Source organism: Brachyhypopomus gauderio, chromosome 9 (genome assembly GCF_052324685.1).
Source record: "Brachyhypopomus gauderio isolate BG-103 chromosome 9, BGAUD_0.2, whole genome shotgun sequence".
NCBI lineage: Eukaryota > Metazoa > Chordata > Actinopteri > Gymnotiformes > Hypopomidae > Brachyhypopomus > Brachyhypopomus gauderio.
The window spans coordinates 11,215,525-11,287,613 of NC_135219.1; the positions used below are offsets into that span (position 1 = coordinate 11,215,525).

The window sequence follows — 72,089 nt, forward strand, 5'->3', positions numbered from 1 at the left end:
CACAGTAGAGACAGGAGACCATCTGTTACGTTATTTACGCTCCACAGTGGAGCGTTGGACAGTGTTTGGGGAGCACGAGCAAGACACCACGCATACGTTTCCGCCTGCTGAGTGTATAGAGAACACTGGTCATCTGTTGCACATCTCAGCGAAGGATCTGGCTGCAGTTACAAGAAACACCACTTGATGGCAGTGTCACTCCTTGACACAGTCTACAATCACTTCACCTCTGAGAATTGACAGAATGCCCATAAACCAAATTTCACACACACACACACACACACACACACACACACACACACACACACACACACACACACACACACACACACACACACACACACACACACAGCTCTGACATGTCCGTATACCTGTCCTCACCTTTCCCCAACTGTTTTTATCACACTCTGATCTGTGATCAGTTACTTCTGGCTGTTCCACGGTCTCAGCTGAAGCTCCAGGCATTCTAAAACCCCTTGATATAAGATATTATTTTACACTCGCATTAAAATATATTATTACTGTTATATATTATACATGTACAGCAAACTGGTCAACAGTTTTTTATGTGCTTAAATTTCTACAATGTACTCACTATCTTTGAACAAAGACAAACACAAAGACGTCCAAACATTCTGCTAGTTAGTTTTTCATTTCCTGAACGCATTAAGTGTCTTGGCGACTGGTGTCTAAGGACCAGTTTTCTGATGTCATTTCCTGGCTGGAACGCCCGCAGCCTCCACATCCGAGTACAGAGCGCGCCTTTATTTCTCAGCGGCCGGTTTGTGTGCGTGATCGCGCTCGTGCTGATGTCGCACACGCGGCACCTGCGAAGAGCCTCGAGTCCTGCGTGATGTTTTGGTCACGTGGTAGTGTGAACAGTTCTCACAGCTCAGTGCGCGTGCGTGAAGGAGAGCCCGCGCTGTCTGGAAACGTTTACGAGGTCGAACGTGCCAAATAGTCACGGAATCCGAGACGACTTCACCTACTCAGTGGTTTTCAGACATTTGTTTATGTGTTTAGGCAAAAGCAGTAATGAGTAAATTATGGTTCATTTCTAATTGATGAAAGTACAGTTCCTTGTACAGTCAGATTTGAAAGATGGAGTATTATAATTGTAAAATGATTCATTACAAAGAAAAGGTCATGAAATGTAGTAATAAGCTACACAACCTCATGTGAACACACTTCACATCTTGAGTCCTGAGTCAGAAACGAGGTCATGATTGCTTTAGTGGTGCGCGCTCTCTTTTCCACTCCCCTGGGAAACGGGGGTCTTGTGCAGGTTGTTCCCTTTCCCCTCTGCTAAACTAATTTCATTGTGCAAGTGTCTGTGTGCAGCTGCCACTAGAGTGGAGCAATATTAATGCCTTCAGCCCGTCACCTCCAGAGTTGCACACACACCCATAAACCTGTCCCTTTCATCTCAGTGCACACTACAGCCCTCTGTGCCTGGCCTCCGCGTTCCTATACCTGGTGATCTGAGATCAGATGTTTGCTTTTGCCTCAGGTGCTGCAGCTGGCACTTGTGAAGAGGGAAAACTGATCTGGGGTCAGCCAGCTTCTGCACTACCTCTCGTAGACAGGTTATATGTCTGCACAGCAGGACAAACCATAGCAATAAATACAGTTTGCAGTTTGACAGGTCTGCACTGTGCTTGAGTGAACTAATGAAAGTACAACGTTAGATGGAGACTGCTGAAGGGGAGCAGATGTGTGTGTGTGTGTGTGAGAGAGAGAGAGAGAGAGAGAGAGAGAGAGAGAGAGAGAGAGAGAGAGAGAGAACTGGCTAAAGCCTGTGTTGTGAGGTGTTGGGTCTGGAACTGAGCAAACAGATGAATATGTGCTAAGAACATAGCAGGTCAGAAACACAACAGCCTCACAAGGCAACCCCTGTAATCCCTGTAGTCCCTGCATCCATGTTTCAGTCCCTGTATCTAGTTTCAGTCCCTGCATCCCTGTTTCAGTCCCTGTATCCATGTTTCAGCTCCTGCATCCACGTTTCAGCCCCTGTATTCATGTTTCACCCCTGCATCCATGTTTCACCCCTGTATTCATGTTTCAGCCCCTGTATTCATGTTTCAGCTCCTGCATCCATGTTTCACCCCTGTATTCATGTTTCAGCCCCTGTATCCATGTTTCAGCGCTGGGGACTGGCGCCCTTTCTAGGACTGAAGCTGAACAGTGGAGCCAGAGATGGTCACGCAGCCTTAGCCGTGAGCACTCGCGTGTGGATTAAGATGCTATGATAGCACTCGCACAGTACATGTGGTTCTGCATGAGTGCAGGGCAGCTTGTATCTGACACACACACACACACACACACACACACACACACACACACACACACACACACACACACACACACACACACACACACACACAAGGGCAGCCTCTGACCCAGGCAAGCCCCCCAGCATCGAGCACTCACGGTCAGTAGTTATGGTCTTGGGTCATGGGCAGTGATCTCTCTGACTGGAAGCTTCTGCTTAGCTAAGCGTGGTTCACCAGTGGAATCAGGGCCCTGGGGAAGGCTGAGATTAAAGAAAGTGTGTGTGTGTGTGTGTGTGTGTACCAAATTGTTTTGCTAAGGGTACAGATGGGACCGCTGTTGCTTGACTCGGTTCTAATCCTTGTATACACACACTGACTAAGCCAGTCACAGCCTCACTGCTTGTGCGCATGGTTGCCGGGGCAACTACACAGCCCATGTGCAAGGCTGGCCATGAAACGTTCGTTCATGCAGGACCGTGTGTGTTCATGTTGGGCCGTGTGTTTACACGTGTGTCCCCACGATGGACAACATCTCTAGCAGTGGTATGTGCTCAGCTGTCTCAGATTTTTCCATGTGCTTTGTGCTTGCACCCACGTGTGCATCCGCACATGCATGTGTTTGTGTAGATCTGCACATGGCCACCAGTATGTGTCATTTTAAAGGGGTTTTGAACTTTGAACTTTGTCCATAACGTGTTTATTTGGTCTCATTCACTGTAATGACCTCCATCTGGAACAGTTCCAAACTGACTAGAATAAAAAAGCTCAATGCTTATCATGTACACGAGAAGCTAAGATTAGTGCTCACCTTTAGGTGAGACAAAGCATTCCTTGTCCAGCCCTGTACAGCATGTCCCCTGTCCAGCATGTCCCCTGTCCAGCCCGTCCTCTCACCACACAGAGGAACTCAGGGGAGCTGCAATCAGCAGTTCAGCTTTCAGTTCACAGCTTCTGTGACAACTGCACACACGTGTTAGCATGTTAACACCCGCATTTAAGATGGTGCTCCTTCCTAATTTTTCTCAAACAACCACCCCCCCCCACCCCCCACCCTCCACCGCCCCCTCCTGCCCCACATGGCTTCATCCTCCCAATCTCCAGTTCCCCTCAGTGTTACTACTCCCAGCACACGTCAGCCAGATCCACCCTGGTGCGTTTCTCTCTCCTGCTGCAACAGTTCAGCCAAAAGCCATTTGTGCTCAGCTGAACTGCAGAGAAATGTTAATATACTCTGTACCACACTCCCAACTCCCCCCACCCTTATCTCCTTTAGTCCGTGTCTCTCACGTTCCCAGTCTGTGAGGTCTGATGTCATTAAAAGCGTTACATTTGCAGCTTGTTTTTAGAGCTGATGTACTGAAATTGTTCACAAACCCCAATGTCACTATGTAGTTCTCTGGTGTAACACATAGACGTGCTGGAAGTACTCTGTACTATACTTGTGTGTAATATGGAGCCCTGTTACAGGTGATCCTTGACAGGTCTCCTGGTAAGTCTGATGCTTCCGCGAGCCACTTTGCCGTCATCTTCTTCTACAAGTATATGGACTAACAGAAAAGAAGAATGATGCATGTTGAGAGGTGTTTGCTCCTAAACATCAGGTAACACCAAGCTTAATTGCTGATGCTGCTATGACAACTTGGGCTCAACAGAGGGCAGTAGAGCTTAAGAACATTTTCCCAGTGCAAGAGCAGGCAGGTTCTTTCTGCTAATCTAACATCTGCCACAACTCCAACAAAAACTAAATAACTGCATTACAAATTCAATGCAATCACAAAATGCATATATATATATATTAAAATATAAAAGCAGCCGACAGATAGACATGTACAGAGAGACAAGGAAGGGGGAATAGAGAGAGAGAGAGAGAGAGAGAGAGAGAGAGAGAGAGAGAGAGAGAGAGAGAGAGAGAGAGAGAGAGAGAGAGAAAGAGAGAGAGGGGTCAGTGTGTGTCATGGCACAGTTCCTAAGATGCTTACACAACACCTTGGAGGTCAGACACACACACACATACACACAACCCTATATGGAGAAGAAAGAGAAGAAGGTAAGGGGTTGGAATAAGAGGCACAGATGGAGAGATAGAGTGACATGAAAGGAGTGGAAAGAAAGTGAAGGAACAAAAGAGGAGCAAAAGCACAAAAAAGAAGACAGGTTCAACAGGACGGTGACGAGGCAGACAGGGACAGATGGTTGAAGAAGCAATAACAGGATGGAATTAAAGGAGAGAGGAAGAGGGGGTAGAGAAAGTGAGAGGAGGTGAGGGAGAGAGGGAGAGAGGGGAGCACATTAGTCAGTTTGACATGAACATGGCTTTTCTTACATAAACGTCCTGGTTCTGCAGCTTGTCCCCTCCTGTGCTGGAAACTACACATACATTTAAGTGTCTGTTTTTCAGGTTCCCCCAGAATTGGTTATTTTTTATTTTTGTGGAAGCTTTTGAATGTTGTATTTTTCATTAAGGAGTACAAAAGTGGAGTTATAGCTACAGTTATTAAGTGTCTCAGTGGTCCTGAGTCTCCACTGTGTCTCAGTGGTCCTGAGTCTCCACTGTGTCTCAGTGGTCCTGAGTCTCCTGTGTGTGGTGTCTCATGGAGGTCTCCACCACAGCCTCTCTGAGCATGGTACGCTTCTGTCTGTAACAGCGCTCTGCTTCCTAGCTATGTTACGAGAGCTGACACCAGACGTATCAGCAGGTGACACACAGGGCTAGAGGACCACAGCTGGGAACATGTGCCCAAATGTTCACTTCTCCTTGAACTGTCACTACACCCAAACTATAACTACACCCAGACACCCCTGTGTGGCAGTCACTGAGTAACTACACCCAGACACCCCTGTGAGACACAATCACTGTGTAACTACACCCAAACACCCCTGTGAAACACAGTCACTGTGTAACTACACCCAGGCACCCCTGTGAGACACAGTCACTGTGTAACTACACCCAAACACCCCTGTCAAACACAGTCACTGTGTAATTACACTCAAACACCCCTGTGAGATGCAGTCACTGTGTAACTACACCCAGACACCCCTGTGAGACACAGTCACTGTGTAACTACACCCAGACACCCCTGTGAGACACAGTCACTGTGTAACTACACCCAAACACCCCTGTGAGACACAGTCACTGTGTAACTACACTCAAACACCCCTGTGAGACACAGTCACTGTGTAACTACACCCAGACACCCCCGTGAGACGCAGTCACTGTGTAACTACACTCAAACACCCCTGTGAGACACAGTCACTGTGTAACTACACTCAAACACCCCTGTGAGAAGCAGTCACTGTGTAACTATGAGGATGTTAAAGAACATGTTGAACTGGGCTGTGTGGGTCCGATTAGCGCAGGAGCTAAACTCTGCAGGATAGCAGAGCAGCAGGACCATTAGCTGGTCATTGCAGATATTAACACACAATACTGAGTTTCATCATAAATTATCATAGAAGAGACACGACTCGTGTCTATAACAACATACAAAGTTGTAAAAGGATAGAACACCGTGTGCATCATATCTTTCTGTGTTTATTAGCCCTTGACATACCAGTCTGTACGGAAGACAACAGAAGGAAGCTCTGTACCATTAAACTACTGTAGAATGATACACTGTACTTCGAAATGTCTCAGAGCTCTGTAAGCAAAACCTTCCTGGGTCTGTCAGTGTGACTATTTTAGGCCAAAAAAGAATACAAAACAGTAACACTGAAGCCAGCTGAAAATTACCTTCAGGAAATACACTTATTTTGAACATGAGCTAAAAATATATCTGCCTTGGTTCAAAACCTGCAGGTTCTTTTCTATTTTTGTTAATATTTTGTTTCCTTTTATGAAATGAAAAAATATCTAAGTGATATAAGGAAACACATGTTGTATACAACATCTATAATCAATCACCTCTGCCATGTTCTACACAGCATCCATAATCAATCACCTCTGCCAGGTTTTCACAGGACGTGAACAAGCTGGGTTGTGTGAATAAACCTTTAATGGGTCGTTTCTCTTCCAGCCGGGTTATCAGGGTGGTGGCGTGGGGAGTCGTGTGGTGGGGGTGTGCCACTGCAGCGGTGCAGGGTGGAGGTCACAGCTGCCCCGGGTGTAGCACGCTTCTGGGAAACAGAAACAGCACAGCCAAATACTTTACTGGAATGACCAAGGCTGGCTCAGTATGAGCAATCAGCAATCAGTATGGTCTGAAGTTCTGAAGGAGAAAGGTAGCCTGTGTGCTCGGAGGATGATGGGAGATGATGATGGGGAAGCAGAGGACCACAGGAAACCTGAGAGACATGCAAAACCAGCCAAACACAGACCATAAACAAGAGATGGTAGACCACTGGTTACAAGACACAGAACAATCAGACTGAGACAATTAGACTGAGACTACTGAGATTTCCACAAAACACTGAAATAGAACTGCAAGGACTTCTTCCCTTTAAGTTTGTGTGTGTTTGTGTGTGTTGATGGTGTTTGAGGATACTAATATCTTGATGACCTCAACATGGGAACATATTTGAGTAGATAATCGCCCACATGCAACCAATATAACTTCAACAGTCCTCCTAGAACATAAACCAAAGAGATTGGTGGAGCTTCTCACAGATTTAGAAACCACTACAAATGCTTTCACACCACTGTGTGCGCGCACACACACACACACACACACACACACACACACACACACACACACACACACACACACACACACACACACACTCCTCCATTCTGTGATGCATCATCACTGTCCTTGAAGATTAAAAGGATCCTCCTCGGCCCTTCTGGCGCTCAGAGACTAAACTTTGCTCACATCTGTTGTTTCCTCTTCATCCTTTTGTTCATTTCTGCCTTTATCTGGGTTGCTCGGGTTCCCGTCTGAGTTCTGGTCCTCCAAGGTTTCTTCTCTTCCCCGCCACTCTCGTGCCAGCTTGTTCAGTAGGAATTTGGACCCATGCGTTTTTGAAGCTGCTGTTTGACAGCATGTGTTGGGAAAAGCGCTATATAAATACATTTGACTCTGACTTTATCCAGGAATTGAGTCAGATCAAGAGAGTGAATCCCTCTACACCACAAACATTTGATTTCCCTTTGTGAAAATCAAACACACTTCATGAATTGAATATATTATAATACTGCTAACAAAAATGGAAGTATTACCTGGCCAATCCACCAGCCCCTCCCCCTGCCCCCTCCCCCCCAGTCCCACATGCCCCGCCCAGTTCCCCCATTCCTCCCAGTCTCACCAATCTCTTGCAGTCCCAGCAAGTGGCTCCAGTCTCCTTGGCTGCAGCCTTCAGTCTAGCATGCGAGCGTTCTTACCCAACCGCTGACGTAAATGTGCTTTCAGGGTTCGGCTTACTGCGCAGGCTAAGAGCTACTAGTACAATTATGCAATATGTTATCCACATTTCTATTTGAAGGTGTCTACTGCGTCTGTAGAAAGGAGGGATGCAACCAGCTGTCTCACACGTATACACGAGGTCTCCTGTTGAGGGCAGGGAGCGAGTGTCCTACAGTCGGCCCTGCTCTTATACTGTAGCCCCACTTGGGGTCTGACCAGGGTCCAGTTTCACACGATAGCCATCAGGCTCCGGCCCCTACAAACAGCAGTGCTCTCAAGGGCCCGAGTTATGTAATTAACATAAAACATTCCTGTTCTGAAATGAACATGGTGTTTGAAAGAAGATACCTAAACATCCAGAGTGATTGATAAGGTAGTTAATAGAGTGGTAGATAGAGTGGTAGATAGAGTGGTAGAGTGGTAAACGGAGGTAGATAGAGTGGTTGATCAGTGGTGAGAGCTGTCCATCAGTTCCCAGCAGTATCTGTCATAGTGTTGTTCCTTCAGACAGTCCTACAAGAATTCCTTCATATTGTGTCTGGTTGGACTTTTTGTTTGCATGTGGACTTGAAAAGCAAATGTGTATTATATCATATGAAAGTACTATTAAAAAAGGTGAACAAAAACTGAATTCTTTAGCACGTACAAACACACCCACACACACACACACACACACACATTGAGGTGGGAGTGGTCCTACAGAAGAAACAAGCCCTCCTCCCTCCATCCCTGATGTCAGGAACATGTACGGTCCTGAAAGAAGGGAGAGATTCACAGCAGAGAGGGCAAGGCCAGGAGATCCCACCACCACCACCGGGTGACAGCGCTGACCAAGGGAGTGTGTCTATAGCACCAGCAAATATCTGTGAAGACCTAAATGTCCCAAAACATCCTGCCTTCTCTGGTTAAATAATGGGAACATACCGCACTTTTCTGAGCCATGGTTTACTATTGGTCCGTATTATTATACCAAAATGTGAGGTCTTATTTAGCTTTACAATATTAACATTGCAAAAAATCATATCACAATAATGATCAACAAACAATATATTGCTCAACCTCATTCGTCTTCTACAATGTACAGTGGGGAAAATAAGTATTTAGTCAGTCACTAATTGTGCAAGTTCTCCCACTTAAAAAGATGAGAGGCCTGTAATTGACATCATAGGTAGACCTCAACTATGAGAGACAAAATGTGAAAAAAAAATTGAGAAAATCATTTTGTCTGACTTTTAAAGAATTTATTTGCAAATAATGGTGGAAAATAAGTACCATTCTTATCTTGCACCATTGGTGACTGACTAAATACTTATTTTCCCCACTGTAACTGCAGCAAGCCTCCTTCCACTCTGTCTACAGCCACAGAACGTGTAGTCCACTTGGTTTCAGAAAAGACATTAACAATACAGACATCCATTAACAACAGTTAATAAGAAATCAACACGGACAGAAGAAACTCACCACGTATCACTCTTCAAGTAACCATTTATTTTAAGACACAGGCGTCTTATTTACATAATAAATCCTTTAACAGGCATGGAATTCCAGTTCCTCTCAGGTTTAAAAATATATATGTTCTTGCTATCAGACGTTCTACATATTTGTATGTACAGTTGAACCTCACACAAATAAAACAGTATATTTGTACGTTGTTTTCTTCCAGGATCCAGTTTGAACGATAGTCAGGGTGGAGGATCAGGATGGAGGATTAGGGTGGAGGATCAGGGTGGTGAAGCCCCCCAGGGGCAACAAGTGCAGCGCTGGCATCCCAAGTGCCAAGGGGCACGTCTGCCTGGCGAAGACGATGTGTGCATAGACGACCGGGTCCTCCGCCATCACACAGTGATAACACACCTGCAGTGTGTCTGGTGCCAAGCTGCATGTTGCTATTAGTCACAAGTTAAGACATAAAACGCCTACAGGACTGGTGAGGAGGTGAGGATGGCATACAAAGAAAATCCACGTGTTTACTTGTGCATGATGCATGCAAAACAAAAACAAAAACAAACAAACAAACAAACAAAATAACCTACAGCATCAAATGGGTCACAACTTCACCTGGAGAAAGTGCACTAATGTTCAACCTGGGCAGGGGAGAAGGTGTTGGGTGGGGGAGTCTGGCCCAAACGCCCTGTGTGGAGAGGAAGAGGCACACTGGCAGAGCTAAGCCTGGGTGAAGCACCACGACGGACTCCTCCACCCTTCGACCTCCACCTGAAGATGCTGAGCAGAAGAGCTTGTCCCAAGACTCAATCGGCCTCTCACTGCCATAGGGTTACACATCATATCTCAACTTCACGCACTGTAAAAATACTCCTCCCTGTACCATGGATACCCACAATGACCCGTTCAGATCAAGTAACAGGTCAAATTAGCCATATTTTCAGACTTTGCTCCAAAGCCTTTGAACATTAGCTGGCTTGTTGGAACACTTGCTGGAACCACAGTCACTTCCTCTGCTCTTGTACAACATCTCAACAGGAAAGTGTCCTAGCTGTAGCTTTAGGAGAATGTGCACTCAGATACTAGCGTTGCTATCTCAGTGTGTTTGTTACATTGTGCTTTTTGATCCTTTGGAAAATCAACCTCTAAACTACATCACAGAGCAATGCTCTTTCTCAGGCTGCTAGTCTCTTAGATGCTTTAGAGTGTTTAAAAATGAAAAACACACACACACACACACACACACACACATACACACACACACACACACACTGATGCAAGCCCGGAGCGTATAGCTACACTATCCACAAGCTAGTGTTTCTCCATTATGAACTTAATTTAATTTAAAAATGACTAAGCATGTGATGATCTAAGAAGATGTGGAATGTCGACCTCATCCCAACATTTGCTCAGACCATGATCTCATTTCACCTCACACGCTCAGTCTGATCCCGCCCTTTAAGCATGAGCTTGGGATTTTACAGTTTGTACCTCGGTTTCCCATGGGCCTCAAAACCCATCAACAACAAAACACACTCTCCAGACACTTGGATGTGAATTGAATCAAATATGTGCTTGATTTCCCATTAATAAAACCCTGCCGCTGCTATCGCGACACAACCATCTTTCTTGCTCCAGTACTGCTGAACTAGGTCTCTCAAATTAGAACCCTAACCTTAGAGACAATGAAAAACTGATCTCAGATCAGCCTTCAAAAGCTATCTTCTACATCATGTGGGAGTGCTAAGAAAATAGGTCACTTCTCATCAGTAAAATGCTTAAGAAGCCAGTCAGAAGGTCTGCACTACAGAAGGTCTGCGCTACAGGTCTGTACTACAGAAGGTCTCTGCTACAGAAGGTCTAAACACTAGATAAAAGGAAGACCTGAGTTAATGTGCGTATGAAGCCTCAACACAGGGGAGACGGTTTTAATTTAGGTTGTGCTTTTCATAACTCAGGCAATGATAACACAAACCGACCTAAAAGGTGATTGGTGAGCTTCTTGATATATAAAAGTCCAGAAGTAGCCTCATTAAATAATTAACCATGCAAAGAGGGAATCCTCGTTAGCAACGTTAAAACCACCACTGCAAGGAAGGCATCGCTAACGACGTCACAACCATCAGGATGTCGAGAGCATCCTCGTTAATGATGTTACAACCACCAGGATGTCGAGAGCATCCTCGTTAACGATGTTACAACCACCAGGATGTTGAGAGCATCCTCGTTAACAATGTTACAACCACCAGGATATCGAGAGCATCCTCGTTAACGATGTTACAACCACCAGGATGTCGAGAGCATCCTCGTTAACGATGTTACAACCACCAGGATGTCGAGAGCATCCTCGTTAATGATGTTACAACCACCAGGATGTCGAGAGCATCCTCGTTAACGATGTTACAACCACCAGGATGTTGAGAGCATCCTCGTTAACAATGTTACAACCACCAGGATGTCGAGAGCATCCTCGTTAACAATGTTACAACCACCAGGATGTTGAGAGCATCCTCGTTAACGATGTTACAACCACCAGGACTTTCTCCTTGTTATCCACTTTAAAAACACCAAGGTGAGGTGACACATAACTCAAGATTCTAGACCAACGGCTTTTACTCAGTATGCAACACACTGTGGATCTGACGGTGATGGTCTTCAATGTTCTCCAACAGCAGGGAAATATAAAGAACTGAAGGAACATGGACGTGTTTCAGAATTGAGTCCACACAGCTTCACAAACCACTGATGTGATGCAGGAGAACTGACCTCAGATCAGTGTGCTCCTGTAACTTCACCATATCTGCCTGACCATCACATATGCCTAATATTACATGTGTTAGCCCAGTGTTCCCCAGGCAGGGGTCATTAGGGCTTAAAGGCGGGAAATTACCTTGGCTCGGCTCACCTGGCCGGGCCTGCTGGAGAGCAGAGGCACAGACTGACCAGAGGTGGCGGCCATTTTTGCCTTGGCTGAATCCTTCAGAATAACTGCATGTATTGCACCAAATACACACATGCACACACACACACACACACACACACACACACACACACACAATACACACATTCGCACACACACACATGCACACGCACATCCTTATAGTGCATAACAGTAAGTAGAAATGCTCATGTGTCCCATGTTTCTTGTTCCTATATATACGATAACACTTCGCATAACCACACACACACGTATGCGGGTCTGCACACATGCGCGCACACACACTCTTTCTCTCTCACTCTCTATTCAAAGCACACAACATACCATTTACAGTACAATAAGACCCAGAAATGAAAACCCAGAATGAACCTGTCTAAACTAGATTCTAGAGTGGCTTTGATGGCTTTGGGAAAATAAGAAATGATGTAATCGAATAGGGTTGTATTTCACAAAGCAGGAGTTCTCAGTTAGACAGAAATCTCAAGCCAAAATCTTAAGACCAACAGAAGACATGATGAATGTCTCACGTTCCTCATGGATAATCTTCACATTTGGCTCAGGGTTAGGCCACACTGCAGAATATTTCACATCCCAAACAATCTTAAAAATAATGAAAGATCAGTCACACGCTGATTTCCACAGGGGTCTTTCAGTCATTAGTCCCCACAATACGAGGGTTTCTCTGAAAATCCATGGGTTGTCACGAGATAGAAATAATTTACAGGAAGTTAGCAAGCTTTACGATGGACAGAGTTATAGATTACCTTGAAATGAATGCCAAACCTAAACATGAATGAAGTTATAAAATTAATTTACACAATCTGCAGTTCCACTCATTTCAGAGTAATGGTGAGCAACAGAATTTTTTTTTCACATGAGGAACTGGCATCTACCCCACACTGCAGGATCCTAAAATGAAAATATTGAACATACTTTTTGAATATTTATGGTTTTCAGTCAGAGTGACTGTGAGGATAGTGAATTATTCATATCCTGCACAGTATCATTTGGGAAGAGAAAATTTGTTAAAGATTTAATTTTATTAAAACCCTAAAATCAGAAGTGCCCTTGTGAATGTTAGGACGGTTAAATCAACTTCTAAATCAGCCTAAATCCCCTGAAATGTGTGCCGTGTTTAGGGGATCCAACCCTGAAAAAACCCTCCTTTGTGAAATACCCTCCAAGCTCTGGACAACTGGACATATACACAAAACACAAACATACAAAAGCATCCCGTTCATACACACATCTGTGCTAAAGAAGCCACATGGACCTCAAGGGGGAAGAACCATAAATTGAAACCAGAGTTCAAGTATGTAAGAAGGGGCCTCTCCTTGGTTTGAGTTACCCAGAAAGAGAGCCATCCTCCAGCCAGCAGGGGGCGATCTAGAAGCCCAGACCTTTACGTGGGCCTCACTGCTTGAGGTGGTGATTTGCTTCTTTTAAACTTACGAAAAAACACTAAATATGCTAAATATGTGGTGGTTTTTAAGCATTTTGTAGTGTTTGTTGCTCTCTTATGTTAGTTTATAAAGTGCGTACTATATGCAGGTGACTGACTGAAGTGTCGACAATAAAGGGAGGTTTCTGGGAAATGTAGTACTGGCAAACGTGAGGTCTGGGTGCAGTTGGCACAGGTTTCAGTAATGGGTCCTGAGTGGGGAGGGGGCAGTTTTGTGTGTTGTGGAGTTTATGGTCAGTGACTAAATTACCCAACGTCCCTCTCCCTTCACTGTCTCTCTGTCACCGTCTCCACTGTGTCCTCTGTCTCTCTGCACTCCCCCTCTTCCTGTCACTCTCTGGACTGATAGAACAAGATGTATCCTGACTCAGAGTTCTTAGAGATGTCAGATGTTAAGCCGTAAAACTCTTCTATTGCTTGGGCATCGATTTTCTAAGAGAAACAGACAGAGAGAAGGAAAACAATGAAATGACCATGCATAGATATTTCAGCCAGATCAGTGAAAGAGCAAATTTGTCTTTGTAAACATACAAAAGCCGACCCCCAACTGTCTCATACCTCGACAATGTCGTCATCGAAGAGCAACCAGAAGCCATGACTCTTCACGATGGTGATGTAGTGTCCTCTGTTTGGCCCACTGCAAAAGCACAGAGATGATGTCTCTACACATGAATATCAACCAAACATGCTTGTGTGGTCTGTGTGTACATCGACTCTCAGGCCTGGAGTATAAAATGGGAATTGTGACAAATGTGTCAGGGACGATGCAGTGGGAGTGGCCCAGAGTGTCTGGTGGGAGTGGCCCAGAGTGTCTGGTGGGAGTGGCCCAGAGTGTCTGGTGGGAGTGGCCCAGAGTGTCTGGTGGGAGTGGCCCAGAGTGTCTGGTGGGAGTGGCCCAGAGTGTCTGGTGGGAGTGGCCCAGAGTGTCTGGTGGGAGTGGCCCAGAGTGTCTGGTGGGAGTGGCCCAGAGTGTCTGGTGGGAGTGGCCCAGAGTGTCTGGGCTGGCCGCACCTGCCACAATGCACCACCACGGCGACCAGGTCATACATGCGGTCCAGGTTGACGGCGTCGCCAGATGTGTTGAAGAGGCGGAGCTCGAGGGGGAAGACCACGCGGTAGCTGAGCTTGGTGTAGCGCTGTAGCTGCTCCATGTACTTAAAACGCTTAAGGTGTAGGGCCAGGATCATAGGCAACTTCTTCACCCGCATCCTACACACACACACACACACACACACACACACAGAATCATGTTCATGACCTACTCATATACTCAGGTATACACACTCTAGACTAAGACGCATGTTATGGACTCAGACCGTTTCTGGGCCTCTTGCTTGCTACAGCAGGTTTCGCAGTAGTATTTATATTCGCTGCACAGTGTCTCCGTGTTACTGAAGTCCCTGTTCAGACACACACATACACACACACACACACACACATACACACACACACACACACACACACATGGGCCCATATGTCACCAGGGTGCTACAGAGTGCATGCGTCAGGGTATGGCTCATGTGTGCGGCTCTGTGTTTGCAGGTGTGTGTATCTGAGCATTATTGAGGTGTTTTGTGAGATTGTACGTGTGTGTGTGTGTGTACCTGAGGCAGTGCGTTATTGAAGTGTTTTGTGAGATTGTATGTGTGTGTGTGTGTGTGTGTGTGTGTGTGTGTGTGTGTGTGTGTGTACCTGAGGCAGTGCGTTATTGAAGTGTTTTGTGAGATTGTATGTGTGTGTGTGTGTGTGTGTGTGTGTGTGTGTGTGTGTGTGTGTGTGTACCTGAGGCAGTGCGTTATTGAAGTGTTTTGTGAGATTGTATGTGTGTGTGTGTGTGTGTGTGTGTGTGTGTACCTGAGGCAGTGCGTTATTGAAGTGTTTTGCTCAACATCCACAGACAAATCCAGGAAGTCTTCATCTTTACTGCTGACCTGCAGTAAGCAGGACAGAAGTCTTTCATGAGTGTGTGTGTGTGTGTGTGTGTGTGTGTGTGAGAGAGAGAGAGAGAGAATGTGTGTGTGTGTGTGTGTTTGCATATGTTTCCAATCACAATGCAAAGCTGTTCTAGTGCTTCAATTTCTTGCAATTGATGACGTTTAATCAACAAGTCCAGCAGACCACAAACAACTCAGATCTGAAGCACGACGGGAGAACAGTGAAGTGGCATCTGTAGGAGAACTGCAGAAACAAACAATAACTAATGACGATTAACAGCCTGTCAGCTCTACACAATCCACAAAACACAACATGAATCCTGGCAGCAACAAATCACACACACACACACACACACACACACAAAAAGCAGGCTCCACTTCCACCGAAGAGAACAGACATCAATACAGCTATGGCAGAAAGGAAGAGTGGCCATTTCAAATTCTGAAATTAGGCTTGTACTGTGAGTACCAGACCAAACACACACACACACACACACACACACACACACACACACACACACACACACACACACACACACACACACACAGCTCTACACTCTACAGCACAGTCCATCATATCGGCTCAGCGATCCCGTCAGGGTGGAAAAAAACCAGAGAGGATGTTATAGTGCTGAGACGGCATGACAGCTATTATCTTTCATTTATCTACCCGTTGATCTCAAAACTGGGCCGACCCGGCAGCTGCACGTGCTGCACCGGTCCAACGAGGTCACGTGCACAGCAGGACCGACTCTGACGACCCCCAGAAGCCAACGATCCACAGCCTGAAGGACCAAACCAGCCCTCCAGGGCGTGCAATTATGAGAGTGACGCGTTTGTCTCGTCTAAAGATCTCGCTACATTCTTGAAGTCGAGGCTCGAGTGGAAGCGGAGACGGAGACATCCCAGAACTAACAACCATAAACGTGCCACGTCAACCGTCTGCCTCTCTTCTGCCAATCAGGAAGCAGCTCTCACCGTCTCACAGTTGAGGCAGCGCGTCTCATTGGTCAGCGTGCCCTGGAAGATGTCATGCACCCAGGTTGACTCCGCCTTGTTCTCGGGCTCGGTGATGTCAGAGGAGGCGGAGCCTCCGTTGCTCTTCAGACGCCCGTTCTGCTTCTCCTGCTTCTTCTCCTCCTGCAGAATGTCGGCCACTGTGTTCAGCAGGTAGTTCAAGAACTCGTGAGCGTCCTGCTGCATGTAGTTGTCAAACAAGTCTGTAGGGGGAGACAGAGAGCATAGCATGGTGTTAGCTACTGGAAGGCATTCATTAATCCTACTAACAAAGTAAGACAGAAAAGGAATGCAGGACTTTTTTAAGCGCTTGACTGAAATTAATTTAGACACAAAGTGTGTCAGCAACATGCAAGGACAGTGTCGGCGAAGCACGTTGCACAAGTGAGCGTGCCTAATGGTGACAGCCTGGTTCACACAGGCTGAGATGCACACAAGTGGTGATTAACGCACAGTTCAGCACTCTGAACACCACAGAACAGTGTGAAAGTGTGTATGTACCACCACATGTACATCAGAGAACTGTAGCTGCTCACCTGACATACTAAAGCCCATAGATACGGATTCAATGTCAGTAGACATGCTCAACTGAACATACACGCATACACACACGCTCGCACACACACACACACACACTGCAACGTGAGCTCTGTGAGTAGTGTGTGTGTTTGCAAGTTGTCAGCTGACTGATTCCTCTCTGACAGAGGCCTGTATTGTTCATTCACCGAGAGAGTAAAACAGTAGAACAAGTCTCCTTTCATACCACCCACCCACCTACCTACACACACACACACACACACTCACACACACACACACACAATCCCTTACACCTGTCTCTCATTCCACACATACACCATATTACACAGGGACTTACTATTGGTAATGGCGGGGTCAGATGTTAATTCACTGATGTTGCCAAGAACATTACAGACCTAATCACATACCTTAAAACTATCTTGGCACGTTTTCCACATACCAAACTGGTTTGCAGGACAAAGAGAATAAGACAATGTGACTTGTTGATGTATTTTAAATGGATCAATCATGAGCCACATTAGTGAAAGTGTGTTGGTAGAAAACTAAGCATGTGACATTCGGACAGTGAGAAGCACACAGGCTGAGGCGCCCTGATCCACCTGCCCCAAAGGCCCCGATCCACCTGCCCCAAAGGCCCCGATCCACCTGCCTTAACTGCCCTGCCACACACACCTCTCTCACTGGCTGTGTGGCGGCCTGCTCACCGTTTTCCTTGCGCAGGCGGGAGATGAACCTCTTTGGTGGGATGACGCCCACTTTCTTCTTCTGCGTGGCGATGCTGTGGAAGAGCTCGGCCAGGCAGGTGAGCAGACTCTCCCTCTTCTTCTGCTGAGCCTTGTAGGCCAGCACGCTCTCCCGAAACGGCCGGCAGAAGTAGAGAGCCTGCAGCACCGAGTTACAGTAGCACGTGTTCCCAAACTGAGAGAGAGAGGGAGAGAGAGATATCTTCTTTCTCAGTCAGGAATTATCAGAGTAAAGATCAAAATGTGTAATGCAATCAGTTAAGGCAAAAAGAAGACAGGAAGTGCGTCTGACAATCTTCTGTTTAATGACGCTGGAAGGCCGTGTGCTACTGCCGTTCCCACGAGATGTCATCTTGGACCATCCCAAGACTCAAGTTCAGGGTTAGGATGGGTGATGCTGCTGCAGAAGAGATCTCACAATACTGCACCTTGTGGGGATTCTCTGGGATTCGAGAGAAGGTAACGGACAACATATGGAGGGGCTGTATGATCACTATCTTTACCAAATATGGCATCAAATACAACATATGGAGGGGCTGTATGATCACTATCTTTACCAAATATGGCATCAAATACAACATATGGAGGGGCTGTATGATCACTATCTTTACCAAATATGGCATCAAATACAACATATGGAGGGGCTGTATGATCACTATCGTTACCAAATATGGCATCAAATACAAGTTGGTCACAAACAGTGAAAGTGAACCTGAACCAGACACATGCAGTGGGATGGGATGCAAATATCATGACCTACCCCACGCAACAGTACTGCTATAGATCCCAAGAAACTCACTCTCTCTCTTTCTCTCTCTCTCTCTCACACACACACACACACACACACACACACACACACACACACACACACCCTCTTAATTTGTCCAGCAAACATGTTTTCTTTTCTCAGGGCATGTTGTTGATGTTATGAGTGAGAAGCAGACGGTTCTCCATGGCCTCATTTGACTTAATGAGAAAACTTTTTTCCTGTAATGATATTTTTGTTTACTGTGACGCTAGCATCTCGAGAAAAGATAGACATCCCCCAGTATCAGCCACCGTGTTAAGATTGTTTTACATCAAGACAAATAACCGTCGCAGAATGAAAATAAGTGCTCTATACTGTATTGAGGACGCAAGTTTAGTGTCTCTTTTGCAATAAGAGACACAGAAAATATACAATACATGTTGAAGTGGCCGATAATGGGGACAGTGGACAATAGGAGCTACCAAAGTAATAAATGAAATGGTTATCTTCCATCTGTTGTCCCGTAGCCTATCCTGGTATTGACTTGAGTCCTGACTTGGACTCCATCCTAAAAACTCGTGACTTGACATGGACTTGTATTTTGCAACTTTTGAACATCTCTCTCTCTCTTCTAAAAGATGTGCAAAGTAACTAAAGTGTTGTTTTGTTGCTAATTATGAAACAGTGTATACATTCTCCATCTGGATTGAATTGTGCTTTGTGGAACCCCATGACGTTGGCACACCATCTAAACAAAAGAGAAATAAAACCACTGGCATTTTGTGATGGTCTGTACAGTAAAAATGAGTGTTGGAGCCAGTTGGGTTTGTGATGCTATATCACTGTAAAGCAACTGCTGAGGACATCACATGCAATATGGAAAAATATTAAATTGGCAACTCCCAACAAAACCAATACAAACACATCACCCTGATCTGTTTTGACTTTGGGATTGGTTTTGAGACAAACGGGGTTTAATGTACTGTGATGTCACTCTTGGCCATAGCCTTTTATTAAAATATAATGTCATAATATTTCAAAAACCACACTGAAAAAAGAGATTTAAACAAAATAAAAAAAACACAACAGCAAATGAAAAATGTTCGATTTATTTATTTCTTTTTTGCTGGGGTGGCGACTTCACCAAAGAGGTCCGTGGTACCAGTAGAGACCAGTAGAGTTAGTGAAAAACTAACAGTATGACATGGCCCGATGACCAGCCACAAACACAGAAATGGAGACCTTTCATTCACTGACCAAAGAACCAAAGGTTCTGCAAAGTCAGTGCAGCTCCTCATAGCATTTGTCTGTTCTGGCTCATGCACAAACACACGTGGTGGCCCTGAGGGCCAGACCTGAACTGATTGACACTTACATTGACCAATCCGAAGTAGTGTTCATTAATCGGGAATTGCTCTGGGCCAATGTCTTTCTCCAGAGCAGAGGCATTGGTGCCCTAAAGGAGGGGGAAAAAGACAGCAAAGAAGGGCAGAAAGAGACTGTGAGTTCAAATAATCTAATACAATCACACTAATACAATCACAGTGACACCATTCGGGGTTATGGGTAATATTCTTTAAGTGTTTCAAAGTGCTCACATAAACACGTGCTCACAGAAGATGGTTTTGTGGATTACCTGAGGCAGAGGTGACCAAATGAGACACAAACAGAGCCATGTGAGTACGCTGTGTACTCTGCGTTTGGGTTTAACGGCGTCTTAAAGAAACCAGCTCTAGGGTATAAACAGCCTGTCGCATGGCCAACGAAAGCACTCCTTCAGTCTCGGCAATCGACATAAACATCTAGGTACACTGTGCTAAGCATGTCATCATGCCAACCACACTTAAATCTACCTTGTCTACCTGAGTAAGGATCAACTTATATGGCAGTGCCATAATCATATCAATTACAAGTAATAAGCCAATACTGATCTTAGATCAGGTAGACACCCACTACCAGGCCACAGTAGTCAGGTTCTAATCACGGAAAGTAGACCATTATTATGACCTTATAAGAGAAGGATTTGAGCTTGGGCAGCTGACATCATGGGTTTTATGGGTACAGGGTGCTCTCTCTGCAAAGCACTCAAAAACCGAATTTTTCTTGGTCTCATTCAAGGTACACATGCCTCCTTTATTGTCTCTGACATTCATAAAACCTTTAGAAATACACAGTGCTCAACCCCATTCGCAAATTACACTGAGAAAGCAGTACCACAGAAATAGCATGAAACAAAGAGGCTTAAAATAGTCAGAAGTACCCCCAAACTGCCCTCAACCCACCCCCCAGATTAGACTGAGGTTTAGAGATAACCAAACAATAGAGCATAAAGGGATGAGAAGAGCATCTTTAAATCAAACTGTTCCCTAAAGTCAAATGAGTCAAGTCAGTATATTGCATGTGAACACAGTAATAAGGAGTCTGTGGTTGTACGGCCTACAGGGTAGGAGATGCTCTGATCCTCACTACACATCCTAACGCTCTTCATCCACATGAGACCACACACACACACACACACACACACACACACACACACACACACACAACAGCAGTTGTGAGTAATCAAGGTGTTTATTGTACACTCTTAATAAAGCAAGGGATGGTCTACCAGGAAACAAACTACAATAGCCATGAATGGGCAAAAAAACCCAAATGACTGGTCTGGTTCCCAGTGTGTACACATACTGGGAAATGACTGGACTGGTTTCCAGTGTGTACACATACTGGTAAATGTATGTCATTCGTTGGGGATATATGTGGCTGCAAAGTCCTCTGAATGTAAATCTTCTAAGCAGTGGGTAGAACCTGCTCTCATATTTGAATATGAAATATCTGTGATCTCCAAATATTAAAGCTCTTCCTCCTAGATGAAACCATGGTCCCATGGTCATTTAATGATGACTAGATTGGTCTTTCTCCTTCTGTTTGTAAACGATTGATGTTTACAAAAATGTAAATAAATAATGTAAAATGTGCCATATTGTCAATTGTGATTTTTCACCGCAATCAACACACACACACACACACACACACACACACACACACACACACACACTAGTGATTTCTATGGGGCTGTGGATCACATGTGCCCAGAGTGGTGGGCAACCCTAGCCCAGCACCCGGGGAGCAGTTGGGGTTAGGTGCCTTGCTCAAGGGCACCTCAGTCATGGCCTCAGGCCTGGGAATCAAACCTTCCGATCACAAGACCAGTTCCCTACCACAGAACCATGACATGAAAGATTCTATACTTACATTTAAATAATAAACTTAACAACAGGTCCTTGTTGAGGCTTTTGGGAAATTAGCAGGTCGATTGATCATTAATCAATCTACTGCATTATCTGTTTTTAGCGGCACTGTAACACCTGCAGAGCACATTTCATGTGCATTCTCACTGCACCGAAGGTTACAGCAAATGTTTCTTTCACAAAACCATACAGGGCAAAAATATTACCAAGGGAACAGCCAAGGATCAACAGCCTTACATAACGTTAACAGCAACAATTCTTGTTGTTGCCGGATAAAAAAAATCTTTAAAAATATCCCATTTTCTGCATGTTCATTACCATATTTACATATGTATATATTTGCAGATTAAGCATAACAGTTAGAAATTCTAGTTGTTCTCAGAGGCATAAGAACAAACCCATTCCAGAAATGAGCCCTGAAATACATCCGCTGAAGATGAAATTGTAATGCAACAATCAGCCCAGTCATCAGTGTGACACGTCCAGTACGTGAGCCAGAACAACGGCTTGGCTCTGAAACGGACATCACAGTGGTGCAGGAAGGAGGCACACAAATGACGGACAAGTGACCGACGGCACAGAGCCGCACTGTGTGCCGCGTGACAGTAATGACCTGAGAAAGCATTTCTTCCCTCTAAGGAAATATGAATCCAGAGAGGTTCCCATTTCAACATTCACAGGGCCCAAGTAGCCATTGACTCATATACAAGTATTGCATTGTGTGACCAAGCGATTAAAGAACGTAAATGTTCTCTGCCTACAGCAGGAGGAAGGGTATACTCAAAACAAAGACCACTGATATCGAAGAAGCTCAAAGATTTTGGATATAAAATGAAAGAACCATGAATGGAGACTTTTGCCTGCATTATTTAAACAGGCTTTTGGGCTGTTCAGTATTAAATAAGCAGAATGAAAGAATGCATTTCTTTGTGCTTGAACTAACTGGGCCTGAAAAATGGGTCTTACAATGATCACAACCATTCATGCAGTTCAGCACATTTACCGCACATCGGACATGTGACTGGCACGCACCATTAAAAGCACCCATGTCTCTGACTGGTTATATAATTGGCAACACAGGCTGCCCTGCATAGTACATCAGTGATACCACTGATCAGCTGAAATAACACATTCCCTTCATCACCAGACCAGATCATCCTCATCATCACCTCATGTGAGACCGCATGTGCACCAACTGCCTTTCTGTCTGTGTGGGGACCATTTTAACCCTCTTCTACACTAGAGCATGTGAACACAAATACATTTCTTCAACCACATTACACTGACTAATTAAATTAAGGACAGTATGGCAAAGATATACAGCACACAGCAAGAGGAAATATATGGGAATGTGTGTGAACAAATAAAAATAAAGAAATCAATCCGAAGAGGATATGAATGTCCTGCAGTTCTGCAATCGCCATTAGAGAAACGCATTCCACTACGCCAGAAACACTCGGCCACACATGAAACCTGCCCTTTTACAGAGTAAAAACTGACCCAGCACACCTTAACTTTCAAATCAAGGTTTTGAGGAGCAGGTGAGAGGCCTGTCTTAACCCAGCTGTGTTAGGTTATGCTTGGTACCACACTCTCAAAGAACAGTGGTTACCCAACTCACCCTTATCTGAAGAAGTGTGAGGTACATGGCTGATGTCTTTTACAAAAACAACCCAACTAACTCCACAGTCCAATGACGCGGCAAATTGTAGATGAAAGGTTTGGAGGACTTTAACTTGCTAACTAATTTACTTGACATCATACCTGAGATGCACATTACAGCGGTCTACCGTAACAGTTCAGCTTACAACCTGGTTTAGATCCTTCCAACTATCTAATAACCGAGCACTCAAGCGTGACCCCTCTGACCTCTTTATTATTAATGATCATGAGAAACGCTGATTATATTGGAAGCTGTTTGAAGATGCTGTGATGTTAATGGACAGACGGGATCCTACACTTCAGTGGGAGTCATTCATGCCCATAACACCGTGCGCGTGCCCAGGAGTCCATGGCAACGTCAAATCTAAACTTCCGGTTCACTTTAGTTCTCAATAAAACAGTAAAAGAGATCCTCTAAACACAGACCAACCCAACTGTGTTATCGTAATAACTCGGCTCCTGTCGTTTTATGATTAGCCCATTCTCAGATTTCAGCTCACAGATAACAAAAACACAACAGTTCGCTGGTAGAGTTTATCAACACAGCCCACTACCCCTAACCTAGATTCTACACTTTAGGGGCGGCCCAAGCAGCTGCCACAAACCACATACTTGGACCTGTTATGGCACAACATTAGATTTAATGAATACAGAAGCAACACGACGGTCCAAAACTGTTTTAGCATGTTTGGTATCGCTAGTTACCGTAAACTATGCACTTGCCTCAATGCACCACGAACCAAGTCGAGTCAGTGAGCCCGCTGGCTGGACACACAGCCCGTGTACTTACCATATTACAGATGGAGGCGATGTTTCTGACAGTCATTTAGTTCACAGGGCTCCCCTCGCCGTCATCTCTATTAAATAAACATGGTTTCAAGTTCAGGGCGATACTGAGCGAGTGGACCAGGAGGCCAACTCCAGTCCCTGTGGTAGAGACCACTGAGCCACAGACATGAAGCGTTCTCCGTTAACGCGATGGTGCTTCACTCGGAGCGAGAGAAAATGTCCCCTGCAGTCCGGATGTCTTAAAAAATGACCTTAATTCATCCTGTCTGCTTGAATCTCGTTAGATACAAACGCATGTGAAAGCGCTTGCTGTAAACATAGCCTGTAGCAGGTAAGCAGGCAGCTAGCGGAGTCAGTACACCCTTGGTGGACGGGGCACGGTCCGCCCATTTTGATGGGGACTGCTTTGATGCACATGAAACGAGGTGGGCTTCATTTTCACTGACCGATGACTCCACCAATGAGAACCAGTGGTCCTGCTTCTCCAGGAGCCAACCATGTACACTGTGATCAATGATAGAACAAGTCGCATTTGCTCATTTAAGTATTTGACAATTTGAAGGGAGTGCAATAACCAGATAAACCTACAACGTGCCTCAAATACATAAGATAGATGTGTATAAAACAGTCAAAAAGTACTTGTTGGTGAAGTAAAAAACGGTTTTAATATTCTCAATTTCAACAAAAACAAAAACAGGTATGATGTAAGGTTATCATGGCTGTATATATGTTACAAAACCACTTTAGACGCAGTAAACAGGTCGGACGTTGTTATTCAGCGCAGCCTGCTCTGCCTTTAGAAGTGGGCTGTACCTTTAAACAAGTCCCACAATGCAGTTCTCTCGCGCTCGCGGGTCTTTCCTCGCGCAGAAGCGCGTGCCACGTTCTTTCTCCTCCGTGTCGTCAGGGAGGCGGACGTGTGCATCATGGGTGGCGCGGATGGTGAGTCTAGTCGTGTTTGATAGCCCACAAAAGTAACTGTATTTCATTCGGTCTGCACTTTCTCAAACATACAGTCTTAAGTTTGCGTTTGAAACCTACTTTTAACAGTTGGCTGGTATTTGCTAACGTGGTTGACACACGTTTAGCTACCTAGCGAGCTAAGCTAGCGTTCTATTAAAGATGGCGTTTGGACTAGAGGTTCTTGGTTAACTGGTCAGGATGGATGTTTAATCAAGTTAACAGGCGTCAGCTGAACTACGAACGTAACTAACTAGTTGAATCGGTTGCAAGGTAATCTGTCCCACGTGTCCGTGTAAAGATCACCAACACGTGGGAGGATATCTCGGCCTAGGTCAGCTATGCTATGATCATGTTCAACAGGTGCTCTTCCTAGGAACTAATGGGTCTAACGTTGTGTTTATCATAGTCCATGTTTGTTAAGAAAATGTCTTCCTTATGATCTAGACTGGTGCAGTGAGCCATGGGATTGCAGAGGGATTGGCTGCGTTGCATGAAGAAACTGCGGAAATGTAAGCGTTATTTGTCAAAAATGACGGTTTAAACGGTTGTTTCCTTCCCCAATGGAGCACATTTAAGACCGTGTATGTCCTAAATGTTCAGAACAGGAAGGGAGAAGAATTCTCTCAAAAACCTGAGGCCAAGATTGCTTTCTTTGCCTCGGAGCCTGTCGGGAGAGACAATACTGGTTCCTTATAAACTGTTCGAAATGATTCCTATATTTGTTTTGAGAACGGTATTTAAAGTGTCAAAAGTGTAACGAGCATTACTTATTTTTCAGGTTGGAGTTGTGAAAATGTAACCCTGTTGTAATGGAGAGCCTGGCACAAAATGGTGAGTCATGTTACTTAGCCACTTGGCTAACTGTTCATCCCCCTTTATGCCCATTTAAGACGATTTGTGTCCTAAATGACAACATGGGGGGGTAGAATAAATACTCTCAAAAACCTAAAGTAAAGGTTCTATATTCCTTACTTTGGATCCTGTCGGGAGTAACATTTTTTTTTCTTATGTTTTTTAACCTCAGACTAATGATTACAAATCTCAAGCCAAATGTCCATTTTTGTTCAGGTGCCAGACACTGGGCAATGACGACCCACCACGTCTGAAGTACTCGGGTGAGCAGACCTTGTATGATCTGTACAATAAAGTAAAATGACATGTCCTGCATTAGGAGCTGTGAACATTTGTGCAGTTGGGTTCATAGTTCTCACGTAATATCACCTTACAGGAATGTCCACCTGTAGGACAAGACGAGGCTTCCTTCCCCTGGACGTCATTTATTCTCACCAGGTTTGTTCAGTTAGAATGACTCATGACCGTTTCTGCAGTAAATGTTAAGATGAAATAAACATTAAGTATTTTTATCTTATATTGGCCATATTAATCGTTCTGCCAGTTTCATTTTGTGGACTGAGGCAACTCACTGCTAACTAGTGATGAGGGAACAAGTTAAAAGAAAAGGTTTTTCAGTCTTGAACTTGCCGGCATGTTTTTGGAAGGAAAAGGGGGTATTCACTGTTCTGCAGATTAGATTTGTCATGTCACTACTTGAAATGTTATTGCTTTGTCACTACTGCATACTCAAATGCATAAAGTGAAAACAAAAATCTAAAGGCAAATCTTGGTCTCATTTTGAGTAAAAATCCAAAGAGAGAAAATAGGTTTTAAGACTAGATTTTAAAAAATGGGTAGTGCCGTTCTCCGTCTGAGGTGGATGGCTAATGCTAGGCAATTAGCATTCAACTTGGCTTTGATTTCTTCATTTCTCAACTTGCAGAGGTATTGATCCCTCAACTATGAAGTGTGTGTGTGTGTGTGTGTGTGTGTGTGTGTGTGAAATCTAAACGCTACTTTGGCTTTCATTCTGGAGGCAGTGTATGAGGAGATTCTCCACAACACGTGTAGCCGTTGCTAAAGAGGTCTTCTGGCTGGGCTGTGTTGAGAGAATGTAAAGAGAATCTCAATAAAGGGTTGAGGGCCACATGTGAAGGGCTCTGGTCTGCAGGTCTCTGTGCCAGTCACATGACCATAATCTGAATTGGCTTTCCCCTCTGTGCTTTGCCCACTGGAGGCTGTCTGTTTCTCCAGTGGCCATAAATGTGGGGTACACCAACACCTTGCAGAAGCTGGGGTCACAGGGCTTGTCCACACGCCTCGATCCTGTGCAAGGAACATCACTGTCCGATTTTTAGGCTTCCATCCAATGCCTGAATGTAGCCGGTGAAGATTGGACAGCAAATGTCTTTTAATCACGTGTATGCTGACTGTTGATTGGCTAATTATTATTGTGTCTAAATGGTGGTGACTGGCTCTCGTCTGATTTCTTCAGCTGCTGTTCCTGGGAGTCTTGATTACCACCTCTCTCGTCGCGGACGGAGGCGGAAAAGTCCAGGATGGAGATTGGACTTTACCAGCTTTTTACCACTGTGGCAAAATATCAAGCCTGTAGATGTTCACTAAGGATAAGGTCCAGGGTCCTGACTCTGGGTTCAGAGGCTAGCAGGGATTTTCTGCAGTGTGAAATCAGGCTGCTCTTAAACAGCTGTTCTCATGTTTGATAATGTCTGGTTAATAAACTGTTGAAGTAATTTTGGCTGTATGTTTAAATATTTCATCCTTCCAAAGATGTCAGAGTAAATGAACATGCAGATTGGCTGAACTGTGGCTCAGCCTGGTGTGCTTGTTACGCCCCTTGGCTGACTGCGTAAGGTTTTCGAGCTGGCACCCATAGATTCTCTGGCTAGGATCAGCAGTTAAATCACATGCAGGCCTTTTATAATTGTTTGATGCAGACAAAAACAATTTTACTTCAAAGAAGTGTTATACATTGTAAGAATTGTGAGCAGAAGGCAGCTAGATGTGTGCTCAGCCCTGCTGATCAAGGGCATGGCTCATCTGAACTGAGCCTTTGGTCTTTTTTTTTATTTTTTATGGCCATTGTGAAAAGGCAACATTTACTTCTAAGTTCAGCACTGCTGTTGAAGTGTTCCTCACACACAGCAGGACCTCACTGGACGATGGTGTGAACCCTTCAGCTGAATTCGGGGCAAATCCGTGTCTAAAAGATAAAGCTTTGTGCACTGACGTCTTAAAAGGTATTGCTGAGGAATACTGAAAAGTATTTTGGTTTATATTTGAGTTTATATTTAAATGAACAGAATGAAAAAGCTTTGTACAATGTACAGTTAAGATTGTGTGCAACCATACTATGGCAGACAGCTAATTTACTATCACGTGTCTGATCTAAAGGCTAGAGGTTCAGAGACTACACAGAATGCCACTGTTAAACGGCTCTGTGATTAGGGTTGACTGGGCAGGTGGAGATGGCTGTTTGAAATAGCCTATTAGTTGATGTGAACACGGACCCACCAGGACGTTCAGTTCTGGTCAAGTTGCTGCTCTGCTCCTCCAGGGTGCTTGGAGCTTTCTGTTCCTGTTAAGAAACGTGACATTACACAGGGGGGGTTTAAGCACACGGATAGTCTGGGTTTCCCCCCCACACACATTTGCAGTGTGTCAAAATGAGTTTGCCTTTACTCTTAGATATAAGACCCAATTGCATAAAAAAAAACTCAAAACCTTTACAGCAAAAGATGTGAAAATATTAAAAGTTCTGTTTTTGCACTCTAAAAAGAAACATTGCCCTTGCACAAAACTCATATTACTGTCTTAACTAAATAAGGGTTCAATATTGACCATCATATTACTGTCTTAACTAAAGGTTTTGAATATTGAGTATTACTGTCTAAAGTAAATAAGGTTTTAATATTGATTTATATTTCTGTCTTAACTAAGGTTTTGAATATTGACTGTTATATTAATGTATCTTGATTGAATTCTTAATTTTTTTTCAAACTGGCTTGCAGCTCTGTGACGGACGATTGTTGCTGGTTGTTATTGCACTACTTGCCAGTACATTGACACCTTTCAAATATATCACATGAACGTCATCTGTTTTTCACACACACACATGCAGTTCTGTTGAAGTGTACCTGCCAGTGTGTGTGGAAAGACTAACCCTCCACAGGTTAACTGGGATTCTCATTTTGCCTTTCCTACGGAAAACAACCCATTCTTTGCACTCAGAACGGTCTGTCTGCAACAGGTCTCATTGATCCAGCAAGCCCACCATACAAATTACTTTACACATACAGCAAATAGTTTTTAAAAATCACTGTAAAAGTGGCTTCACGGCAAGAAGGAATGACTTGTAGGGTGCTTGGCTGACTGTTCCTGTACAGGGTTTCCCTCCCCAGTCACCAGGGAAGTGAACGTCACTGTTGCAGCTGAATCATAAGACCAGCAACTTCTAAATCTCGCAGCAGTCTGAGTCTTACATACTCCTGCGCCGATGATACTATCAACAGTAGCGTCTGAGAGACGAGCAGAAGAGACGTGGTGTCTGATATTATTTAGAGGAATTCTCTTTCCAGGAGACAGGCAGTTCAGCTAAACAGTTTTCTCTGATTTCAAGAAAATGGAAATATTGTATAGCATGTATAGAAATTGATATTACAGCCTCCATGAAAATATTAGTGCTTGACTCAACATCAGTGTTTGAAGGTAATCTACCCTGACCCAGCCCATCTTGGCCGGGCCAGCCCCGCCCAGGGAGGCTTTGGGCTTGTCTGCCCATTTCCTCTCCAAACTATGTACCACTGCACATGTGTCTCTGCATGGCCACATACAGCCAACAGGCAGGGCGCCAGTACTCTGTTCTTCTATAAAGCCCCAATAAAACGGGCTCTTCCACTCTGATTGGAGGAGAACTGGCCAGACACCAGAGTGACTAAACGATTAATAGCCTGTAATAAAAGGGTTTGTACGTTTGGAGGGAACAGTTATGTAAGGCAGGGGAAGGTAATGAAAGATCAGCGTAGTCTAACCTAACCGGGTCTTTCATCAGGACGTAACCTCTGGGTTTCCACTCTTCATTTCATTTTAGCAGTAGAGGGTTGTATAATTTCACCCAGGGGCCACTGGTAGCGGGTCGTCATTGGTGGATAGAGCTGTCCATCAGTCTGTGGGTTGAGTGATGCCAGCACTGAGGGGTGGAGTCAGTGCGGTGAAGCAGGTGGATGTAGGTGGAGTGGGTCTGGAAGAGAAGGCAGGGTCGTACCCAAGGGCCTTTCAAGGCTGCTCTGGTGAGTTCACCTTGAGCTCTACGCTTGATCTCTGGTGTAAGTGGAACTTTGGTGATGGATGGGACAAGCCTTGCATCTTTTGCATCCTGGAGACAAACCAGTTCTCTACTGTGCTGTTGCCAGATGTTTTGGAAAGGAGTGTGTGTTCTGGTGCTAGTGAAAAGAGGAGAGAGAGGGGAAGAGGAAGAGGAACAAAGGTGAAAGAGGAGAAACAGAGGTCAAAAGAGGGGGGAGGTCAAAGCAGGAGTTTCTCCTTCAGAACACTTGAAACTCAAATATAACACACAGCTTTGTGTAGTAACATGGCATCAGACAAACTGAGGATTCAAAACAGATCCATTAAGAATAAAAATGTATGAATGTGTGAATGTGGATTAGTGGAGCAGGCGTGACACTGATCCTGTTTAAGGGCACGGGACAGAGTGTTCCAATAAGACATCTGGAGTCCATCCCAACATGTCCTCCTGACATGATAAACACTGCCCTGTGTGTGTGTGTGTGTGTGTGCGTGCTGTGGGTTATTCTTGGCCATGCTGATATGAAGAAGGCAAGGTGATGAACCACTGTCATAGTGAATGAAGGAAGAGACATTTGTGGCTCTTTCTATGCACTAGCAGGGTGAAGGTCTCTCTGAGCACAGCTGTGCACTAGCAGGGTGAAGGGTTCTGAGCACAGATGACATGCTGGGGAGGACAAACACACTTCTGCACTGGACTTGCACGCAGAGCCTTTTCAGTCTCAGAGAGAGAGAGAAAGAGAGAGAGAGAGAGAGAGAGCGAAGGAAGGTGAATGAGAAAGAAAGTGAGAAAAAGGAAAAAGAATGAGCAAGACCGAGACTGACAGAAAGTGAGACAGATATAATGAGAGAGTGAGACAAAGGGGTGACAGAGACAGATCCAGGAAGGGGGGGGATCTGTCTCTGTCACCCTGAACTTGAAATACTACATATGAAGGTTTGGTCACCTGAGAGACAGAGGTGGCTGCCATAGCAACAATTGAACAAAGACCCCAGTGTGTATGTGCATGTGTTTTGGTGAGGGCATTTGAGTTTATCTTCACCACCTGATGGTGAATGGAAGTCTCTCTCTCTCTCTCTCTCTCTCTCTCTCTCTCTCTCTCTCTCTCTCTCTCTCTCTCTCTCTTCCTCTCTCCCTCCTCTCTCTCCCTCCCTCTCTCTCTCTCTGTATGAATGAGAAAAATAAATGAGCTGGTGCATATGTGACCTAGAAATAAAAGCAGTAGGTGTCAAGTGATATATCTGCTACATAAGACGGCCACAGTGTGTGTGTGTGTGTGTGTGTGTGTGTGTGTGTGTGTGTGTGTGTGTGTGTGTGTGTGTGTGTGTGTGTGTGTGTGTGTGACAGAAAGAGCTTATGCCTGACTTGACTTTATTCTCCATGTCTCATGACTCAGACGTTAACTACACACAGATGCTGTACAGTGAACAAGACAGAGAGAGAGAGACAGACAGACAGACAGGAATGGAATTTAAATGAAAGAGAGAGTTGAAAGTGTTCAAGGCCAGACTAACACTGTCCTGCTTTCACTGAGCTGCATGAGAATCTGAAGTGCTCCGTGTGTCTGAAGCAACTTTAGTCTCATCTGCTCACAGTGACTTGTGGTTCAAATGTTCCCAAATTCACACAAAGGGATTTTCACTTTCAGCAGAAGCAGTAGAAAGACCATGAGGAACGATGGAGCTTTTCTTCTGCCGTCAGCCGCCAGCCCTGCCAGACCCCCCCACCACCGTACCACCCCCCCCCACCACCGTACCACCCCCCCACCACCGTACCACCCCCCCCACCACCGTACCACCCCCCCACCTCCGTACCACCCCCCCCACCACCGTTTTCACTTTTATTGTCAAATCTGTGTAGTGTTTGTGCAGCGTGGTCTTCTCTCTCCTCACTCTACACCTCTCCACCCTTAGAGATCTGTGTTTTGCATCATTTCCTGGGTCGGGAACCACGTAGACCACGCCTTATTTGGTCACATAGATCACACCTTATTTGGTCACGTAGACCACACCTTATTTGGTCACATAGACCACGCCTTATTTGGTCACGTGGACCATGCCTTATTTGGTCACGTAGACCACGCCTTATTTGGTCACGTAGACCATGCTTTATTTGGTCACGTGAACTATGCCTTATTTGGTCACGTAGACCACGCCTTATTTGGTCACGTAGACCACACCTTAATTTCCCTGAAGGAAACCTCCCAAAGGGATCAATAAAGATCGATCGATCGATCTATCTATCTATCTATCTATCTATCTATCTATCTATCTATCTATCTATCTATCTATCTATCTATCTATCTATCTATCTATTATTTGGTCACGTAGACCATGCCTTATTTGGTCACGTAGACCACGCCTTATTTGGTCACGTGTATCACGTCTAATTTCCTGCAGCCCTTGGTTCCTACTCACGTCTTCCATCTCGGGCTTCATGGACTGAGAGGGTGTGTCATGTCTCAGAACCCCCTGTCTCTGTCTCTGTCTCTGTCTCTGTCTCATGCTGTCTGTGGTGACTGTTACTGATTTGTCTGAACGTGCGTTCGTGAGAGGAGGCCAGAGAGCTGAGGGTACAGGATGCTCTTTTAGGCTGACCCGTCTGTGTGATGAAGAGTCCTGGGGGAAACCCGCCTGGACAGCCCAGACCGCAATACCCACCATCACTAGCGTGGAAGTGGTTGGAATGCTTTCCCTCTCTCTGTGACACGATACACATCGATATATTTTCCATCTGTTTTAGGTCTTTCATCTGTATTGTGTATCACGAAAATCACATGTGAGTTCAGCTTGTAATGATGTAGAATAGCTGGTGGCAACACAATTGTCTCTTGGTAATAAAGGCAAAAGCAGGAATGCAGCAATGGAGATTCTTCTGATCATCACTGTCTGTGCACTACATGAGCCTTAAACACACCAACATGGACATCTTTGCTTTCTCCGTATTCTTCTTGTTCAAACTGGCAATGCAAGATATTATCAGACTATTGCCATCACAAAACTAGGCCTTGGGGTGTCAATAGAAAATAATCTCGGAGGAGATCAAAGCAGTAATCTAGCAGAGCATCAACTTGAATGTTAATTGGCGTGAGTGTGTTAACAGAAAACACTGAGAGGTTGTTTCAGCTTTGAGGTCCTTGCACATGGTTAACGGAGGCAGCAGTCCAAGAGGTCTAGTTCAGAAGAGACTCCAAACACGCAGACCCGAATCCACTAGAACTCCAAAATAAAGGTTCAATTACTCACCCATGCTGTGTGGACCTCTGATGACGTATGCAATCATGTGAGCGTGTATCTGCTCATGCGCGCGCACACACACACACACACACACACACACATAACACACCCGTCAGAGAGTAACCTTGGGCATCAAGAATACACTTCAGCTGTAAAATCATAATCGGACACTGAGGGATGAAGCTGCATGTGTCAGGCCTACATCCACCAGGGAGGGGACAGGACAGAGGATACACAGGACACACACAGGACACGCACAGGACACACAGGACACAGGACACACAGGACTTTATGGGAAAATATAAATACGGGAGGACGACGGGAAAGAGGGGTAAAATACGGGAGACTTGACAGGTATGCATGCAGGACACACAGACACAGGACACACAGGATGCACAGGAACTGAGTAGGGACCTACTACAGTGAGCCAAACAACTCCAACAACAATAAAAACAAACTCTCGCTCTCTTAAACTGTGTGTGTGTGTGTGTGTTCTTGCATTAGTTTGCATTAGTGTGTTAGTTTGATGTGTGAATACGGTTACGCTGATGTGCATCTGATTGATAAGGAACGTGCGAGTGTGTTACAGTTTTTCCCAGTCAGTTTGGTTCATTTCTCACATCATGATTTACATTGGCATCACAACTAGTGCATTACTCAAAACAGTTAGTGCAAACAGCAAAACTCAATAAAATACTGGCAAAATCACATACTTCACTCAAAATTCTTTGTTTTTGCCCCAAAATCAAATATTTAGGTCAGTCGATTTGTCAGTGCCATCAGAATATCTAGTCTGTGTGCCATCGCCTATGAACAAGGCAGTCAAAATACTTAGTCATGTTGTCAGTGCAACTATAAGTCACAGTCATTGTAGACTGTATATTCTGATGGAAACTAGCTAAGCTTTTGATTTCAAGAACGCTGCACATTCTGTGGTATATCAAATGCATGGTACACACATACACACTTAGATGGAACACAAAGTTACACATGACTGTATGTGGGAGACTGATAGCAAGAAATTGGACTGGAATCAAATTTGTACAGCAATATTGTTTGACAGTATTGTTCGCACTGCAATTTGTTGACAAAAACACTGACTGAAATTCAGAAAAGACAGGCAACTGACTGGAAAAACTGCAAAATTAGAATCTTATTCTACACATTCAAAACAACCTGAGCACATACAGCCTCCTCTTGCTGTGTGAAAATTTAACCTCTGCTACCACTATGAGCTAGTCTTGATATCCTATATGGTATAAGAATGCAAAAATGCAAAAAAAAAAGAATAACATGTCAGAAAGTATATCAATGTGCAGCATTACAGCAAAGAGCACATTTCTGAATTACAGTACATACATGTTTTCTCTATGAAATGTTTGAACGATTGAAGACACAGTTGATCTTCCAATATTCGGCTGCACCCAGCAACCAGCTTCAGCCATTGTGAGACCATGACTTACATGTAAAACATGGTCCACAATTGTTGCCCTTACTGTATTTCACTGTTTTGTCCCCTCAGCCTTACACCACACAGTCTTACCCATCTACACCATATAGTCTTACCCCTCTACACCACAGTCTTACTTCTCCTATTGACTGTTCACCCTATACATGGCTTTGTCTTTCCATTATGAGACTTTGTGATACTGCCGTGTTTAGCGTCTATAAATGTTTGCCAATTACAGTAAAGGTTCATGAGACGCACCTCTGACCTGTGGTTGAGACCATTGGTTGATCTAAGCCTTCACCAATTCCCTTTCTTACTGTAACTGAATGTTCACTTGCAAACAATTTAATCAAATTAGGATAAATTACCAAAATGTAACACAAAAATTAACTAAATAAATGTAAAATGATGCCGTAGAGATTATGACAACATGTTCAGCACTTTTGCATATAATGACCTAGGCAATGACCTAAAGAGTAAATGTTTGGGAGGGTAAGACAATTCAACAGCCAATCCATACAACACATTTTGATAAACATGACATAAGCAACACATAATGTAAAAAACAACAGACAACTGCCCATGTCCATTAGCAATATGTACAAAAGCATTTGGAAAATGTTAAACACAAGGAGAAATTCAATTATGATGTGCACAAGTGACAAGGAGATGTGGAGACTGAATGAACTGTTTTGAGAATTTCAATTCTGATCTGAGAAATGAACCAAACCGACTGAGAAAAACTGTAAGTGCAGCATGTGTGTGCTGTGCGTGTGAGTACATTGCGGGGTGTAAACCATACTGAGAACCAGCTGGTGCTCGTTCACACCACGTGTCCTCACCGTGTGTCAGTCAGAGTACCACAACAGAAAACAAGAGAGAGGACTGTGTGATGTGTTTCAATGGAAATCCAAATACTGAGATGAGATGATGGACACTGAGATTAGGTGATGGACACTGAGATGAGATGATGGACAGTGAGATTAGGTGATGGACACTGAGATGAGATGATGGACAGTGAGATTAGGTGATGGACACTGAGATGAGATGATGGACAGTGAGATTAGGTGATGGACACTGAGATGAGATGATGGACAGTGAGATTAGGTGATGGACACTGAGATGAGATGATGGACAGTGAGATTAGGTGATGGACACAGATGATAATGATGATGACATGTCACAGTATGTATGCGTGAAGATCTATACTTCTGCCCTAAATATTTGGAATGATGTGTATGAAAATGTGTGTGTGTGTGTGTGTGTGTGTGTGTGTGTGTGTGTGTGTGTGTGTGTGTGTGTGTGTGTGTGTGCATATGTGTATGCACTGTTCAGTTCTGGAGATTAACCAGCAGGATAGCCTATCACATCTGTAGCCTCTATCATGAGCTGTGTAAAGAGGAGATTGCATTTTGTAATGGACACATAATAGTCTGATGGGTTTTCCTTTATTGATCAACCTTTCATTAGTTACACCACCCCCTTCCACACCCCTCCCTACACCTCCACCCTACACCTCCCACTTCTCCACCCCTCCAGCCTCTTCCCTTCACACACACCTTATTTGATATGTTGAGAACGTTCAGGTCCACCACCAAGCAGTCCTAGCATTCTGGTTTGATGTTTTGGGTTTGTAAGGGCTGGTCGCATATTCCTAAGTCCACAGATCATTTCATGCTTGGACATCTTTGACTCTGATTAGATTAAGTCACCAACATTGCCAATTGTGATTTACACCCCAATTGGAATTAGTTCTCTGCATTTACCCATCTGTGAAATGAAAATACACACACACACACACACACACACACACACACACATACACACACACACACACACACACACACACACACACACACTAGTGATTACTAGGGGGCTGTGGTACACACGTGCACAGAATGGTGGGCAGGAAATAAGTTGAAATCAACACTCTGTATAATTGAGGCTGTTTCTCTTCCTTGAAGAAAATGGCAAATGTCTCAATTAATGGTTTCCGGGTGAACAAACAGTCAGTAATAATGTGTTCAGAACATGATGGCACCGTTACCAACACAACCAAAACATGAAAGTCACCAGCAGCTGAGGCAAAGGACTGCAAGAGTCTCACACAGACGTGCGTGTTTGAACTTTGGCTGAACCTTTCTTTCCCATAGTAGTGAATCAAACTGATTTGTAGAGAATCATTTTGGTCCTCATGTTAATCCATCTCAGTGTCCGTGTTGGATCAATACAAATTGGAATCAGTTTAAGGCTGATGTGAATCAGTTTAAGGCTGATGTGAATCAGTTTAAGGCTGATGTGAATCAGTCAGACTGTCCCCTCTGAACCAGGCTGGCCCTGGTCCACAAGATCCTCTGGGCAGTGCTGATTACAGCAGGTTCTCAGCTCCCTAATCACAGTGGTTTCCAGGCTCCTCTGAGTCATCTGTTCTCACACACACACACACACACACACACACACACACACACACACACACACACACACACACACACACACACAAAAGGTGGGATGTTCCCTACAATTATACAATTCTAATGTTGCAGTTTAGACTGTGTTGACAGTTAAAAACTGTCAGTTAAAAAAAAAGCTTCTGCCTTCAAGAATAGTTTAGAGTCCCTGTATCCTTACAATTATCATGTATTAGCCATCAGACCCAGTATCTACCAGCAGAACGCTACAGACTGGAGTCTCATTGAGAAGAACCTCACTGAGAAGAACCTCATTTAGAAGAGCCTCATTGAGAAGGATCTTGTTTTGAAGAACCTCATTGAGAAGAACCTGATTTAGAAAAATCTCACTGAGAAGAACCTAATTTAGAAGAACCTCATAGCTTCACTGAAAACTGAATTTCAATCATAACTTGATGAAGAGATGAACAGGATGAAAAGACAGCTAAGCTTCTTGAAGATCACACTTCCTTGCCTTAAGGAAGACGTACCAAGATACCTTCAAGACAACTTGAAGAACACAGCCTCCTTCCTTGAAGAATATACGCCCCTATCTTGATGAACACACATCCTCACCTTAAGAAATTAAAGGACCTTGGCAAAGCTTTAGAAAACACAAAACAACATGGTGTTTGTACACAGCAGTCTGATGTGTTATGCATACAGAAGTCAATAATCAAAGACACACTGCACCACACAGAACCCAAATAAAGTGGGTTCTCTACCTAGAGAACAAACTCCTGTCCTGCTACGCACCCCACAAATCCCACACACTTTGACATGTATGGGGGCCGTGTGTGTGTGTGCCTGTGAAATGTGGACAATGTCATTAGACTGTACTGTTTACTATGAAAACATACTGTAACCATAACAAGCTTTCTCTTGAGGACTAGGGGCTTGGTGGATAAAACTATTTTTGGAAATTATGCAACTCACCAGAAAGAAGTGAGGTGAGGGTGAGGGCGGGGCAGAGGTGAAGGGTGGGGCAGAGGTGAGGGGCGGGGCAGAGGTGAAGGGTGGGGCAGAGGTGAGGGGTGGGGCAGAGGTGAAGGGGCTTGCATGGCTGGGTCTCATCAAGGAGGCCAGGGGGCTCTGGGTAATGTCGATACATTGCCCCTTTCATCTCTCTGTTTAGTTCAGACAGGAGGTAGGGCATACACACACACACACACAGATAGACAGTGCTGACAGAAAGATGTGACTATGCATAAAAACAGTTGAGGTGCACAAACACCAAACCATACAAACAGCTGAAACCCAAAATACTGCAAGCACCCACAGACTAGAACACACACAAACATCTACCCACACACACACACATATGCACACACCACACAGCAGATTCACGGCAGCTGAAGCACATTTAGTGCTGACACTAACATAGCCACACACAGGCCAATAGTTCCTGACAAACACACCCACTTACAAACTCTGTCTCTTGCTTTCTCTCTCACACACATATACAAACACACACCTGCAGTGGTAGAAGTGAAAATGTGTCACATCAGAGTGCTATTGTGTTCGAAAATGTGTGGGTGTTTGTATGAATCAACCCTTAAGTAATAGTCACTAATCACACGTCCTCACTCCCTCCTCTCTCTATACCCACAATCCCTTTCATTCAATACCAAGTCAGTTACAGTTACTTTTGTCTAGTCAATGCTGTGTGGACATGTGTGTGTGAAGCAGTGGGAGAGAAGTCATTAAATGAAAATATAGCTAGACAGACACATAAACTGATGGGGGAAGGTGAGAGATTATCGAAGCTATGAGGTCAGCTATGAGGATTACCAGTGGCTTATGATATTTCATAACCAGTGAAGTTGGTAACTCTTCAATATATGCTCCATGATCACTTCTGGAGCTTTGTTGCTACAGCCCCCCCCCCCCCCCCCCCCCCCATTCAACCTCCCCCCATCAAGTCCCCCATCAAGAGGACATAGTCAGCTTTTGTCTCTTAGAGCCTAACAATACCATTATATCAACAAAGGACTCTGGTCCTATGGCCTTCTGCTTATCAGACAACTGATAAATATGACTGTATTTAAAGTGTTTACAAAAGTTTATGTAACATACAGTTGTGCTCTGTGCTTTTATTTTTAAAGTGTCATTGCTTGAAAAATCAGATATTTGCAAAAGTATTAAAATTCTGTTGATTGTTGATAGTTTAAACAGTGAAGAATCCGCAATAAATATTTACAGATTGTTATAAATATTTACACCTCACTGAGGCGTTTCTATGGGCGGACTGTGGGGGAGCTGTGGAGAACAACCACTCATACAAAGAAGCCAGAGGGCAAGAATTAAAACAAGCAGGACGCCGTTTAGGTGACTTGTCACATCACATAGCCTCCCTCCCTCACACACACACACACACACACACACACACACACACACACACACACACACACACACACACACACACACACACACACACTCACAAACACACACACACACACACACACACTCACAAACACACACACACACACACACACACACACACACACACACACACACACACACACACACACACACACACACACACACACACACACTCACAAACACACACACACACACACACACACACATACAGCAAAATGTACAACAGTGTCTTATTGGCAGTGTTGGTGTGGTCATTAGCCAGTGTTTCATGCTTCAGTTCTGTCCAGGTATGTGAGAGCTTCTCTGGCCTGCTGAGTCTGCCACTAACACTCAATACTGTAATAGCCTTGGGCACATTCCACCCCTTGTGTGTGTGTGTGTGTGTGTGTGTGTGTGTGTGTGTGTGTGTGTGTGTGGTATTGTAATTCAGACCCTAACAACCCCCCATCCTCAAGCAACTCTCAGTGTGTTCACATGCAGGGGAATGCGAATAGCCCAACACGTTTGATTGTTAACATTTCAATGAGAAAAAAACAACCTCTCATCCTTTGTCGATCCAGGGAGGCAGAAGAGTTTCCAGGGGCAGAAAGGGTAGTAACGAGTGTGTGACTGAGGTGAGCAGGACACGAGAGCTCTCTGGCATCCCTGCATTCCTTAAGGAAGTTTTGTGAAGAAAGCAGATCAATGCCCACACAAAGCAGTCTGGCTGAAAGAGATCGCTTATCAACAACAACATCATCAATAACAACACCACCATGCTTTGTCAAATGTAAACAGTCAGCCAGTGATTCAACTCCAAATGCTAATGAAATGGCCGCTGGTTAAGTGTGCAGTTACACCACTAATGACACATGAGCTAAGTGAAGCACTGGTGGGATACATAATGCTTCTGTTTGTGATGGATAGATGGATGGATGGATGGATGGATGGATGGATAGATTTATCTGTAGTCTTACATCTTCATATTTTAAAGTTTTTGACCTCTGTAGCACCTGGACAAAAATAACAGCAGTTATCCAGGCCATTGGAGAGGAAAAACATCATACTTAACAATCAAATTATGAGTAACACTGAATATTAGATGTTAGCATTTTTAGGCAACAAAATAATAAGCTATACTAAAAATATTAATGTACTATATACAGAGGATGAAGGATCTTACGTTAATGTTTTAACGGAAGCTACAAAGTAAGATACTCATTGTAGGATGTCACAGAATTTCTTCTGCCCTTCCGTTTGTAATGTGTTCTAGAATGTTAGCATGCCTGTGTGAGCGTGTTTAACAATGTTTACGATGTTTTTCTAAATTCTGTCGGATGCTGTGGAGACAGTGGTACCAAATGCTCATTCCATCTCTGCATGAAGATATTTGGCTGATGAAGTCCAATTCTGATTCTGAAAATGGGGAACCAGGCATTTATTATTCTTTTTTTTCTTGAGGAAGCAAACAGATGCATTACATGATTGTATTATTTCAGTGTAATGAATGTAAAACATTGCTTGATTTTAGCTGTTTTTTGCAAAGTTGTCATCATGATGGAATCACTTTCTTGCTATAAAACTCACAGTTCATGCTGGGTGAAAATAGCACACAGAGATTTCACAGAGGCACACTTAATTTAGAGAATGAAACAACTCAGTCTGCTGTCTGCCCAGTAACTAATCTGGAAGCGAAACTTAGCAACTGAGGGTTCACATGAAATCGAGAACAAACTGTTAGAACTACTTCAAGATTTCAAACGTTCAGGAACTAAAAAGCTTTTTTGAAAGGTGAAAAGGCACCTCTAAAATACTTCAATCCACATAGAAGAGAAACCTTAAGTGAATTTGCTCTGCTAATTAAAGATCTGTCATTAAAGAATATTTGAAGTTAGCACAAGAAACCTTTGATTACGCTACATGAAACGTTTGACTGTGATTATAGTACAGAATGGTTTTAACAATGAATCAACAGCTGGACATAAAAGGCTTAGATCACTAATCAGTTTTATAGTCAAGTTTCACCTAAACAAATTACTTTGACGTTGATGAAAATTCATTCATAACAACAAATCAGACCTACAATGGAGAGGAGGTTCTTACAGAGGACTGGCAGAGGCTCTTGTGTGGAGCCACTACTCCAGAGGTTCCTCTCCTACCTCAGCTCCTCTCTCCTACCTCTCCTGCCTCAGCTACTCTCTCCTACCTCTCCTGCCTCAGCTACTCTCTCCTGCCTCAGCTACTCTCTCCTGCCTCAGCTACTCTCTCCTACCTCAGTTACTCTCTCCTACCTCTCCTGCCTCAGCTACTCTCTCCTGCCTCAGCTACTCTCTCCAGCCTCAGCTACTCTCTCCTACCTCTCCTACCTCTGCTACTCTCTCCTGCCTCAGCTACTCTCTCCTACCTCAGTTACTCTCTCCTACCTCAGTTACTCTCTCCTACCTCAGTTACTCTCTCCTGCCTCAGCTACTCTCTCCTACCTCAGCTACTCTCTCCTGCCTCAGCGACTCTCTCCTGCCTCAGTTACTCTCTCCTACCTCTCCTACCTCAGCTACTCTCTCCTGCCTCAGTTACTCTCTCCTACCTCTCCTGCCTCAGCTACTCTCTCCTGCCTCAGCTACTCTCTCCTACCTCAGCTACTCTCTCCTGCCTCAGCTACTCTCTCCTACCTCAGCTACTCTCTCCTGCCTCAGCTACTCTCTCCTACCTCAGCTACTCTCTCCTGCCTCAGCTACTCTCTCCTGCCTCAGTTACTCTCTCCTACCTCAGCTACTCTCTCCTGCCTCAGCTACTCTCTCCTGCCTCAGTTACTCTCTCCTACCTCTCCTGCCTCAGCTACTCTCTCCTACTTCAGCTACTCTTTCCTGCCTCAGCTACTCTCTCCTACCTCTCCTACCTCAGCTACTCTCTCCTGCCTCAGGTACCTCAAGTATACTTTCCTCGGATTCTCATGGCTGTGTCAGAGCACAGGCTCCCACAGCACAGAAGGGCAGAACACAGCAGTGCTTTTTGAACACAGGCGATCTTTGAAGTCACTTCGACTTTAATCGGTTGATCTAAGATTTCTGAAGTATAACAATTAAGCAATGTAAGTCTTATTCTGAGTGCAGGAAACAAATCATCATGTGTTAATTAAGGACACTCCCTGACAATGAACTGAAAGAGCACACACACACAGACACACACACACAGACACACACACACACACACACACACACACACACACACACACACACACACACACACACACACACACACACACACACACACACACACACTTTCTGTGTTACCCCCCTACATTCCACACCATACCCCTCATATCTACTCCACCTCCCCTGATCACTCAGGGATTACACCCCCCCCCCCCCCCCCCCCCCCCCCAGAAGGATGGTTCTATTACCCCACTTCTAACTTGCCCTCCTCCACTTCTTTTGTTAAGCCTGTGAGTGACACCTCCCACTCGTATTCCTGCCGTCTCTCCTGTCCCACTGTGGACTGATTCTAAAGCTGCCTCATTTAACACAAGGACACCCCGTCCCACAGTCACTCTATACAAACACACACTGATAACCCACGTGAGGCCCAAAATCACCACACAGAGCCATCTAATTATTTGTATGCTAGCCGGCAAACAAAGAAAACCTCCTGTTTAGTACAGAAGTGTATTACAGTGTAGGATGTATTGGCCCCTGTAGATATGACTGATACTGTAAAATAAAAATTATAATGAATAAGAATGAAGCATTCTTCTCAGAACACCAAAGCCTTTGTCTCTCTTCCCTCTGAAGAAGGGTGCAGCAGTGAAGGGGATTACTGTAGTGTTCAAGTCAACACTTTCTATTATGCCAAACAAACAGCTCCAGGTAGACAGTGATGTTCATATCAGCTTCTCCTTCCTGAATCTGAACCTTACATTATTAATAGGAATGCCTCAAGAGTCCAGGGATCAGAACAAAGAAGTGTACAATGAAGAGAGTGAAGCCAGTGCTATAAAGATGCTAGTAGCCACCGGGTGGGTGGCTGGGTACGTCATCCGAGTGTCAACACAGCACAGAGCCTGTCGCGTTGTCTCCTCAACGAGACGTTAAACATGGAACGACTTCACTGCTCAAGTCCCAGGAGCGCATCGACGCCTCCATAAGACCTGTTCTGCACCTGGAGCCTTTGTTAGTGGGCTAGCATGTGAGCAATTAGCACGTGCCCATTAGTGGGGCCTTTGTTAGCAGACTAGAGTGGCGGCAGTCGCTAACACTACATCCACTGGCCAGGCAGAGCTGTAAGCTACATAACACACAGAGTCGAAACTAAACAGGCCCTTTTAATAGGTGTGACAACAGAGCAAAAGCAACTGTCCTACAAGAACACAGCTATGAACAGGAGGCACATGCGCTAAAGTCATGTTTAGAAGACTGGACATCAGTGTTTCCTCAGACGCGGTCCCTTGTCCTGCTGCTCTGTCCCTCATCCTGCTGTCTCTTGTCCTTCACTTCTCTCCGTCTTCATCGTCCTTGCCATTTCATCAACGGTGTCTCTGCTGTGCTCTCCAGTTACCTATAAGCCTCTTCCTCTACCCCCGAGTTCCTTCCTCTTTCTCTTCATCATAACTGCTCACACACCTACACTGAAGGCCCAAGAGTTCCAAAATGCATCTTGTTTACCTGCTGAAATAAAAAAAACAAAATTTAATATATTATTTTTCTGAAAGTGCCAAGAGTACTTCAAACCACTGAGCAGGTACATTCGGTCTTACTTCCCCTTATTAGACACACACACACACACACACACACACACACACACACACACACACACACACACACACACACACACACACACACAGCATTTTCATAGACACTGTGGGAAACAGGGACAAGAGCCAGACACTGAAAGAACTCTGATGTGCAGTGTGTGTGTGTGCGTGTCTGTGTGTGTGTGCGTGTCTGTGTGCATGTACCTTAACAGCACGACTCTGGCAAATCAACCCCATTAATTTTGAATTTCACCAGGAGCCACCTGTCATCATCCCTCTTATCAAGTGTACATACCAGCTGCTAATCACCCAGGAGCCAGTGCCAACATACCTGCACAGGCCAACGCACGGGTGTGGACGAAAGACAGGAAGAAGGGAGGGAGGGAGGGAGGGAGGGAGGGAGGGAGGGAAAGAGAGAGAGAGAGAGGGGGGGGAGTGGGGGACAAAGAAAGGAATAAAGAAATACATGCTGCTCAGCCAGAGCCTGAGAGAACATTCAGAGTGCCCATCGTTATCAAAACTATGTGTGTGTGTGTGTATGTGTGTGTGTGTGGAAATATTGCTCAGTTCAAAAACATGTCTGTGACTTTAATCTTCTAAAGCACGCTACCTGACAGACCACAGAGCATAGCAGAGTGACATTAAACACATGTACACCTACTACTAGTGCACACACACACACACACACACACACACACACACACACACACTACAAAGTCAGAAAAACTGTTACACTGAAAATCCAAACACAGTCTGACATAAGCGTGTCATAAATAAAGCCCACATGTAAGAGGCCGTGATCTGGCAGCATTATCTACAGCCCCTGGGGCACAGCTGGGCACAGCCGCTACACGCAGGACGGTGGGTGTTGTGTTCTAATGGCTGGCGGGCTTACAGTGGCATGACGGCCCGTCTGGAGGATGACTGCACAAGCAATTGAGTTGTGTGTGTGTGTGTGTGTGTGTGTGTGTGTATGAGTGAATTGGTTCTCTGGAATACGGCAGTGAGCATTCCTCAGCACCCACACGCTATACACCCCCCCCCCAAACCCACCCCTTACTGAAAGTCTTGGGCATGTTACCACATGCAAGGCCCCCAAACCCCAGCAGAGCAGACCAAACACATTTTAGACAGAGCACAGCCAAACAGATGGGCACTGTAAACACTACTGCTAGAGTACAGGATCTCCAACAGTGTACACAGCATCATCTCATTACAAGCCATAAGTAGGCATAAAACTCTATATGTTCTACTGATACAAGCCATGTGGTCAGGCAAGGCTACTACTACTAATACTATTGATGATAAAGCTTTGGATGTGTGTTTTGAGACTGTAGAGTTCTGATTGTGCACCTATGATGGTGCAACTATGATGGTAAGGGGGATTTACACTGACATTCTTGAACTGGGCTTGATCTGCGTCCAAAATGTATGACACCAAAGAAACGGAATGTAAAAATGCATGGTTCCACGTGCAACATCCCCTGGTCCAGGTACTCACAGTAGAAAGAACAAAAGAAACTCCATTACTCCGAAAACAAAACGGATTCTGACGCACTAAACATTTGCAAGCTATCCGTATGAGAGCCACGACAATGCCAAGGCCAACCGCTTGATGCAGGCAGGCCAGTGCCTACGTTTAATCGACCTTCACTTAGCACGTATACAAGCGCCATCAGCTGAGCGCAAAGACTCATATTATGATAAAAGGACGCAAAACTGAATGTCGCGGTGGCGTTCGTCGACCGTACTGCACATTAACCGACGCAGACCCGGGCAAATAAAAGCTGTTTTGTCTGTTCATTCGGGCTGACCCACCTGTCACTCCCCCCCCCCCCTTGTAAAATGCAGCCTGTTGATCCACGTGAAAGGGGGAGGCGGGGGGAGGGGGCGTCACTGTTGTCAGTGGCAGCCAATCACGAGCGAGCGCGTCCGCGCTACTATAAATGTACTAAAGTCGCTCGCGCAGCTCACAGTTCCGAAGTGCCAACGGTGGTTCGAGCTCGAGCTGCGGATCTGTTGCGCATTTCGCTGGAATAACCGGACCCGGTGCCGCCAGCAGAAGACACGCCAAGTCTTTCGTTCTTACGCACGGCTGAATTATTTGATGCTATTTGATCCACTTCGAGGATATTGTAGTTTTTTTGGGGGGAATTTATTTGTGTTGTAAAAGAGTTTATCTGGCAGAATGCGACTGATTCAGAACATGTCCACTATCGTGGAGTACCCGAACTCCGAGTGCCTGTCCAGTAGGGTCGTGAAGATCGCGGTGATCGGGGGAAGCGGCGTTGGCAAAACCGGTATGTTGAACCGTTTGGAGCTCAACAACAAATGATCGTTCGAGCTTTTCACACCGCGCAAATGTAATACTGTTGCTTTTGGCGTCCGTTCTTCCTCCGTTAACTCTTTTATCGTTTCTTCACAGCGCTTGTCGTTCGGTTCCTCACCAAACGGTTTATCGGTGACTACGAGAGGAACGCAGGTGAGACTTGAAACACTTGAAGCAGCACCGTGATCTCTAACGGTGACATGGTCATGTGTTAATGGGCTGTTTGTATTATAGGGAACCTGTACTCCAGAGAGGTCCAACTCGACGGAGAACAAGTGGCCATTCAGGTTCAGGACACGCCGGGAGTCGAAGTAAGTTTACTGATTACTATTTATCTTTTATAAACGATGGTTCCGTGGACCCATCGGGCTGGTTGGGACGAGGTCGCATCTTTCCCACGCGGGTTTAAACTTTTGGACAGCTGGTGTTGCAAGAGCGCATACCTCTGCCTTTTGTCTCTGCTCTCCTTTTGTGTCCCCGTGGGTTCGTTTGTAACACTTGGATTAATTGATCGGCGGGTAGTTCGCCGTCACTCTTGGCGTGGGGCCGCGAGCGCGGGTCTCGTGCCTCAGAACCACCAAACCCAAGCGGTGCTGTTCGGAGTTTGAAGATCACCCGCGTGAAGGGGCTGTGGGCGCACGCGCATCGTGCCACCGAGCCCAATGATGTCATAGGCTTCAAAATTGTATATTCCTTTAATTAGTCATGGGCAATTAAAGTGATGGTAAAACGTGTAGTTTTCTGTACAGTTCAGATTGACGCAGAAGACTGACACATAACGAGGTTCAATTTGCTGTGAAAAAACTGACCTCTCTCTCTCACTCTCTCTCTCAGGTTAACACCAATGGACTCAGCTACACTGACCACGTGACCCGTTCCATTCAGTGGGCAGACGCTGTGGTTATGGTCTACTCGGTGACGGACCACCATAGCTTCGATCTCATTAGCCAGCTGCATCAGCTGGTCAGCTGCAAGCATGCCGATAGATCCAGCATGCCGCCAATCATCCTGCTGGCCAATAAGGCCGACCTGCTGCATGTGAGGAGGGTGGACGGCCAGCAGGGCCCTCGGCTGGCGTCTGCGCTGGGCTGCTCCTTCTACGAGGTGTCTGCCAGGGAGGACTACAGCCAGGTCCACGGTGCCTTTCACAGGCTGTGCAGGGACCTGGCCAAGCAGCAGCCCCCGTGTCCGGCGTCTCAGGCCCCCGTGGCCACAGCCTCGGCCGGGCCGGAGAAGAGGAGGTCTCCCCTCATCCCCAGACCCAAGTCCCCCAACATGCAGGACCTGAAGAGGCGGTTCAAACAGGTGCTGTCGGCCAAGGTGCGGACAGTCACCTCTGTGTGAAGGCGGGGGGGGAGGCCCGGCGGAGGGCACAGAAACACTGACTCGGACACGACCCCAAGGCTGATGCTGGAGGCGAAACCTCTGTCCCGCCTTTGAGCTCAGGTGCACGTCAGCTGACAGGATCTGAATGATGACTGCCGACCTCTGAGCACGCAGTTGCTGAAAAAAGAGGCTGCCACCGAGTTTGTGACCTTTGACCTGTGGTGGTGGTGGTGGTGGGCAATCTACCTGTGCTGTCGTAAGTCCTGGAAGAGCTGCTACAGCTGGATTCTGGGGACTTAGTTTAAATGTCTAAACCAGGACTACTACAAAGGACACTTGGTGTGTATATGGACACACACACTACACACACACACACACACACACACACACACACAATAATGTCTGTGGACTTTCAGACTTTCCCATGGCAACAGAGTTCGTGAAGGACACATTGGAGTATTTTTAGTGGCTCTGATAAAAGGCCAGCTAGACTTTTTCATCTTTTTCTTTCTGAGGTCAAGGCTTTCACCTCTCGTGGTAGAGACGAGCTGAAAGCCAGCATTGTTAAAGTAGCAAGCTGTAGTGTGTGTGTGTGTGTGGGGATTCGCTTCTCTCCGTTACTGTGCAGTTTCTCCATCAAACACTCATCAGTGTGTATTTGAACAACAGAAGCGTTTTTTTATGCACTTTATCGGGCCACTTGGCTTGAGCTTATTTATTGGTTCTTGCTGAAAATACTGTGGGTACAAATAAAACTGTGTGAATGGACCTTTCTGGCTCTACTCTTCAATACCAGCACATTCACACCGGCGATGGTGCAGGTGGAGTTGCTTCACCCAGTGTGCAGGGCGCCATGGTAACATGCAAGCCACCGCTCAGAACAGTGTCACACACTTTAAAACGAGGGTGCTGCACTGAACCTGGATTCCGTGCCTCAGCAGAAAGCAGCATGCTGAGTTACATCAACATACAGAAGCTATTCCTAATCACAGATACAGGTGCGGGTTGGATCAAGGTGTGTGTGTGTTTGATTCACATTGAACTTCGCATTCCAGCAAACACGAAACGGCAACTCCCCCATACAATTCAGTGTGTTAAACAGTATTGTCATGGCAATATTTGATATGAACTTGTATAACATGTATATATATGTAAAATGTAGCACCTGACTGAGCAGGAGCACCGTGGCCACTTGTACGAGTGTGTAAGGGTGTTGCGGTGTGACAGTCTCATGCTGATGGGTAGAGACAGACACACACATTTACGAGAACAGTCATAAAACCCCAGTGTCTTACTCCATTTCCAACAAAACATGCACATGGCTCTTTATTAATAAAGTTCTACATTTCTGATCATCCTTTTATGGATTTTGGTCACATGCAATGAAATATGTATTTACTCTAAACAGTGTTGGAAATTCTGAGCACTGATTTATTACAACAGACCACAAAGTCATCGCTGATCATTTGTTTCTTAACGTATTGTCCTTTATAAGGTACCCACAATTACCACAGTCCCTAACTTGACTACATAATTACCAACTCCTGGCACAACTCTGATTTCAGTTACCTACCCCATCCCGTACCTATAACCACCTCTTCTTCGAACTCCAGGCATTCTGTTGTGTTGGGAATGTGTGTGTATGTATTTTTGGGCATTTCAGATAGTGAGAATGTTTGAGGGGTCTGTGTTCTCCTCTCAAACTCCAATATCAGGTGAGAGTCTGGCAGCCCTAAACAGCAGGTGTGGAATATCAGCCGGTCTCAGGAGTCTGGTAGAGAGCACCAAAACCTGCAACAGACACAGACATGTCTCACAAAGTCTCACGGTGGTCTCACACAGTAGAGAAAGGAAGACACTGTGAATGCCATAGTGACTAGTCCTGGGCTACCCTAATCTGAAACCCTTAAAATATGTGGCTCATAATATAGCTCACAAAGAAATACGCACACGCACGAACACACACAAACGAACCAATCAATGTGTGTCTGGCTTTTCCTGATGTGAACGTTCTTGCTCTATCTTGTGCTCAGTGAGATTAAAACCTGAAGGCCAGACTCGCTCTCTGTGGATGGCGCTCCAATCCTCTGATGGAAGTAATCTTGGATGAGGTGGTCACCATTATTCCTTTTTAAGCTGTTTTTCAGAACTTTCTAAACATGGCATGAAACCAAAATAATACTCATAATATAGTTCAATCCAATCATGATGATGTGTTTAGAATACTGCATCTTATTAGCCATTTGATATAGTGTTGAAATGTGCAGCGACAGCCATTATATTCTAGAGACACTTTTAGGGATCGTCTGAAAACTGCTTTTAATAAATCATTGATTTAAATTTTACGGAGAGTGCGAGTTCTAACTTTGCCAAACCCACAGACACACATGTCTAAAGGACAGATGATTGTGATCTGAACTTTAACAGTTGTGTGGAGGAAGCCAAGAAGATTTACTGCAGGTTTTGCTTGGTTTTTGATCTTAGGCATTTCAGACCTGAAATGCACCATTAATCTCCTAGTGAAGCAGCACAGAGTGGCAGAGGAAGGGCACGTGGACGCGTGTGCTCAACGTGGTGTGTGTGTGGCCCCACAGCCTTCCTGGGTCTCGCTTTTATGATTTCTGATTTATTCATGACATACAGCTTTGATCCACAACAGCCCTTTTCTTCAGACTGGACTCAATTACAGCTCTATTCAATCTTGAGACACACACACACACACACACACACACACACACACACACACACACACTTTTCGTTCTTCAGCTTTGATTATAAACTGTGATAATGAGCAGTGTTAATAATGCAGAGGGAAGTTCTGATGTCCTAATGAAGGTCAGAATGCTTGTGTGTATGCAAAGACACACACACACACACACACACACACACACACACACACACACACACACACACACACACACAATTTTTCTTGATGGGACCCAAATGTCTTTTGAGACCCAGTTTGCTGAAACAGTAGAATCTGCCTACGCCTGACCTCTGACCCTAAGCCCTAACTTTTAGAGAGACTGTATGAAGAGACTATATGAGGGAGATAGTAGGGATCTCTCAGAAGGGAGATGATAGGGATTTCTCCGTAAGAAGATAGTAGGGATCTCTCAGGATCTCTCCATAAGGAGATAGTAGGGATCTCTCCATAAGGAGATAGTAGGGATCTCTCAGGATCTCTCCATAAGGAGATAGTAGGGATCTCTCAGGATCTCTCCATAGGGAGATAGTAGGGATCTCTCCATAAGGAGATAGTAGGGATCTCTCAGGATCTCTCCATAGGGAGATAGTAAGGAGATAGTAGGGATCTCTCCATAGGCAGATACTACTGTACAGCACCACTGGCAGACCTCCTTTCAGAACTACTTCTTAAATATACTGTGGTCATTTTGAATGGTATTTATGTTTATATACCCACCTGTGTTCCTGCTTTATGGGTGGAGACAACCTCGCGAATAAGGCGAAGCTCTGACGGGGTGACTCCACCCACCAGGAAGAGAAACAACAATGGATGATCACTTGGGTGGGGCCGGGTGACCTATTACAGTTTAAAACAACAACAAAAAAATGCTTATTAAATGCATTTTTAAAGTTTGTTTGCTGCACCTGAAGCGGTCTGTACAACTGTCCCACCTCCAAAGCCCTTTAACACTCTCTCTGTGGACTGAGTCACTCCTCAGTGGGTGAGCTGGGGTAAGATTGGACGTTTCCACACAATAACACCTCGTAACCATGCATTATGACACACATGCACACACACGTAAACACATGAGCGCGCACACATGCACACCTGGAGAGATTCTCAGTCCAGATACACACAACACAGGAAAGAAGCGCTCATATCAAAGCGCACACACACACACACACACACACACACACACACACACACACACACACACACACACACAAGCAGATGTGCCATATGAGAAGGCCACACTGGGGCTCAGTCAGTCCTGCTGTGCGTGACTGACTGGGCAGACATGATTGGCTGAGTGGAGTAGTGAGCCTGCGAATAGCAATCAGGCAATAAGGGGGGGCAGGCAGGGGAGGGCGGGGCTTAGAGCAGGGCTGTGTTGCCATGTGCTGCGCTGGACACCAGACTGGCATGGACGACCATGTGCCTGGTCACGCCCACACAGCGATGTCATGTGAACGTCTGTATGTGAACATGCATGTGGGTGAGCATGTGAGCATGGGGCTACCATGGAGTGGAACACGCAACACGGCATGTGAGCACACACACACACACACACACACACACACACACACACACACACACACACACACACACACACACAGATGCAGTGAAACCAGACAGAGCAGACTGTGGACCCGACATACTCACAACACTGCACTAGTCGTGAATCTAACCCAACCCACATTAAGCCAACTTAACTTTGTCTCAATTACATTATCCGAACTAAATTAAGCATCATTTACATTAGCCTAACAAGCCTTAATCCCAATTATATTATCTTAATTAGCTTAACTTTACATTACACTACAATTACATTAACTTAACTAATATAAATCTCAGCTAGAAACTAAACCGATTTATTTACACTCTCACATAGAACCCAGTTAAAGGGTCCCACGCACATACATGTCTGTGCAGGCGAAGTGATGTTATCACCTAGTGTATTTGTTCTAGTGTATTAGAATATATACTGTGTGTATATATATATGTGTGTGTGTGTGCGCATTACCTTCATGAACATGCTTATGCCAGTCTTTAGCAGGTCAGTAAGTCCCCCTGAAGTGTGTTCAATGTCAGGACACTCAGGACGGCTTGGATTGAAGATCTCTTCCAGAACCTGCTTCAGGACTGGACGATACGTGGCCTGCACAGACGACCCACAGCGTCAGTGTGTGTGTGTGTGTGTGTGTGTGTGTGTGTGTGTGTGTGTGTGTGTGTGTGTGTGAGAGAGAGAGAGAGAGAGAGAGAGTGAGAGAGAGTGAGAGAGAGCAAGAATTTCAATATATAAATAAAATGAGGATTAACATTTCCGAAACAGCTACAACTAACCAATCAAATGCTTGAGAGTGAACCCACAGACAGCAAACAAAAAACAACATGTTCTTAAAAACAACAGAATTATTTTTAGGAAATAGAGAAAATAAGATGAAATCACAAAGAATTCAACTGAAATTGAATTGGTTCCTAAATCCAGTCCTCAGGAACCAGTGCTCACTTTACTACGCCCAACACAGACAAAGCAAGATATTTAAGAGACAGAAATCTCAACATAACTGGTGACTCCTGAGCCACACAAACAGAACAGTCCCCAAAAGCTGGGTACACGCCACCAGACCAATCCACACAGACCACAAAACCCCACCAGATCAATCCACACAGACCACAAAACCCCACCAGATCAATCCACACAGACCACAAAACACCACCAGACCAATCATTACAGACCACAAAACACCACCAGACGAATCCACAAAGACCACAAAACACCACCAGACGAATCCACACAGACCACAAAACCCCACCAGACGAATCCACACAGACCACAAAACCCCACCAGACCAATCCTCACATACCACAAAACACCACCAAACCAATCATTACAGACCACAAAACACCACCAGACCAATCCACACAGACCACAAAGCACCACCAGACCAATCTTCACAGACCACAAAACACTACCAGACCAACAGACCACAAAACACCACAAACCACAAAACACCACTAGACCAATCCACACAGGTCTGTGGAGCACAGGGGCCACTCTGATCAGCAGCTCTGGGTTAGTGGCAGGTTAGCTACTGCTCAGCCCTGGGTCCGATTTGAGTCAGTTCTGGATAAACTCAGAGTCAACTTCGGGTTGGCCCCGGGTCGGTTCAAGGTCAGCACTGGGTCAGGGTCAGCTATGGGTCAGCTAAGGATGGCTGCATTTTAACTTCAGATGAGCTCCGTGTTGGCACCGGGTTAGCTATGGGTCAGCTTACCCCTGCAAGGTGTGTGTGTGTGTGTGTGTGTGTGTGTGTGTGTGTTTAGTGTGTGTGTGTTCCAGGGCATCAGGGGGTATCAATGGCAACTTCCCCCAAAAAACTGATATATATAATGTCCCTGAACACGATTCTGAAATAATGAATCAAGACTACAGCACTTTTATCTAGTAAACTAAATGAAAAATTAACTAAAATAAAAAGTCAACCTGCCCTGAGCCCTCCCACCGCCAGACTTCCAGTAATATAGCTCTGTTTAACAGAGCTATATTTCTCGTAAGTGGGAGTAGGTTCACAGTACCTTCCCATTTCACTCACACACACACACCCACACACGCACGCACGCACGCACGCACGCACGCACGCACACACACAGAGATAGGTGTTAGACTGTGCATGTGAATCAGAGCCTTGTTATGCCCTGTAGGTTATTACCGAAATCCGTTACAAAATGACCTGGGGCTAAAATGTGTCTCTACATAGCCCCCCCCCTGCACCCACACAACACACCACATATCAAATAAATGAATCTGTTCTGTTGATCTTGTCTTATTCCTCTGCTTGCATCCGACGTGTGTCAGACATTAACCCTCAGGACACAACCTCTCTCAGCAAACACCCACATCTGTAGATGGAGTGGATAACCGAGCATGCCTCCTGCTACCCAACAGTATTCACTCTCAGATAACGCCACTCACATATAATACACACCCACTGTCACAAATCCCACCCACCTTCTCAAACCCCACCCACTTTTGGACACTCCATATAAAAGCAGATTTGGAAGGGATTCTGAATTCAAACTACTGAGGGTCAGATCTATACTCATACACAGTAGTGTAAGGGTTAGGGTTAGTATTACACGGTAGATAACTTTCCAGTAGATACAAATATTTATAAATAAGGGCTTCTGTCTGGTCTTGGTCTGCTAAATACATAGTCCTGCAGTTCTTAAATGCAGTCTAAAACCCTTTCATCTAAGATGATCTCTTCATCAACGACTTTCTGTGGCCAAACAGAGTGGATATGTATAAAGCATGCAGTCATGTCCAAAATCAGTAGGGTGACATTGGAGCCAGACATCTTTTGAAGCTCACGGTCATTTAAAGGATTTAACGAAAGAGTCTAAATGAACAAACAAACAGGTCGTTGAGGTTTTTTCTTTCATCTTTTGGCATTACTGTCACTCAGTAAGAACACCACTATTTGCTAAAAATAACTATGAGCAAAACCCAAACGACATAATGACGGTGCATTAACGTCGTCTAAAACACATCAGTGGATCCACTGAGCAGACCCTTAACATGACGAACACAAAACAGAGGAAGACGGGCAGCACAAGGAGCTGAGGTCCAAAATACATCCAGCATGTTGTCAGAAAGGCACAGAGCTGTCCTGAAGACCCGACCTGCCCACACTCACTCACATGCTCATGCATTCCTTTACAACCGCTGACGGGATGACCCCACACACACACACACACACACACACACACACACACACACACACACACACACACACACACACACACACACACACACACACGACCATTCAGCTAATTGCACTGGGGAAAGAACATGGAATCTGAACATGGGATCTGAACATGGGATCAGAACACGGAATCAGAACACGGGATCAGAACACGGGATCAGAACACGGGATCAGAACACGGGATCAGAACACGGGATCAGAACACGGGATCAGAACACAGCTGTCTGGAGCAAATGTGTCTTGGATCTTTGATCTTGGAGGTGTTCAGTGGTGGGTTTTAGAAAAGCCCGGCAGGTCTAGTGAGAATGTGCGCACTTCCCAGAGTTCACGTGTTCCGTATGCGGCATGATGAGGAGTTCTGTGGGGGGGGGGGGGGGGGGGGGGGGGGGGCAGTGATCAGGCCACAGGGCACCGGGCCCCAGGATGCTATGTGCAGCCTGTGGCACAGCAGTGGGGCACTCGCAGCTTCAGTTGGAAACCTGTGTGTGTGTGTGTGTATTTGCTGTAAACTCTCATCTCACATACCTTCTAGATGCTTCTTCACTGTTCCTGGATCTCCAGTTGGTATATCTCAACACAACACACCCGGACTACTGGGATTCACCCGGACTACTGGGATTCACACGGACTACTGGGATCACCCGGACTACAGGGATTCACCCGGACTACTGGGATTCACTCTGACTACTGGGATTCACTCGGACTACTGGGATTCACACGGACTACAGGGATTCACTCGGACTACTGGGATTCACACGGACTACTGGGATTCACTCGGACTACAGGGATTCACTCGGACTACTGGGATTCACTGCGGACTACTGGGATTCACACGGACTACTGGGGATTCACTCGGACTACTGGGATTCACCCGGATTACTGGGATTCACACGGACTACAGGGATTCACTCGGACTACTGGGATTCACTCGGACTACTGGGATTCACTCGGGACTACTGGGATTCACCCGGACTACTGGGATTCACTCGGACTACTGGGATTCACCCGGACTACTGGGATTCAGTCATTATTGGCGTTCCAACCAAATAGGTTTAACCTCATCTTTAAACTCATTGGTAACACATAGATCCTGCGACTCCCTCATGTCCTACAGCAGGGCATTTGACCCTGGATTCCTCACTGTATCAGAATTCAGATTTAGCCCTGTCTGGAGACATGACCCCTGTAGGGGCAGGTCTTGTAGTGTCCTGACCCCTCTAGGGGCAGGTCCTGTAGTGTCCTTACCCCTCTCTCGCCCTCTCAGAAGATGAACAATCTTTAGGACATTCAACCCAAATGGAAATACGCAGAAGTAGGAAAGGTCACTAATAGGCCAGCCATGCTGTGTCAGTATTTTCACTGTTTCACTCTTGCCTGGTCTTCCACCGCGGCTCTGACGTTTCTCCTCACAGGCACAAGCCGCAGGGGTCAGTGGTTAAAGGCCTATCAAGGGCTTCCTGAGAGCCGCACTGCCCTCCAATCTCCTGCTTGGAGCAGAACGTTTTTTTCTTTCTTCCTGCTGTCATTTCAGAGAATGTAATCGCGGTTCATTTTGGTTCAGCTTTCGGTCTGAATGAAGAGGACAGAGACCTGTATGTCCACAAGGACAAAGACGTTAGCCTGTTAGCTAACAACACGCTCTGTATCTTTCTCTCTGTATTTCTCTCACATAGACACTTTCTCTCTCTCTCTCACACACACACACCCACACACACACACACACACACACACACACACACCACACACACACACACCACAAGGCAAGAACAAGGACTGAGGTAGGTACAGTTCCTGAATCACACAATGCTATTGTCGAGTCTGACGCACGAGCAGAGACACAGGAGGGACAGGACAGATCCTCAGTGCAACTGTGAATGAGAGAGAGAGAGAGAGAGAGAGAGAGAGATAGTGCATGGGTGATGTATATATATATATATATATATATAATATATATATAATATATGTAATATATTATTGTGGTGGGCCTTAACGACGGCGGTTAACGGCGGGTCGTTAATTTGATACTCTTATCGGGCGATATAAAAAATTATCGCCGTTAATCTATTCTTAAAGGTTGAATTGGGAACTGGGTCAAAATGGGTAAGCAAACTATGATGACTTTCAACCTGATAGTTTAGCTCGGCTGTATTCCTAACCAAAATTACACAGTAGGGGGGCGGGAGGGGAGAACGAGTTTTCAAACCTGTGAATTACAAATCGTTCGTTGTGTTTTAATGGATGCAGCCATGAAGTTGCCAGGTTTGCTTCATGGAAAATCATTTTTAGGAACGTAAAGTGTTACCGGAGCGGAGCTCGGAGCGGTCGTTTTCTGCATATATATATGTATGATATCTACTGACCTGGTGTGTACATCACCAGCACTGTAGACGGAGCGGAACTGCTTCAGGTGACGGCGGAAACCACCCAGTGTCCTCAACGTCTCAAACACACTCTCCAGAGCTGTGTGTGCACGCTCCACTGTCAGCTCTTCAGGAGTGGAGACACCTACTCACACACGCACACCGGACACACACGGACACACACACACACAACACACACACACACACACACACACACACACACACACACACACACACACACACACACACAGGCTATTCACTCCAAATTCCTTGTATTGTCATTGTCCTTCGGTTGCCATTTGTAGTAAAGGCATCTGTGTCTAATACCGTCTGTGTCTAATACCGTCTGTGTCTAATACCGTCTGTGTCTAATACCGTCTGTGTCTAATACTCGTCTACTGCTGAATGTGTCTAATGCTCTCTGTCTGTAATACTGTCTATCTCTAATAATGTCTATGTCTAGTGCCGTGTCTAGTATGTCTAAATCTGTCTGTGTGTAATGCCTGTCAATCATGTTCGTGTCTGTTTTACTTCCTCGTTTTGCCCATGTGGGGTTGATTTACTGTCTCCACACCCCTGGTCTACCCTTTGTAAACGGTGGTTCTTTTCACCTGTGTCTCGTGGCGTTTCCATGTTTGTCTGTGTATTTATAGTCCGGGTCTTGTCCCAGTTGCTGGTCATTGGTTAGTACTCTCTTTGTACCCCGTGCTCCCTGCCCAGAAAACCCTCACCACTATTTCTGGTTTATCTCCTCAGTCTGTGTGTTGGATTGCTGGACTTTGAGGCCACAACCGACTTGCGAGAACTGACATTAGATTTATAACAAATGTTCAATATGGTACCAGGACTGTTGAAGAAGAATGGCTGTTTTTACACGTGCGCGCACACACACACGCATACACGCACACGCACACACACACACACACACACACACACACACACACACACACACAGTGTGGTCATGTGGCGCTTGCTGTATCATTGGATCACATGTACCTGAGGACAAAACCCTTCTGAAAGGAAGCGTCTCCTCGTTTAATGTGTTCCCACAACCTCAGACAGACAGACAGACAGACAGACAAGACAGCTTTTGTGAGTTGACATAGAAATGCCAGTGTGCAGTTGCCCGTGGCGATATGGGATGGTGCAGTTGGCACCTGGTTCTGAGACTCCACTGTGGAATGCAAAGCCTGCTGTGTAAAGAGGTGGGTGGCCATGGTGAAGATTCACCTGTGTGTGTGTGTGGGGGGGGGGGGGGGGGGGGGGGGGTGGGTACGCAGGCGTTCCCCCCGGACAGCCCCTGACTCAGCACACCTAGGTCCTGTGCCATCACGGCAGGCCTAGTGTCAGGCGGGCCCAGAGAGATGGCCAAACGGGCTCTCGGCAGCTCCGGATTGGCGGCCACGCAGACGGGGCCCAGTGGGCCGACCACGGCAGGATTAGCCGGAGACGGAAGCCGCTCCAAACCAGATCCGTCTCCTCATGTGGTCAGCTACGAGCTGAACCCTGACCTCTGACCCCAGCACCACGTAGTGAGTGCATGCACCTGCACAGTGTGAGGAGGACGATTTACAGCACACACCCCAACACATGCAAGGAAGGTGTTACAGAGCTTAGGAAAAGCCGCTGACTCGACCCAGACGCGCAGACTCGACCCAGACGCGCAGACTCTACCTACATGCGCAGACACTACCTACACGCGCAGACACTATCCAGATGCACAGAGAGAGAGAGGTGTGTGAGTCAGAGTTAGGTTTTTATCTCTGCCATCATCATACTCAGTTAGCCCAAATATACCCGAGCTCACATTCTCACTGTTGTTAGTTTGGATTCGCTGAAGTTTGTGGAGCAGAACGGCACTCCCCCCCCCCCGCCCCCCTCCCGCTCCCCCCCCGCCCTCTCGCCTCCCTCCTCGCCCCCTCTCCCTCCTCCTCTCTCGCCCCGCCTCTCCCTCCTCCTCTCCCCCTCTCCCTCCTCCTCTCTCCCTCTCCTCCTCGCCCTCTCCTCCTCCTCTCCCCCCTCCTCTCCCCCCTCTCCCTCCTCCTCTCTCCCCCTTCCTCTCCCCCCCTCTCCCTCCTCCTCTCCCCCCTCCTCTCTACCCCTCTCCCTCCTCCTCTCTCCTCCCCCCATCCCCCCCTTCTCCCTCTGCTCCTCCACTTTCCCCCGTCTACCTCCCCAGGATGAGCTCAGTGGGAGAGTCATGCCGGTGAAGTTCGGATGTGAGCGTCAGCGTTCCGGAAAGCTGACAAACCATGAGCGTGTAAGGGAGGGGCTCTGGGGGGGGGGGGGGGGGGGGGGGGGGTGGGGGGGACCTCACCTGTGCACAGGTGTGCTGAGGTGCAGAGGCCCGTCCGGTACCCACCAAACAGTGCAAGAGCGCTGGACACGCTGTCACACCGGGTGCTGCTAAGAAATACGCGTGTTTGTTTCGATGATGACTGTGAGCGTGTTGGAGCAGACAGAGGGAGGTCCAGTCCTGACTCTTCAAGTGATTCACTGAACCTTCAATGCCACGAATGTCTGCTGCTACGATCGCGTGTGAGGAAAATGAGGACTGCTAAGCATCAAAGGAGTAAAGTGGTGTTGTGTGTGTGTGTGTGTGTGTGTGTGTGTGTGTGTGTAGACGGTCATTTGACTTGCTGCCAAAACACACAGTGGCAGTTGTATGTGCGTGTGTGTAGGTTGTGGTATAGATTGAAATGGTGATCATAGCACCAAATCTGCAGACAAACCCAGGTGCTCTTTCAGTGGAATACCACACACACACACACACACACACACACACACACACACACACACACACACACACACACACACACCAAACTACCACCTTCTCCTCTCACGCAACCCTTTTGTTTTGAGAGAAGGTGCACAGGCATATAGTTGAGCTCACGATGCGTGTGTGTGTGTGTGTGTGTGTGTGTGTGTGTGTAGGGATGTGTGTGTAGGTGTGTGTGTAGGGATGTGTGTAGGTGTGAAAATGCTTATAGAGAGGGAAAGACGGCGAGAGTGAGTAGATGGAAAAGGTCTGTGCTCGTGCGTAAAGCACAAACACAAAACAAGATGAATGAGCACAAATATGAATTTGGCGAGAACAATGAGGGTGGGTGTGTGTGTGTGTGTGTGTGTGTGTGTGTGTGTGTGTGTGTGTGTGTGTGTGTGTGTGTGTCAGTGTCAGTGAAGTGAACACCGTGTGAATGGATCAGTGTGGATGGACATTTGCAGGAAGCACTAGAACACTCTTAATGAGAACAATCAGAGAAAGAACGGGAGAGAGAGAGAGAGAGTAGGGGAGATGGACAGAGAAAGGGAGAGAGAGAGAGAGTAGGGGAGACGGACAGAGAGAGAGAGAGAGAGAGAGAGAGAGAGTAGGGGAGATGGACAGAGAAAGGGAGAGAGAGGGAGACAGAGAGAGAGAGAGAGTAGGGGATATGGACAGAGAAAGGGAGAGTGAGGGGGGGGAGAGAGAGAGAGAGAGAGAGAGTAGGGGAGATGGACAGAAAGGGAGAGTGAGGGAGAGAGAGAGAGAGAGAGAGAGAGAGAGAGAGAGAGAGAGAGAGAGAGAGAGTAGGGGAGATGGACAGAGAAAGGGAGAGTGAGGGAGAGAGAGAGAGAGAGAGAGAGAGAGAGAGTAGGGGAGATGGACAGAGAAAGGGAGGGAGGGAGGGAGAGATGAACTACCACACCTGCAATGCGGGTTTGTAAGCTGTGATCGACGTATGCCTACATTCATTCGCTCTCTCTCTCTCTCTCTCTCTCTCTCTCTCTCTCTCTCTCTCTCTCATCCACACACACACAGACACACCTTTCAGACCCCTTTACCTGTCGCACCAGTTTCTACCCATCAGTGATCTCTTCATCACCCATAATGATGGCATGAAATGTTTTAGAACCTTTTAAAAATCTAAATCTGAGCTTATTCAGAAAAGTATTCAGACTCTTTGCTATGACAACTCCAAATTGTGAACCTGCTGGCCTTAATTCTCCCTCAGACGTATGTAGATCTCAGGTAGAATTCGGCGATGGGAGCTAGGGGTGTGACAATACACTCAGCTCACAAGCAGAGACGAGACACGAGATTTAGTTCATGAGAACAAGACGAGACGAGATTATAAGAAAACTAAAACGACAGTTGTTGATCTGAGTACTGAGCTGTGGTGCAGCTGTAAATGTCTCTGCATCCTGCTCGTATTAACGGCGGTGTACGACATTATTTTCATACAATGTTTGCATATGGTCCGTGTCTTATCAGTCACTCTCTTGCCATTTATCATTTCCGCCGGGTTCCCAAAATGCTGCCAAACAAACGATGTGAAAGTGGCGGGTGCATCTTCAATAGTGATACCTCAACATCATTCTTGCTGCTTGCTGGATCACAAATCCTGATTTTTAATGTGATGAGAAATATCACTGAGTTACATCTCGCGAGATCTTGTGACACGAGATCTCGTCACACCCCTAATGGGATCTGATCGGCCATAATGTAGAGAGGCACACCAGTAGATCTATAAGGGCCATCAGTTACACTGTCAGGACACACCACCACGCAGTGAGGTCCAAGAACCTGTCTGTCAATCCACCTGTCGATCTGCACAATCAAACTGTGACAGAGCACAGGTACAGGATGTGAAACATCTTCTAGGCCTTTGAGGCTTTCCAGGAACACAGTGGCCTCAGTCGTTTTAAAGGCCTAACACAACACCTCCACAGAACACCTCCACAGAACACTCAGACTTCTCAACATGGCAGTGAAGCGGTCCTGGAGAGACCTCAGGGAAGGTCTTTCCTCTCAGGGAATAAGTTCTCTCCTCTCTGGACATTCTTGAGAGGCCCAACTAAAGCCCACATTTAACACCCATCCAACATCTGTGGAGATACCTGAAGTAGTTCTTACTCGCCATCCCAGCGTCCAACATCATGGAGCTTGTGAGGATCTGTCATTCAGGATGGATGGATGGATGGATGGATGGATGAATCCTTTTGGGATCCTTTTTTTTTTTTTAAGTGCCAAAGCGTGTAGCGCTGCATCCAAACACCTGCTGCTGCTCTTACTGCGTTGGGTTTCTACAGATTAAGGGTGCGAATAGGAGATTTGAGTTTGGGATTTTTTATCTAAAGTCCAAAGTCTATAAAAAAACATGTTTTCACTTGTCGGGTTGAAAGGGCAATTATAGGGCAATTATATCCAATCAAATCAACAATACAGCAGAGTGCAATGAATACGTTCTGAACTTGACATACGCACCTTGCCACAGACGTGCACACACACACACACACACACACACCTCCACACCACACCACACACACCCTCACAGCACGATCAGTACAGCAGTGTGAGCGGTGGAGTGGAGTAATGTGGTCTCTGTTTCTATTAATATCCTTGCTTTATTTTGGAAATGGACTAGTGACTCAGTGCAGCCAGAGGAGCAAAGACGAGTGTAGCCGCCAGTGTATATCGTGTGTGTGTGTGTGTGTGTGTTTCCTGCATTATGATGTTGGAGATCTGACAAATGCCATTTGTCATTTGACCATTCACATTATTTTATTGTGTGTGTGTGTGTGTGTGTGTGTGTGTGTAATGCATTATGATGCTGGGGACCTGGCGAAGACCAGACTATTCTCACAATATTATTGTGTGTATTGTGTGTGTGTGTGTGTGTGTGTGTGTGTGTGTGTGTGTGGATGTGGATGTGTGTATGTGCACTGAGTGTGTGTATGCAGTATAGTATGGTGTTGGGGACCTGGCTAAGACCAGACTATTCTCACAATATTATTGTGTGTATGTGTGTGTATTGAGCGTGTGTGTGTGTGTGTGTCCAGCATCAGAAAAACTGACGGACGGACTTTCTCCCAACACAACAATATTCAAATGTCCTCACAAGGCGTAAGGTTGTATTATGCTGCCAAAAGGTAAGAATTGTTTATATGCCAGTGTTGGGACCATGGTCTGTACAGTGCTCCCAGTGTAGCACACAGGCCCAGAGGAGGCATCCTCAGAGTGGATATTCATAGAGATGTCTCGATCCAGCTTTTTGAACTTCCGATCCGATACCGATATTTATTTGCACTTCCGATCCGATACCGATATCGGCCGATACCGATATCGGCCGATACCGATACCGGCCTATCCGAGCAAGTTTAAAGTTATTTAGCCAACTTACTTTGTTGCCAAACTCATGTTGAAAAGCATTTTACTCTTGATAACAAGTAGCCAGCTGAATTAGGTGTGTTTGAATAATACACAATGAGTGGTAAGGAGAAACGGACCAGTTTGTTTAGCAATTAATAAATTCAAAATAGACAAAATAATAAATAACAAACAGAAATGGCATCAGCAAACCAAGGTTTAAAAAGCCGTAAGTGCACATAATATGGTAAATTTAGGGGTGTGTTTAAAAAATTTTTCAATTCAAATCGATCTTCATTTGAATGATTCAATATCGATTTATTAAACCTGAGATCGATCTTTAGAATTGGCTACTTTTCCCCGCATATGCGTATCGTTTTAATGTCTCAAATTTTATATCGCGTGACGTGCTTTAATTCTACCTTGTTTAGGTGTATAAACCCTGCAAATATGACTTTGTTCATTGCGCTGAAGCGCGGTGTGCGCAAACTTTCAAAATTCGAGAGGTGCACGACCTCGCAAAGCGACAGCGCACGGGCGGATCCACCGCGATTACGTTGTTTTCGGTGCGCGGACCCTCACGCTGGTCGCGACGCGTCAAGAATAAAGCTGTGAAGTTTTCTCAACAGCACAACCCTAATTCCACACCACTCAGTCTTTGTGTGGCTATTCCCCCAAACACACACACTCCTGGAGCAATGCAAGAAATGCCGTCACACTGCCAGGTGCATTCCGCACTCCTGGAAACACACTTCTATTATGCAGCGGACTGAGTGGAGACACGGAGACACGGAGAGCTCTTCAACACCTCCAAATATTCCCCAGCTCCACTGGCATGGACGCAGAATTCCTGGAATGGCAAACAATATTTAGACATTCCCAGCTTCACATGCCACTACCACTCCTGGAACACACACCAGGAAAACACCTGGAAAACACTTCAACATAGACTCCTGCAACACACTCCTGGAAAACACTTCAGGAACACACTCCAGAATACACTCCAGGAACACACTCCAGGATACATCCAACAATTAATTCAATTAATTAATTAAATTCCAATTTAATTATCAACAATTCAAGGTGGAAAGAACTGTAATTACAAGAGCACTGGTGTTGGAGATCAAACAATGGATGCTGTGTAAATCTGCCTAATGCGTCTGCTGGTCTCACTGCTGGTCTCACTGCTGGTCTCAATGCAGGCCTCACTGATTTTCTCACTGTTGGCCTAACTGATTATCTCACTGCAGGTCTCACAGCAGGTCTCACTGCTGGTCTCATTAGTGTGGCAGATAGAATGCACTAAATGCTCCACTCACAATATGCAGCGTGGAGAGGAAGAGACATGGTCATCTATTATGTCCTTCAGGCACAGTCTGCCCCACTGAACTGAAACCTGAATACCAGGCATGTTTTACCTGCATATTACACTGGATGGCACGTGATTCCATGGGACTGGGTCTGTAAACTGCTGTTCGGGGAGGAATCCTTCCACAGAGCGGGGTCTCCACAGATGGACAGTTTGGCTGTGGTCTGCTGTGTAGTGAACTCTCCAGCACTGGCACTGAAGCCTGCTGTAGCACAAGGCACCAGCCATACCAGCACATTCAGGGCATGTTGTGTGTGTGTGTGTGTGTGTGTGTGTGTGTGTGTGTATAAGAGAGAGTGAGGGAAATGCTCTGGTGGTGTGTGTTGAATGGGCAGCTGAACGGATGTGTAAGTTGACCCATTGACGGGAAGTAATCAGGAAGAAATTACTTTGCAAACAGAGATCAAAAGAGTGAAAATCACATGATCATAATCAGAAGCATGCCGGTGCCTCTCTGTGTGTGTGCGCGCCTGTGTGTGTGCACATTAAATATTTTCAATCTTTGCGCAAATCCAACATCTAAGCAGTTATGCAGGCTGGAGAACATATTTTGAAGGGAGACCTACAGTCTAGAAGACCAGGAGCAAATGAGTGTGTGTGTGTGTGTGTGTGTGTGTGTGTGTGTGTGTGTAAAAGAAGTGAGAGTGAGCGACAGGTTTGTGTTGAATCAGATCAGACACAGAGATCATCATCAAAAAGCTCTGAGACGTGAGGATGAAGACTGTGTTGTGAGGACGTGAGGATGAAGACACTGTGTTGTGAGGACGTGAGGATGAAGAGTGTGTTGTGAGGATGAAGACACTGTTGTGAGGACGTGAGGATGAAGACACTGTTGTGAGGACGTGAGGATGAAGACTGTTGTGAGGATGAAGACACTGTGTTGTGAGGACGTGAGGATGAAGACACTGTGTTGTGAGGACGTGAGGATGAAGACACTGTTGTGAGGACGTGAGGATGAAGACACTGTTGTGAGGACGTGAGGATGAAGACACTGTTGTAAGGACGTGAGGATGAAGACTGTTGTGAGGATGAAGACACTGTGTTGTGAGGATGAAGACACTGTGTTGTGAGGATGAAGACACTGTGTTGTGAGGACGTGAGGATGAAGACACTGTTGTGAGGACGTGAGGATGAAGACACTGTTGTGAGGACGTGAGGATGAAGACACTGTGTTGTGAGGATGAAGACACTGTGTTGTGAGGACGTGAGGATGAAGACACTGTGTTGTGAGGACGAAGACACTGTTGTGAGGACGTGAGGATGAAGACACTGTTGTGAGGACGTGAGGATGAAGACACATCCACAGGAATGAAGCAACGTAAACATGGTCCAAAATGATTCAAAGTTGTTCTATATACACCAACACTCCTGTGAACACAAGCCAGAGATCCTCTCTTTCTCTCTCCATCCTCTCTATCTCTCTCTCTCCCCATCCTCTCTCTCTCCATCCTCTCTCGCTTCTCAATGATCCTTTCTAGTACTAATATTGCATAGGTGCACAGGAGGAACGGAGCAAGAATCTAATATCAGACATACACATCTCTCATAACTCCCAATACACACACACACACACACACACACACACACACACACACACACACACACACACACACACACACTTGTTGGTTTGTTTTAGCTACAATATCCAGCTGGCAGCTGGAGACGCTGTGTTCTTTTAATAATTGCATGAAATGTGTGTGTGCAGACTTCATTACCGACTGCAGCGAATGGGATCAAGATGGCAGCTGTGGCTGGGAGAGAACAGCAGCGATGGTGTTCACACACACACACACACACACACACACACACACACACACACACACACACACACACACACAAACACACACATACACACACACATACACAAGCCTGACCAAATCCCAAACGTGTTCAGCTTGGTTCCAGAAAAGGCGCAGTGTGGGAATGTTTGTGGATCACCTTTCCTTTTATCAGCTGCTGCTATACCTACAGGAGCAACGTGATACCAGATCTCCACCCTGTACCAAGCCTTACACACACACACACACACACACACACACACACACACACACACACACACACACACACACACCTTTTGCCAAGCATTACAGATATATTCACAAAAACATGCACTCTATACCAACCTTTATAAGTTCAGATAAGTATAAGTAAACACTTAATTTTGCATGCTTTACGAATACGCTAAACTTTTGTATTCTTAATGAATGCATTAATGCTAAACACATACACATTTGCATGCTTTGTGAATACAGTAATGACTCTATAAAGCAAAATTCACTGCAGGTATAATCTGTGTTGAAAGAACACAGAAGGGTTGGTGGTGTCCTAATCTCTTTGGATCGCCTCTATGATAACCCAGTTTTGAAAGGCACTCTGCATAAACCTGACTGAACCGGTCCAGGCAGCATGTGCCATATTTTGTCAATTGTGATTTTTACACCCCAATCGAAATTTGTCCTCCGCTTTTAACCCATCTGTGCAGTCAGAACACACACACACTAGTGATTACTAGGGGGCTGTGGATCACACGTGCCCAGAGTGGTGGGCAGCCCTAGCCCTGGCGCCTGGGGAGCAGTTGGGGTTAGGTGCCTTGCTCAAGGGCACCTCAGACATGGCCTGTCTGGGAATCGAACCCACGACCCTCCGGTCACAAGACCAGTTCCCTAACCGCCAGGCCATGACTGCCCTATGTGGACTGTATCAAACTCACAGTCACACTGGGAGCGCAAGTGGACTGTACCAAACTGATAATAACATTGGGAGCGTAAGTGGACTGTACCAAACTGACAATAACATTGGGAGTGTAAGTGGACTGTACCAAACTGACAATAACATTGGGAGTGTAAGTGGACTGTACCAAACTGACAATAACATTGGGAGTGTAAGTGGACTGTACCAAAATGACAATAACATTGGGAGTGTAAGTGGACTGTACCAAACTGACAATAACATTGGGAGTGTAAGTGGACTGTACCAAAATCCCAGTAACATCTGGAACATAAATGGACTGAAACAAACTCTCAATAATTTTCAGAATGTGAGGAATGTAATTGATTTCTTATGTAACCTTTAGGCTGGCTCCAACAGACACACACACACACACACACACACACACACACACACACACACACACACACACACACACACACACACACAGCTCTCTTAGATTTAGCACACTATAGTACTAAAGTGAACACAAACACTTGACAGTAGTGTGAGGACTTGACAGCAGATCATTTGTTTGTGCTCAGATTTGTGCTTAGACACTGATAAAATACGGCCATCACTCACTCTCACCCACCCATCTCTGTTAATCTATTCATATGTCTGTCTGTAGGAGTGTGTGTGTGTGTGTGTGCGCACATGTGTGTGTTTACATTGTGGTGTGATCCTCGTAAAAGCCTGAACACAGATGATACATGCAGTTACATTCAGCTGTTGTCATGGGAGCAGGAGAAGCGTGAACACATACCTGTTAAGGCGGGTCATGTTGTTTATAGTGAACACAGTGAAAATTACAATGCTTTTGTAAAGCATTAGTTAGGGGCGTGGCTTTTGTAAAGCATTAATTAGGGGCGTGGCTTTTGTGAAGCATTATTTTTGGGTGTGGCTTATGCAAAGCATTAGTTAGGGGCGTGGCTTTTGTAAAGCATTACATAATAGTGCAGCTTTTGAAATGCATTAGTTAGGGGTGTGGCTTTTGTAATGCATTAGTTAGGGGCGTGGCTTTTGTAAAGCATTATTTATGGGCGTGGCTTTTGTAAAGCATTACATAATAGTGCAGCTTTTGTAATGCATTAGTTAGGGGCATGGCTTTTGTAATGCATTAGTTAGGGCGTGGCTTTTGTAATGCATTAGTTAGGGGCATGGCTTTTGCAAAGCATTAGTTAGGGGCGTGGCTTTTGTAAAACATTAATTCAGATCAAGTAAGATTAACAGAAGAGCTGGTCTTCAAGATTACGTGTGCACTAACAGTTATCTAAACACATACACACACAAAATTGTCCAACACCCAATGTAAGACTCAAGAAGGGAATCAATGATGTTATATAAGGAATGTGCTTGTGTGTGTGTGTGTGTGTGAGAGAGAGAGAGACAGACAGACAGACAGAGGCCAGGATTTGAAAACAGTCAGTGCACTCAATTGCCTGTACAGCAGCACAAATCAGTAATGTTCACAGCCAAGCATCAGGTGTGCTGTGAGTCTGCTGCCCCCCAGAGGCGGTTCTCTAGTCAGGACTATAGTGCCAAACTGCTGCCTGATTTTTTGAAGATCTAGTTCATATAGCCCTAAATGGCCTAGATGACACAGTGAACACAGACATGTGTGTGTGAGTGTGCGTGTATGTGTGTGTGTGTGTGTGTGTGTGTGCTCTGCTCAAACACACCCAGTTCAGCTCGAACTTTACCACCACATGAGGAATAAAGCTGATTTTTTGCATTTAACTTGCCATAAACATATAAGATTAGCATAAGAAATTATTTAAAAATACATGGAATCCAAATTATTCAGTCACAAGCAGTGTGATGTTCTGAACATCCAAGTCCAGTCTAGCAGAAGAGCCGATAGATGTGGCCTTAGCCTCATCAACAGAGCTGCTGAGTTACAGCTCCCCCTAGTGGCTGCTACCAGTTCTGGTTTGAGCAATGAGTTCTCTCCATCAGTGGATTCATTGTGACAGTGGATGCTAACCAGCTTATTGAGATGTGAAGTGGGTGAATGCAGAGACTTGCTTGGGTTGGATGGCTTGAGCATGTCAGATAGACGCACTGACTTTAAACAACTTATAGACGTTAGCAGCATGAAGTGGGTTCAGTTCCCATCTAGGAGGAGACAGAAGTACGAGAGACGTGATTGGTGTGACGTGTCCCGTCCGTTTGGACTCTGTATGGACTTTGAGACTTTCTGTTTGGACACAGACAGTGGGGTCAAGACAATGTGAAAGAAAGTAACCAGGTATATTATACATGAGGGTGTTTCCAGCTAGTTGACATGTGTGAACAAGTGTGTGTGTGTGTGTGTATGTATGTGTGTGGTAGTGTGTGTGTGTGAGTGTGTGTGTGTGTGTGTGTGTGTGTGTACTGTCACAGGGGTATGGCTCTTCTTCCCCGTGATTCAAACTACACATGGAGTTTCCATTTTATCACCAAGAAGCCAAAATGTGGTTGTCAACCACAACAGTCATGTCTCTTCTCCCTCACTGTCCCTCTCTCTCTCTCTCACACACACACACACGCACCTGTGTTTGTGTGCATCATAGGAAGTGTACCGAGTCCTTAGACACATGCCCTCTATCACAGGGCACGTATTTCGATCCCCAGTTTACTCTCCACTCACATGTAGGTCTGTGTCCCTGGCTCCGCCCCCATGTGTCCCATAATCCTGCTGGCCACACCCACAGATGAGCTCCAGACCACTGCAGCCTCAGCCTGTGAATAGAGCCTCTTCTGTTTGGTTTCATGGCAAAACATCTGTGCACACGCTTGTACATGTTCACATGTGCACAGGCACGTGCCTGCGCACACACACACACACACACACACACACACACACACACACACACACACACACACACACACACACACATACAGACCAACCACAAAAGTCTAACTATGCATTATACCCATGTCACTACACCCTTATTACATAGCTATTATACACACAACCCACACACATGGCTGACCAGTACAACTACCAGCAGGGACACATTTCTGAAAATCGCTAAACCATCACAAACATGGATGACAGAGAGCTGCCGGGGATGGACCTCTGATTACTGGTCTGTTCTGTCTTCAGTTGTCCTGTTAACTGGCCGTTAAACATGACCACTCCAAATCTCTGCACAGGGCAGCAGCCGGAGCGATGACAGGAAACCCTGCAGGGGGGCAGAGGTTAACGGCTCACATGTACATGGGGTGCAGCGCACACTGACACCTGCTGGCTATAAAGATTACTGCATGTGAAAGGACACTTGTATAATGGGAGAGCCTTCGTTTCTTAGATCATAAAAAAACAATTCTGTAATTGCATTATTAACTCATTCTGATTATTCCCGTTACAAATTTTAAGACACCTTTAAAAAAGACAAATCTCCAGAAGATGTGTATACCTGACCAGGTGAGTATGTACAGTGGACTGCAGCAGGAGAGCCTGAGCTCATCAAACCTGATGGAGCACACAAAGTTCTAGCAGAGCAGAGTATACACCACCCACACGACACCGGAGTAAAACCCGTCTGGACCACATCAAACCAGATGTGTACATCCTCATGGATTAACTTGGTCCTGACGGTCACAGAAAGTGTCCTGCCTCACACGCACCCAGCAGGACGGGTTGATCAGGACATGCTAATATCAGTTTCCAATGGCCACTGGAGGGCACTGTGGCTCTGTGAACTATGGGAAGTGTGGACTGACTACATTCTCACAACTACACGGAGTGCATTAGGTCACACACACCACACACACACACACACACACACACACACACCACACACACACACACACACACACACACAAATCCACGATCACACCCACAAAAGTGTGGGATCTTTCACTATTGAACTATAGTATTACTCCACCCAGTATCACACAACTGTTTCTCTCTCTCTCTCTCTCTCTC

The 72,089-nt window shown here is 45.6% G+C and overlaps 3 protein-coding genes, 1 long non-coding RNA gene and 2 other non-coding genes across 6 annotated transcripts in view; 4 read left to right on the plus strand and 2 right to left on the minus strand.

Annotated features, from left to right (window-relative positions):
* Positions 1 to 12,956: 12,956 nt before the first annotated feature.
* On the minus strand, positions 12,957 to 24,538 carry usp46 (ubiquitin specific peptidase 46). Its single transcript, XM_077017095.1, has 9 exons — positions 24,135 to 24,538; positions 19,810 to 19,890; positions 17,648 to 17,861; positions 16,368 to 16,609; positions 15,310 to 15,386; positions 14,772 to 14,855; positions 14,467 to 14,664; positions 14,014 to 14,092; positions 12,957 to 13,887 (listed from the first exon to the last, which is right to left on the minus strand). The coding sequence occupies exons 1-9, from the start codon at positions 24,168 to 24,170 to the stop codon at positions 13,786 to 13,788; spliced, it is 1,113 nt and encodes a 370-aa protein (XP_076873210.1). The 5' UTR covers positions 24,171 to 24,538; the 3' UTR covers positions 12,957 to 13,785.
* A 419-nt stretch (positions 24,539 to 24,957) lies between these two features.
* LOC143523003 (uncharacterized) lies at positions 24,958 to 27,684 on the plus strand. Its single transcript, XR_013133196.1, has 6 exons — positions 24,958 to 25,075; positions 25,541 to 25,605; positions 25,875 to 25,927; positions 26,165 to 26,211; positions 26,325 to 26,386; positions 27,426 to 27,684. It is a non-coding gene; the product is annotated as an uncharacterized LOC143523003 (long non-coding RNA).
* LOC143523674 (small nucleolar RNA SNORA26) lies at positions 25,660 to 25,778 on the plus strand. Its single transcript, XR_013133420.1, has one exon. It is a non-coding gene; the product is annotated as a small nucleolar RNA SNORA26 (small nucleolar RNA).
* Positions 25,974 to 26,094, plus strand: LOC143523673 (small nucleolar RNA SNORA26). Its single transcript, XR_013133419.1, has one exon. It is a non-coding gene; the product is annotated as a small nucleolar RNA SNORA26 (small nucleolar RNA).
* An 18,776-nt stretch (positions 27,685 to 46,460) lies between the features above and the next one.
* rasl11b (RAS-like, family 11, member B) lies at positions 46,461 to 48,921 on the plus strand. Its single transcript, XM_077017104.1, has 4 exons — positions 46,461 to 46,798; positions 46,924 to 46,980; positions 47,062 to 47,138; positions 47,662 to 48,921. The coding sequence occupies exons 1-4, from the start codon at positions 46,687 to 46,689 to the stop codon at positions 48,169 to 48,171; spliced, it is 756 nt and encodes a 251-aa protein (XP_076873219.1). The 5' UTR covers positions 46,461 to 46,686; the 3' UTR covers positions 48,172 to 48,921.
* A 449-nt stretch (positions 48,922 to 49,370) lies between these two features.
* Positions 49,371 to 72,089, minus strand: part of LOC143523010 (sec1 family domain-containing protein 2-like) — a 33,522-nt gene continuing 10,803 nt past the window's right edge. Inside the window, exons 2-4 of the mRNA XM_077017106.1 lie at positions 52,866 to 53,000; positions 51,578 to 51,697; positions 49,371 to 49,944 (exon numbers count right to left, since the gene is read on the minus strand). Coding sequence (XP_076873221.1) covers positions 49,852 to 49,944; positions 51,578 to 51,697; positions 52,866 to 53,000 — 348 coding nt within the window. The 3' untranslated portion in view covers positions 49,371 to 49,851. The remainder of the gene's footprint in view (positions 49,945 to 51,577; positions 51,698 to 52,865; positions 53,001 to 72,089) is intronic.

Coding starts and splice junctions, on each gene's coding strand:
- usp46 (XM_077017095.1), bottom strand. CDS start 24,170: ATGACTGTCAGAAACATCGCCTCCATCTGTAATATG. Junction 15,387..16,367: donor GCTGCCTCAACTGTGAGACG/GTGAGAGCTGCT, acceptor TGCTTACTGCAG/GTCAGCAGTAAAGATGAAGA. Junction 13,888..14,013: donor TCGATGACGACATTGTCGAG/GTATGAGACAGT, acceptor TGTTTCTCTTAG/AAAATCGATGCCCAAGCAAT.
- rasl11b (XM_077017104.1), top strand. CDS start 46,687: ATGCGACTGATTCAGAACATGTCCACTATCGTGGAGTACCCGAACTCC. Junction 46,981..47,061: donor TGACTACGAGAGGAACGCAG/GTGAGACTTGAA, acceptor TTTGTATTATAG/GGAACCTGTACTCCAGAGAG. Junction 47,139..47,661: donor AGGACACGCCGGGAGTCGAA/GTAAGTTTACTG, acceptor TCTCTCTCTCAG/GTTAACACCAATGGACTCAG.